The following is a 72,089-nucleotide window of genomic DNA, read 5'->3' on the forward strand; positions in this document are numbered from 1 at the left end:
GGACAGGGAATGTACCTAGATATAGGCTATTCAATTTTGGCTAGATTTTTGTGAGTAGGTGAGCAAAAATTGCTTACCAGGCATATAAAAATTGCCTGGATTGACTATGCCATACCCCCAACCAAAACCAGAGCAAATCTAGAAAAAATCCAAAAGACCATCAAAAAGCACTATTGTGAGTAGCCAGAAGATGGGGGTTTGGAAAGAGGGTGAAAAAACCCCGAAAAGGACAGGTGCTAACTGGGAATGAAGAAATAAAACTCTTTTTATTCACAGATGACATCTATGTAGAAGTATGAAAGAATCAACAAAAAATTCTGAAATTAATAAACAGTTATGTGAATGCTGCAGTTTACAAAGTTAATATGCAAAAGTGCTGTTTTCCTATATACCAGCAATGAACAAGTAGAATTAGAAATTTGAAACACAATACCATTTACATTAGCATCCCCAAAAACAAAATAATAGGTATAAATCTTTTAAAATGTACAGGATTTATATGAGGAAAACTACAAAGTCCTAATGAACAAAATCAAAGAACTAAATAAATGGAGAAATATTCCATGTTTATGGATTGGAAGACACAATATTGTCAGTATTTCTCAACTTGATTGATAGATTCAATGTAATCCTAATCAGAATCCCTGGAAGATATTTTGTGTGTATGGACACACTGATTCTCAAATTTATATGGAGAGGCAAAAGAACCAAATCAAGACAATTTAATATTGAAAGGAGAACAAAATTGGAGGACTGACACTAACTGGTGGCAAGACTTACTGTAAAGCTACAGTAATCAAGACAGTACAGCACTGGTGAAAGAACAGACAAATAGATTAATGAAACCAAACAGAAATAGACCCCTCGAAGTGTCAACTGATCTTTGACAAAAGAGCAAAAGTATTGCAATAGATCAAAGACAGTGTCTCCAACAAGTGGAGCTGAAACAACTGGACATACACATGCAAAAAAAATAATTAATCTAGACATGGTTTTCCACCCTTCACAAAAAGGAACTCAAAATGAGTCATAAACCTATATGTAAAACACAAAACTATAGAACTCCTAGAAGATAACAAGGGAGAAAACTTAAATGACCTTGGGTATGATGATAACTGTTAAGACAAACACTAGCTGGTAAGATGTACTTCATTGAAATTACAAACTGTTTTGTGAAAGAAAATGTCAAGAGAAAAAGAAGGTAAGCCACAGACTGGGAGAAAATTTTTGCAAAGACATATCTGATAAAGGACTGTACCCTAAATACACAAATTCTTAAAATTCAACAATAAGAAAATGAAAAATCAAATTTAAAAAATGAGCCAAGGACCTTAAAGAAGATATACAGATGTCAAATAAGCTTATGAAAAGACACTCCATATTATATGTTATCAGGGAAATGCAAATGAAAACAATGAGTTGCCACTGCATACTAATTAGAATGACCAAAATCCAGAACATCAAATGCAGAGAATGTGGAAAAACAGGGACTCTCATCCATTGCTGGTAGACTGCAAAATGGTGCAGCCACTTAAAAAGACACTTTGGTGATTTCTTACAAAATGAAATACACTCTTACCATCTGATCCAGCAGTTACACCCTGGTTATTTACGCAAAGGAGCAGAAAACTTAGGTTCACCGAAAAAACCACAAATGGGTCTGTATAGCAGCTTTCTTCAGACTTGCCAAAATGTGGAAGCTAGCAAGATGTCCTTAAGTGAGTGGATAAATAAACTGTGGTATATCCATCAAAGAAATATTACTTGGCACTAAAAAGAAATGAGCTATCAGGTCATGAAAAGACATGGATAAGCTTTAAATGCATCTGAAAGGCTGTATACAGTATAATCCCAACTGTATGACTTACCCGAAAAGGCAAAAATGGAAACTATAAAATAATCAGTGGTCATTAGGACTGGGAGAGGGATGAATGGGAAGAGCACAGATTTTCAGGGCAAGGAAAATATTCCGTATACATTGATGGATGCATGTCATCACACATTTGCCCAAACACAAAGAATGTACAACACCAAGCGTGAACCATACTGTAAACTAGGGACCTGCTGATTATGATATGGCAATGTAGGTTATCAGCTGTAACAAATGCACCACTCTTGGGGAGGATGATGCAATGGGGTAGGCTGAGCAGGTGAGGGAGCAGGAGGTACAGAGTGCCTCCTTATCTGTGATTATGCTTTCTGCACAGTTACTTATGGTCATCTGTGGTCTGCAAGCTGATAACCCTCCCTCTGAGGCATGAGCAGAAGGTTGTAGTAGCCTAGTACCATGTCACAATGCCTACACCATCCACTTCATTTCATCTCATCATGTAAGCATTTCATCATCTCATAGCACCACAAGAAGGGTGAGTACAGTACAATAGCATTATGAGAGAGACAGAACATTCACATAGCTTACATTGCAGTATATTGTTATAATCACTCTATTTTATTAGCAATTATTGTTAATCTTGTACCATGTCTGATTTGTAAGTTTTTATAATAAGTGTGTATGTATAGGAAGAAGCATAGAATATATAGGGTACAGTACTATCCCCAGTTTCAGGCATCCACTGGGGATCCTGGAATATGTCCCCCATAGATAAGGGGGAACCAATGTCTCTGGAAAAATCTCTGTACCTTCCCCTCAATTTTGCTCTGAAGCTAAAACTAAACAAAGTCTTAAAAGAAAAGAATTCATGGGTTCTGTCCTATGTCTGTATCTTAATCTATTATCTATCCAGTTATTCTTTTATCATGAATCAAATTTTCAGAAACATTTATGGAGCACCTCTCATGGCCTAAGTACCATTCAGGTCATCAAGATATCAACATATTGCATCTTTATCATATCTGTGACATCAGGTACTCACCTAAAATTTAGTTCCTATTTTCCTTTCAACTTCTGCTTAAATATAGTTTCTTAATATATTTTTAAGTCCCAATACGATTGCTGTAGTCTAAATCCCTCATTTAATTTTAAAAAGTGTAATCAAGTATAATAACTACATAGAAAGCACACTCCAACAATATCCTAAGGTGAAAGGTCTTGATAAAAAAATGCACTCGCAGAGCACAGATTAAGATGCTCTCTTGAATACACACATCTATTGCCATTACCTCCCAAAGCCTTGCCACAGCCAGTGAAGATTTATCCACCCATCTTTCAGTGTATTTTTAATACAAAATTAATGACACTGTAATAGTCTACTTGTGCTGCCATAATGAAATACCATAGACCATGTGGCTAAATAACAGAAAAAAAAGGAATGCATTATCTCACAGTGTTGGAGACTGGAAATTGAAGATCAAGGTGCCAGGAAGGTTGGTATCTGGTGGGCGCTGTCTCCTCAGGTTGCATACATCTGCCATCTCCCCACATTCTCACATGGCAGAGAGGGGGAGCTGTGATGTCTCTTCTCCTTCTTACAAGGGCACTGGTCCTATCAGAACGGGGTCCCCTCCCTTATTACTTACATGGCCTCCTACAGATCTTTTCCACACATTAAATAAGGACCAGGTCTTCAATGGATGAGTTTAGGGGCACATATTTCAGTTAATAGCAGAAGAGAACAGGAGAAGACACAACAACCAGAGAAAGAAATTTAGGCAGCTGGGAGCCAGATGGACACATCCCAATAGTTCAGCGTCAAAATATAGCACTGCTCTAAAGGTGAAGAACCATTATTTTCATCTGCGAATCATTAAAGTGCAGGGAGTAGAAGCACCTAAAATAAGAAGGAACAGGTTCAAATTATTTCAGAAAAGATTTCATTCAAAGCCTTCACTTGCTGCATGCTGCTTGATGGCCATCCTCTCATCCTCCAATGACTATGTGGATTGTTCTTTAAAGAAGATGGGACAGGTGATTTTTCTCTACTTGGTACCCCAGAAACAGCTGAGGGACAAGGTACCACAACAAAACCAGAGGATGAAGTGTTCATGGGCCCACTGAATGCTTTCCCCTTGGCACCTTTCCAGCTGTGGAGAAGTTGGGGTTCCTATGGCCAGGATCCTCACTGAACTTAAACCACCTGATGATGTAACTGGCCTGTTGCTAGACTACTGCTTCCACACCCGTAGGCAATAAGCTATTATTGTTCGCTATAGAGAGCTCAGCCCAGAGCTCTGGGGCAAGGCAGAGATGCAAGTGCTCTACCACCAGAGAACAAGCCGGGTAATAAAGCCTTTCACCCCAAGAACGTTTTGCTGTTGATTCCTTTGGTCACACTGAATCCATAGCGAACTTGCCCAGGGCTGAAACCCACTGGCAAGACAACTGCACACAAATCCCACCCCACCGAGGCAGACCTTCTTGTCCACACAAGAGATTGAACACACTTCCCTGGAGAACTCACCTTGCTGGAAGGAAACACTCCCCCCATGAGATCATCCCTGACACCTTCCATGAAGCTCAGAGCCAGGAAGACTTACTCTCACCCAAGAGCATTACAGCTGCTTTTCAGCTGCTCACTCTTATTCAGGTTTCTCCGGACATCAGGATATCCTATTTCTTGGAAGACAGAAGTAGAAAGAAATAGGGAAAAACCTATAACATGAAGGAAATAAAAAAGGTACATGAGAAAAAAAATTGAAGAATATCATTAAGAACAGGATTTTTATTAAAGATAATTCTCTAAGGACCCAAAGGATGCTTAAATATTAAAAACATGATGGAAATAAGATAAAAATAAAATCAAGACTCGGAAGACAGGGTTGATGTAATAACCAGAAAGTAAAGTGTAGTAGAGATGGTAAAGAAGTGGGAAAATATTTCTTTAAATAGATAAAGGAAAAACACATGAATATACTATTCAAATAATAGGACTTCCAGACAGACAGAAGAAGAAAATAAATTACAATGAATAATTCAAAACAACACCTTGGATTGATCCACAAGGTGTCCAAAATGGAGTGCTCCATACACCTAAATGAAAGAATCCCTTTAAGAAAGTATATAACACTCAATTAAAAAAATAAAAAGAAAAATGTGTGTAACACCTGGTACAAGGAGAAGATACTTTGAGCTTCTACAGAGAAGAAAAGATCATAATTCTCAATAGTAACATGAGAGCTAGAAGCAAAATGCCTTCAAAATTCTGAAGACAGATAACCTCCCACCTAGAACTCTATACCCAACCAAAATATCAGTCCAGTGGAGGCAAAGTAAAGATATATTTATACTGTGAAGATCTCCAAAAATGTATTCACGTTACAGTGTGCCTCAGGACACTGCAGGCTTGGATGTGCCATGGAAAGAAGGAAGAATACACAGGAAATAGGAGACAGGAGACCAAATGGAGGAGACAAGTAGAAGGGAACACCGCAATGACCTCTGTGCACCAGGAGAGTGCTAGGAATGTGTAATGAACATAAGGCTGTGTGTCACTAAGGTGATCAGAAAGGCAAAGAGAAATGCGCTTCAGCCATACTTTTTAATGGGTCTCCACAATGAAAAAATGATTAGACAAGAAAAATATTCCTAAAATAAAGAGTTAATCAAAAACCCAATGCTTCCCTTTAAAAAAAATCTGGTGCCTCTCTAATTGGGTTGAGAGAGGGCCGAGAAGTGGGGAGACACTCCCTCTACCTGCCAGACAGCAAAGCCTGACACTGCTGGGCCAAGTGGGCAGGTGCACCTTTAGTCTCCAGGGAAGCGCCTTGGGCCTGAGCTGCAGCAAACGGGATGGAGCATCTGGGGCTCCTGAGGGCCCCCAACCTACTGGGCCAAGGGAGGGTTAAGGAGACATTGTCCACCTACCCTTTCTCCTGAGGAGATAGCTATGTCCAAACCCTTGCCCACCTGGCACCCCTCCCACTACTGGCAAATCGTTCAAACTGCCGCCTCTTCTTTGTGTCTCAGCAAACCGGCAGAGCACGGGAATCTACACTTTCCATAGTGTTCCAACTGTCCCTGGTGTCTAGCCCCACTAATCACCAGAACCCAAAGCAATGTGGACTCGTGCTCCCAGAGCAGAGCTCCAGGGCCAGGAGTGCAAGAGTTTCTGAGTGCCTATCTCCTCCCTGTTCTGTTTCTCTTCCTCCTTCCTGTGGGATGGGATGGGGGAAAGGCTCGGGTCCTTCTGGGTCACAGCTTGGCCACTTCACCCTTCTCTGTGTGTCCTTCTTCTCCTCCCCAGGTGCAGGTGGTCTGATCTGAAGTCTTCAGGGTGTGTTCAGGGTCAGCTGCATTTGCTGTAGTTGCTTCCTTGGTGTGTGGGGGGGAAGAGAGATCTGCCTTGCCTTCCTACGCCGCCATCTTTCTGCCCCCTGCCACCCATTTAGATCTTAGAAAAGCCCCAACAGCTGTCCAAATATCTGTAGAAAAAAAATCATGTGGGATTAATACACTTAAACTTAAACTTAAATATACTGTGGAAGAATTAAAAATTTATTATAAGAATAAATCACCAAAAATCTCTAGGAAATATGATGTGTGAACATGTTTGCTTATAGTCTATCTATTGCAGTCTTAGTGGGAAAGTTTCCCCAAACCTACTCACAAACTTTCCAAGGGCACTTTCATCACGGCATTCAGTAAGCTACTGAAGGCCAGGAGAAACCACCCCTTCCTGCGTTTGGGATAGAACACCAACTCCAATTTACAGACAGTAAACTAGGGAAGGTACTTTTTAAAATTAAAAAGCAGTTACCTAGAATCCTTAATTTATAATGAAGACCTAAGTAAAAAGGAAGTTAGGGAGACTCAATATGGCAAAGAAGGGAAATTCAATATTATAAAGAAACCTTTTGTTTTTTATTCTCAAATTGATCCTTAGAGTTAAAATAGTTATAATGAAAAGCTCCAGACTTAGTGGGATGCAAAAAAGCTGAATTTAAAATAACCTGCAAGAGCAAAGAGCCTGACAAAGTAAGGGAAGTGTCTCTACTCTTCAATCCCAAGTACATCTTGGAGAAATGGACATGTACCTAAAGCTCCCTGCCTACCTGGGTGCTGTGGTTCATCAAGTGATTTTTATAGACTCAGCTCCTCATCCTTAATTGGGAGTACTTGGTGGTAGCAATGAAAAATTTAAAATAAAATAAGGCATGCAAAGTTTTTATCATGGTGATTAGCAAGCAGTAAAGTTGAATAAAGCATAACTATTGTCATTTGCTTCCTTCATCTACCCTGTTGCCAAACAGCTTCCCTTTTAATCCATCGTACACTTAATGTGTGCACACAAGGCCATAAATCTGGCATCCGGTCCACTCTGTACATCATATTTAAGCAAGAGACATCCCTCCCTGAGAGAAATAAATGCCCTCAATAAACTACAAAGATGAATGTGTCTTCCAAGTGCTAAGCTCTTAACCTGGTGAGTATACCATACATTCCAAAGGAGAGGTTCATCAACAGATTTTCAGACCTAAGCAAAGGATGAAGACATTTTCTTTTTGCCAGATTATTTCTCTGGCTTGTTTGTGTCTTATTTGAATCTATGTTCCTCTATATGCTTCATTATGAGAACTTCTCTCAAATGCTTTCTGATCACTCAAAACACCTGCCACATAAAACCAAGTTACTGTTGCTACATTTCTATTTGCATCAGAGCCAAAATGGAAATCCAAATGAAGGAATGGCCTTTTTTCTCTTTGCCTACTTCGACTGTTTCACAGAGATATAACTATAGATCATAAATTTACTTTTTACTAATATTTTGAATATCTTGTTTTATTTTATGATGTTAATTTTGTATATCTAATATTGTATAACTTCTAATATTGTATAACACATTTTATGTTACTTCAATATATTTCTAAACTGCAAAGCATTAATTTATGTGAATTATTGAATTTTATGACCAATATTTAATCTATAGTTTAATAATGGGAGACATAGAAAGTTAAGCTAGATTTTCATAAATATGCAAGAGGTTTGTAATCATTTAAACTCCTTTGCTGAAAATTTATCCCATAAATTTCAATGAAACACCATATCTGTTCCCTCCCTTATTAAATTTGTAAATGAGTCTAATGTTTTTTTTATTTGAATTTCTATACAAACATTCCCTTGTTTTCTAGGGGAATAAAAGACCTTAAAACTCTAAGAATCAGAAGATGGCAAAGAAATATTTTAAATAATTTCAAATCAATTTTCTAGACTCCTAGTATTTGCTGACATCTGTGTGCTACATACATAGCAGATGACACAAGGAATTCTTGTATGTGTTATTTCATTAAACCTTTGCAAAACTCTGTGGGATAGGTACCCTTACTACACTGAACCTGATTTATGAAGTAAGGAAACATGCACTGTGAATAAATATAATTTGCCTAATTATTCAGTTTGTGTCAAGGTAACTCAACATATAGAATAAGGCTTGACCAAGTGGAATTTATTGAGAGAAACCAGAATGTAACATATTAGAAATTACAAGTAAATGGTCCTATATCTGGATGTTTGTGTTGCATCTTAGATGCCTTTTAAATTCCATTAAATTTTAAACTGTATATAGCAGTTAAGATTAAAATCATCCCAGTTTTGTACAGGAAAAGCACTAAGGCACAGAGGAGTTCAGTAACCTGCCCAAGATTGCCCAGCTTCTCAGCAACAGAGGCATGTGACCACACATGCTGCTTTCACAGAAACTGGGAAAGGCAAAACTGTTCAAAATCCCTCTGGTTTTCTTTCTTTTCTGCTGAGGATACTGATCATCACACAGGAAATGGAAAGCAGTACGAGGACAAAGGAGTGCTCAGCAGAGATGGAGGAGAAGGGTTTTAAGCGAACATCAGCCCTGGGGGTAACCTCTCTCCACAAGGAGCTAACTTGAAGCCTAGATGGTCACTTGAGGGCTGGCGATGTTTGAGGGTGAAATGAAGGAGGCAGGCAAATTAATTCAGTAGCCTGCAGGAAGCACAGTTTGTCCAGTTCAGGACCCAAAGTGGTGACAACTAGCAGCCAGCCTGTGTCACAACAAGTACAACAGCCAACTAACTCTGCTTGCCACAGGATTTCCTCCAGACACAGATGAGCATCCTGGCTACCCCTCATTAATTGCACGTTCAGGGCCAGGCTGTGTGCTAATTGCTGTATGCTCAAAGTCACTGCCTAAACACTGTGGAAAGGTGACTGCAGAGCTTGATCTCATCACTCTGTTTGCCTCTTAGGACAGCTAGTGAGTGAGTTAGCACGTGTCAGCATTTCACTGGAATGCTTTCTGTTAACTTTATGAAAGCAGCGTGGAAGGAAGTGACATCAACATTTTCTCGATGAGGAAGCTGAGGCTCAGCAGAGCAGCTTCCCTGGTTCCAGAGCAGGAGTGGGGCCAGAGTGCTCCCCCTCTGCCCGCAAGACCCATGGGCGCCATGCACCATGAGAGTTCCAGGTGGACTGGGGTTTGTGCCACTGGGTTCAAGCAGGAGGTTTGGTAGTGTCTTACTCACTCTGTAAATGTGAGCTGCGTGAGAGAGCAGAGAAGGGGACGTATAGGAGTGGGGTGCCTGATGTGCAGACCCTAAGTAACACAGCAAGTGTCAATCTTTGTTTGTCTCTCCAGAGAAGTGGTTCCCAAACTTAAGAGCACCACAGTCACCTGGAAGGCTTCTTAAACCGTTTCATGGCCTTAATCCCAGAGACTTGATTCAGTAGGTCTGAGGGGAAGCCTGAGAATCTGCATTTTTCACCAGTCCCAACTGATGTGGCTGGTCCAGCCCCACGTTGAGCACCACTGCTCTGCAGGACACATGTGGGCTGTGTCCTATTCTGTATGACATTCCAACGTGAAAGGGGCTTGCAAAAGGTCACTATTTAAATTAACAAGTGATAAGAAATTTGTTTATAAAAGCAGATAGATAGTATTTTGAACAACATAATTTGGACCCAAATATTGCTCCAAACACAAGAAGCATGATCCAATTATAAACAAGTGGATAAAATAAGTGGATAAAAATGTACAGTTTTGACCTTTTATATATTTTTCTAATTGGTCCTTTGGTTTTGCTCATCACCATGCTCAAAACACCTCATTGCAAAATGTCTCACAGACCCAGAAAATGAAAATCATACTGTTAACATTTTCAGGTGACTGCCAAACAGGTACTACTACCTTAGGCCGAGTGTAATGCCCAGAATGAAAAAGGCAACACGTACCTTGGGCGTATGCTTTGGTGGAGGGCCGACCTAACGGGTAGTTAAGACTCGAATATGTCTGCATTTATGTCTGTGTGAGCAGAGGGGAGGGAAGAATCATATTCCAGAATCAGGTTTCTTGTGCTGGAAGACATAAAAGGGCAAGGTGAGAGGAAAGGGGACAGAACCTGGGTTACTGAAAGGTGTATGTAAGAATCAAAAGATCAATTTTGCACTGTATAGTGATGCAGTTGGGAGTTTTTCAAAGACTCAGGCAGACAAAATGGGACTAAGAGAAACACTAGACACATAGCTCAAGGTTTGTCATCTAGATTTATCTCTGGTCCAGGAGGTGAGAGCACATGTGTGTGGCCTGGTAAGAGGGATTGCAGGCAAAATCCCAAAGAAGTCTTCATGCAAATGCCCTGGAAGACGTGGGGACCAGAGCAGCTGCTCCAGGGCCAACATGCAAAGTAAGGGGAACGAGAGAAAGGAAGCAGGAGAAGAGGTGCATTTTCCCACAATCACACAGAGCATTGCATGCTTTCTTCCTACTTTGAGAAAATATACATAGGTGCCTTTGGGGGTCCCGGTGCCTGTGTACCACTGGAGACACGGCGGCAGGTGGAAACCATATCCCACCTTCAGGCAATAACTCATCACGAATGACTGAAGACATTTTTGAGGTACTATCATTTCTAAACTGAACACATTTTTGTTTGTTTATAATTTGGGGGTTTTGTGTTTTTTACTTTTGTTTTGTTTTATTTTGTTTCCTTGATTTTACCAAGTTCCAGGCACTGTTGGGTACTTGAATAGTGAATACGAAAGGGCCGGGCTCCTTGCTTCCTGGAGTTTGCATTCCGGTGGAGGTTAGTAATCAACTCGGATGGGCGGTGCAGTACTATGGAGGCCAGGAGCACTATTCAGGGGAACAGTCCATGTCCCCGTTGGGGAGACTTCAGGCAGCTCTGAAGACAAAAATACCCAGGGCAGATGTCACTAAAGGGAAGAAAACAGAAGGAAAAATGTGAAAGCTCCCAGGAGGACAAGGGGCACTGCATGTAATGCAGCAGCATAATTATTTAGGGCTCAGATTGGTTTGTGATATTTTGTTTACAAATTATTGTTTTATCATCTTGAGTGAGATAGGCCTGAAGTTTTCCTTTCTTGCTGACTTTTGGTAAAAGGGATATGCTGACCTCACAAAACCAGTTGAGAAGAGTGTCTAGTTTCTGGTTGTCTGTTCTTAGAAGTGTTTCAGTCAGCTTGGTGACTTCTAACCTAAGGATTTCATATAGTCCATGAAGGATGCAAGCTGTTAACTCACCGCCCCCCACACACATACCATATCATGCCACAGCAAAGTACACTGCACCACACCACACCACACACCTCACCACACCACACCACACAACACCACATAACACTGCACCATACCACACTGCACCGCATCACACCACACAACATACAATACAACACAACACATACCACACCACAACACACCACACTGAATCACACCACACAACACAATACAGCACCGCACCAGAACACATCACACCACATGTACCATATCCTGCTACACCATTTAGCACCACACCACAGCAACGTAATATTCATTAAGGCTAAAAAAAAGGATAAATTAATAATTGTTAATAGTTGGTAAATTGATAGTAGCAATAAAATTCCTTGATTTAAGGAATGGTATGGACAAAAAATCTATAGTAAATGTACTGATGAGATGTTTAAAACTTTCCCATTGAGGTTAGGAATGAAACATGCATACCCACTATCACTCACTTATATTCAACGTTATATTTCAGATACTAGCCATAGCAAGCAGCAGGAAAGAAAGCCATGCACAGTTTTTAAAACTGGAAATAATTAAGCAAATATCTCATTCATAGATGACCTGAAAGGATTTTGGAATTGATATGTGAGTTGAGCAAGGCTGCATGATATAAGTTCAATATATAAAATTCAATACACAAGTATTATATATCCTGACAGATATAAGTTAAAAATGTGCCATTTGTTAAAACAAAAATATTAAATATATAATAATAAGTATAAATAAAATTGTGCAAGATCTCTATTCAATTTTTACCAACTAATCTATAAAATTACAGGCAATCCAAATGCAAATATTAGTAGTTTCTATTCATGGAAATATAGTTCTAAGCTAATCCTAAGGTTTACATGGAAATGCAAAAGGCCAAGAAAAGGCTAGACAAACTTGACACAAAAAGAATAAGAGGGGGGAATTAACTTTGCCAAATATCAAGACTTTTATAAAGGTACAGTGATGACACTGTGTCCAGAAACGGGATGACATAACCATGGACGTTTGTGCCTGAGAAGAAGAGCACTTTGGAGCGTTGGTAAAGGAAATCTTTTTCAATAAATAATGTTGAATCTACTGGACATCAATAAGGAAAAGATAAGAACTTGACCTTTAAATCATATTATACAGAAAAATGAATTCCAGGCACTACAGATATCTACACAAGAAAAGTAATATAATTAAGAATAGAAAAGATAACATAAATTAATATTTATTTGACCTCTTGGGTGGATTTCATAAACAAAGCATTAGTAGTAAAAGAAAATATTAATAAATTACATTTACTAAAATTTTAAAAATTATCAAGAGATATCACTAGCTGGGTAATTTTTAAGTCACTGACAGTAAGAAGGTATTTGAAATAAATATAACCAACCACCTCCAGATTGTTATACAACCTGCTTCTCATGGTTAAATGCTATGACTGGCCACTAATCAGTTAGAAAAATCATTGTGGCCTTGGTTAGGCACACATTTCTTACATAGGACACAAAAAGCATAAGCCATAAAAAAAAGAATAAGACTTGAATTTTATCAAAATCAAGCACTTTCACCCTTCAAGACAATTAAAGTGAAAGGTAAGCCACAAGCAAGGAGAAAATATTTGCAAAGTATATAGCTGATGAAAAAATAACTCATATCTTTATAATAATTCCAGTGAAATATAAACAATCACTTGAACAAAAACTTCACAAAATATATGCAGAATGCCCAATCAGCACATGAAAGGAGACTCAACATTATGGGCCATCAGAATTCAAATTAAACCACAATGATATTCCACAGTCTAATCACCTCCATAACTAAATTTTGAAAAACTGGCAACATTATGAGATGGTGAGGTTGCAGAACAGGACCTCTCCCTCACTGCAGATGGGCGAGTAGTATAATGTGGCCACTTTGGGAAACAGTTTGATGATGTCTAAAAAAAAGTTAAACACGTTTCATGTGGTCAGGCCATTCTACTCCTAGCTGTCTTGCCAGTGACTCAACATAGAGCATATAACCAGTAATATTATAATATCTTGATATATGGTAGCAGGGGCTGACCACACTTACCATGGTGAGCATTTAGTAGTGTATAGAATTACCGAATCACTATGTTGTAGATCTGACACCAATTTAATATTGTGTATCAGTACAGTCCAATAAAAATTCTAAAAACATTCCGTGTAACTCACCCTGAGGAGTATCCCTTAACCAAATAATTTGGACCTAAACCTTCTGCTTCTCCACGCTGGGATGATTCCAACAACTACCACCTGCCTGACCTCATGCGCTTTAAACACTCCTCCGTTCAGCCCCCTCTCCCAGCTGCATTCTGGCTCTCCATAGCCTTTGCCACACATTCACATTGCCGTAGCCTTTGAACTTTTGATATTGGACTGTACTTCTTGCTTTCTAGACACCAGTCAAGTTGATTTGCCACTAGGTCATAAACTTCCACTCTTTCTCCACTTAGCCATGTGATTATTGTCACTGCATGGAAGAAAAAAGAACATCCAAATCATGACCTTCACTAGAAAAGAATAGTTATCACAAGAAAATCATCATTTAAAATATTAATTTGTAGAATTACATTGTCTGCTAGCTATAGATTTGAACTAAAGAATGCACTTAGAAAAGACAATAGAGGCCACCTTATCACTAAAACTTATGGAGAGTGCTTGCTCTTTCTAAAGTTTCCATAGAAATAGGTACAATACAAGCAAAAGGGATGCCTCATCCTTTAATATGATTTCCCCTCATTAGCTGATGTTAAAGAATGAGATTCTATTTTTCCCTGTTGAAGATCATTAAGTGCTGCTCAAAATTAACCAGTGTCCAGCCTTCAAAGTATGGGTCACTGAAATGCCGGCCATGTGGGAAATTATCCGTTTTTAAACAATACATTTGATTCTCTGTTGTGAGTGACATTGGACTTGCAGTTCTGACACAGCCCTCCAGGTTGTTAAGATACCTATGTAGAGAAAAAAAGAGATAAAAATAGCCTAGTAATGTTGAAAATTAGGACTTAACATTCAATGTTGCTGAGATGAATTTTATTAAGCACCAAGCCAGAAGCTTGAACTTGACCAGCATAATCAGGGGACTTCTCAAGCCCTGTCCTGGGAAAACTCAGGTCCAGTCTGTCCCTCGTTTATCTTTCTTGGTGCCTTTATCTGGTTCAGAAATGTAAGCTCTCCCTCTGCTGCAAGGCTGCAATTTCTTCTGAGCTATCTGGAATAGCCTCGTCCCCTTCCTTCAGTTAACCAGATGCTGTGGCCCCAGACACAGTGTACGAGCATGTGTGTGTGCTGAATGTGTGCTGACACATGTCCTGTTGTGTGGCCATGGAATGGGAAAGCTGGGATTCTCCCTCTGCCTTGGAACAGGGGTTCAGAAAGGAGGAGCTCCTGTAGCAGCAACATCCTACTTTAGAGAAAAAGGGGTGCAGGGCTCTCCCAAAGTGGACAGGAAGTAGGTGAAGGACAAGCACACACACACATGGTTGTCACGGTCCCAGAAGTTGCTGGCATGAGATGAGTTCTTTCTCAGAGTCCAGCTGTGGACATGCTGAAGAGAGGTGCTCAAAAGCTGTAGTCTACCTGGCATGCTCTTGAATGAGGCATATTATATGCAAATAAGTATATAAATATAGAGCACTTCAAATATATCAGCAAATCCTATTACCTCCTAAAACTTCAGTCCTCATTGCCTGCTGTAGTCAAATGAGTGGTTTGGAGTTGACGACTCCCTTCTTAGCATCCAGTTCTTATTGGGGACAACCTGTGAAGGGCTCAGTCCAGGTTAATTCCTGATGCCCCTCCCCATCCATGCAGACCTCCCCTGTGCACAAGCCCACTGTCTACTCCATCCCTTGGAGTATGTTGTGTCCCCCAGGCCTGGGAGCAGAACTTGACACACACCCCTACTCTTCACCACTGGAGATGACACCACCCACACTCACCCACCTAAGAATATTGAAAATAAAGGGAATTATGCTCGTTTCTCCAGGTAACTAGAGAGTGGAGAGCTTAAATTAAAGATATGCAAAGCTGAGACATACATTTCTAAGATACTGACCCTGGTCAATGATCCCAACAGTAGTCTTAATTTACAGTGGTTGGTCCATGGAAGCCCTGTTCTTAGGTTGACATCTAAACCCTGAGGGAAGGGCTTCCAGTCACACCTACAGCCCAGGCAGGTCCTCCCACTCTGCACACAGCCTCCTATCAGAGGGCCACCCAGCACTCAAAAGTCCCCCAGGCACCACTCATCTCGTGAAGAGCATTTTATCACCAAGGGCCCCATACTCAGGGCTAATATCTCTGGTCCTGGATTGTCCAAGTAGGGTGCCCGCAAGGTGTCATTCCTTTGGGCATCTCTACCTAGAGCTGCTCTTATGTCAGCTATCAGGACTACATTTTGGATGCATATTTAGAAAACTCTGTGTTTTACATGGAATTTCTTAATTTTAAGTAAAAATTTAACTGGATTCTTATATCTGGTGGTTGGCGAGATTGCGTAGTACAGCTCTGGGGAATCACATGATGCTTAATGGGGAGCGGGGGGAGGGGGGACACTCAGCAAACACACCCTACGACAGGACCACTTCTGGTCCTTCCAGAGCCAAATGCTCCGGAACCCATCATCTCCCTGAAAGGTCATTTTGTGGCAATCACAGGAACTGAAAGTAGAGTTCAAAGGAAGAGAGCTTTGACCACAGTGACGTTAAATAAAAGACACTCAGAATTTTCTTTCTGGTCAACGAACTTACTCTGAACTCCAGGATTAATGAAATCTCAAGGACCAAGTTCAAAAGTGACTCCTTTAGATATCAGTTTTTTATTTAAAAAAAGAAAAATGTAAGTAGATATATATATTTCCCCACTGTACCTGTCAGATGTTAAATCTTCTAACTCTGAAAGTGACAAAGGGATGAAGTCTGTCAGCCAACCTCTGCCCACATGTCCCTGGGTATTAGTGCATATGATATAAATGTAGAATCACTAAGTGACTTGGAGCACACAAAAGCAGTCATAACTTCAACAAAAGTGTACTATTTATTACAGATGATTCCCAAGCAATGTTTCCAGGGAGAGCTTTCACACATAAGGGAAAACAGAGATTAGGACCCTTAGTAGAGTGAGTTTATCAGACTGACAGTAAACAGGCCCCCCTTCCTCTGCTGACTCCCAGGACATATAACTCTCTTCATAAGAGCAGGCAGCATCTGACAGGGTGTTAGTTACTGACTGAAGTTCCCAAAACTCAGGAACTTCTTGTAAATTACTGAAAACTGGTAATTTGTGGCTGCATTTAGGACTCTAAACTTCAACAGTTTAACAAAACCTAAATGTTGATGTGATGTTTATTTCTGCATGAGTGTGTTTGAATAGTTTCATTGAAATTTAATTCACATATAAAATTCCTCCACCAAAAGTATGCAATTGATTGGTTTTGGTACATTCACAGAATTATCCAGACATCACTACAACCTATTTTTAGAACATGTTCACCAACCCAATAAGGAAATCAGAGCCATTTGCAGTATTCCCTACCCCTCCCAATTCCATTCCTAGGCAAGCATAGATCTACTTTCTGCCCCTATAGGTTCACCCTTCATATAATGGAATCATACAATATGTGTCCTTTTGCATCTATGTCCTTCACATAACTGAATGTTTTCCAAGTTCATGTCATGCAACATTTGGTTCCTTTTTATGGGTGAATAATATTCCATTATGTGGATAGACCACTTCTGTTTATCCACTCATTAGCTAATGAACATTTGGGATGTTTTCATTTTATGGCTATATGAATAATGGTTTGAAAATTTATTTCCAAGTTTTTGTGTGGAAGAAAACTTTCATTTCTCTTGAATAAATACCTAGGAGTGGAATTTTTGGCTCATATGGTCATCCTGAGGAACTGCCAAACTGTTTTGCAAAGTGGCCACACTACATTCCATTCCCACAGTGCATAAGGGTTCCAATTTCTCCACATCCTCACTAACATGTGCTATTATCTGTCTTTTTGTTTATAGTCATCTTGGTGGGAGTGAGGGGATTTTAAGTTGCAGCCTCTGAATGGATAATGACATTGAGCATCTCTTCATGTGCTGTTGGTCATTTGTATATCTTTTAAATCAAAATAGCAATTCAGATTCTTGCCCATTTTTAATTCAGTTATTTATCTTTTCATTATTTGAGTTGTAATGGTTCTTTATATTTTCTGGATACAGATTGTGATATATTATATGCTATAAACATTTTTATAATAATTATTTTATGCAGTGTTTTCTAAATCAAGTAGGAAAGAAAAATGTTTATACTCATTTTTATATTTAACTATAAAATTATTTTTGCTGGCCTCCTTTATTTCTTTCTAAGGATCTAAATTAACCTCTAGTGTCAAACCTTTTTCAGCCTGAAGGACTCTGTTTAATATTTCTTAGAGGGTACGTTTATTAGAGGAAAGTTCTTTCAGTTTGCTTGCTTTTCTGAGAATGCCCTCATTTCTCCTTCATTTCTGGAAGACAGTTTTGCTGATATAGAATTCTTGGCGCTTATTTTCAGCACTTTGCATATGTCATTCCACTGCCTTCTGGAAGAAATCTTATTGAGAATCCATTGTACACAATGAATTATTAGTCTTTTGCTGCTTTCAAGATCCTCTCTTTGTACTTCTCTTTCAAGAAATCTACAATGATGTGTCTAAGTGTAGATCTCTTTCAGGTTATCCTAGTTACAGTTGATTGAGCCTCTTGGAGGATTAGATTAGTGTTTGTTTTATCAAAAATCTCTATTTCTTGAAATATATTTTCTGTCCTATTTCATCTTCTTGGGGGACTCCCACTATGTGTATGTTGGTGTGCTTGACAGTATCCCCAAGGTTTCTGAAGCTCTGTTTATGTTTCTTCACTTTTGCTCTCTGTTCCTTGGAGTAAATAATTTCAATTAACCTGCCTTGAAGTTCACTGATTCTTCTGCCAGCTCCAGTATGTTGTTGCATATCTCTTGTGGGTTTTTTGTTTCTTGTATTGTGCTCTTTAAATATAAAATTTAGAGTTGATTCTTCTTTTTCTTCCTTATGATTTTGATTACTTTAATGATAGTTTTGATTTGGTGAGAGATCACTGTCATGCTTCCCTTTGGGCTTTAGATATGGTTTCCTTTCATTCTTAGAGCATATTATAGTTGGTAATCGAATGTCATTTTCTAGTCCATCCAAAGGTGGGATCCTGCATGGACAGTGTTCTTTTGATTCCTGTTTCTTTGCAAGATTCATAATCATAATTCATTGTTTAAAGCTGGACATTTTAGGTCATATACTGTGACAATCCTGAAAAGCAGATGCTTCCAACTTCCATAGTATTTGATGCTGCTGTATTTCTTTTTATTTTCCCTCTTGTTTGTTTAGTCATTTTCCTGGACTCATACTATAATCCATATCCCCTGTTGTGTGGGACCACTGAGTCTCTGCCCAGTTAGCTTGGGGGTTGGCTAATGACTGGTCAGAGATTTCTTTAAATGTCTTAAAGCAGTAAGTTTTCACCCTTAGCCATGAGGATCTGTGGAAGTGTTAGGGTATAACTTCAACATTCAGTTTACAACTCTGCCTTATCCTCCTTTCCTGTTTGCACATGACCCTAACATCATCCACAGGGCTCCTCTCAGGTCAGTGTTAGGTCTGCGTATCTTCCTGCTCATGGTCTTCCAGATCTTCAGCAAGATCTCAGAAGTTTATACAGCCTTCTATGGATTTATCTTTTCCTACATAACTCTCTTGAATGTCCTATATAACTCTCTTACATGTTTTCCTTTTTTTTTTTTTGCTTTAGAGTATATTCATTTATTTTTTTTTAACTTTTTTTTTGGTATCACTAATATACAATTACATGAGCAACATTGTGTTTACTAGATTCCTCCCATTAAAGTCCCATAACATACCCCATTACAATCACTATCCATCAGTGTAGTAAGATACTATAGAGTCACTACTTGTCTTGTCTGTGCTATACTGCCTTCTCTGTGACCACCCCCCAACATTATGTGTGCTAATCATAATGCCCCTTATTCTCCTTATCCCTCCCTTCTCACCCATTCTCCCCAGTCCCTTTGAACCATTGTGAAAAGCAGTATGGAGGTTCCTCAAAAAACTAAAAATAGAAATACCATTTGACCCAGGAATTCCACTCCTAGGAATTTACCCTAAGAATGCAGGATCCCAGTTTCAAAAAGACATATGCACCCCTATGTTTATCACAGCACTATTTATAATAGACAAGAACTGGAAGCAACCTAAGTGTCCATCAATAGATGAATGGATAAAGATGTGGTACATATACACAATGGAGTATTATTCAGCCATAAGAAGAAAACAAAATCCTACCATTTGCAACAACATGGATGGAACTAGAGGGTATTATTCTCAGTGAAATAAGTCAGGTGGAGAAAGACAAGTACCAAATGATCTCACTCAACTGTGGAGCATAAGAACAAAGAAAAAACTGAAGAAATGAAACAGCAGTAGACTCACAGAACCCAGGAATGGATTAACTCTCTTAAATCTTTGATTAGGCTTTTGTGATGAACAGTGTTAATACCTAAAAATTGGGCTCTTACACAGAAAGTTGTGGTGCTCTGATGATGCTCTGATGGTGACCTTTGTGAGTATCCCTACACCTTCTGCCCAGGGGCTGTGAGGCTGATGTTTTTCAGTACTACCAAAATACTGAGGAAGGGGTCAACCTACAGAGCCACAAGTCCTACCGATCTTACCCAGGCGCCAGAGTTTTTCTCAAGTAAACCCTCCCCAAAGTGTCTCAAACCTGTGGTTAATTCTGAGAGTTCTGCATGAAGTTGATTTTGAGACTCTTTGACAGTGTTTTCATTATTTTGGTGGATAAATACTCACACTTCCATTCTGGAAGTCTTGCCCCATGCTGCTTTATCTTGTCTGTGTAATTTAATGTGAAGATAATTAAATTTCAGAAGAAACAGCAGACTCAGAAGAAATGTCAGCATTCTTGTGATATCTGGAAAATCATTTAAATTTGTTGATATTTAATATACTAATGAATATTAGATAAATGATGGCTAATTGAAAAACTTCTTGTAAGGTTTAAATAATCCACTGCAGATAAAGTGATAGGCATAAAATTTCAATGTGTCTGATGTGCAGATAATGAAAAGTGGATGACAGAGGTGAAGCTAGAAAAAGAAAATGTAGTCACATTGAAAGGTTTTCAGTGGCTTGAGGAGCCACTGAACTTTATGAAGTAGAAACAGTTTATCATCATATTTGTGCTAAAATGAGTAATCTATTGCAGTATAAGAGTACAATTATTTCCTTGTCAAAAGACATTTCTAAAACTTGAAGAATATTAAAATTATAAATTTAGGTTAAGACTTAGCACAAGAAGACCATCCTTGGACAATGGAAGTCACAAAAACTTATCTAGAAGGAGAAGCAGATACCACATATCTCAACCCAATTTCTTCTTCACGTTTTTGCAGTCCTTACCAGGCACATGGCACCCTGTGATGGAACAGACTTGAGATACTCAATTTCATATTGTCCATTTGTCCTGCTGTACATGTTTCTTGCATGAATATTCAGAGAGAACTTTGAAAATACTTCTGTGCACTATAATAGTCTAATTTAAATGATGAGTGCAATATAAGGATGGCTGCCTTAGTTTCTGAACTAACCTGGTGGCAGTGAAGACACAAGCTTATTCAGAGTCACCAAGACCACCCCATCCTCTCACCTTTGAGCATCCTGAAAGGCAATCCATCTATCCACAGCTGCAACTATTTCTATCAGTGCTTTCTGCCCTTCTGTCCTGGACAGGAAAGCAAATGTGTTGGTACGTACAGCCTCTTACTCCATGCTTAGAAACAGAAACAAAGGGTTTTCAATTCAAAGCCCAGCACCCATACAGTGAAAAAAACAAGCAATTGCTCAATATATGCCAGGGGATTTGAAAAGGTCATACTGGGCATTCTCTTTTTCACAGGTTTGTAATTGTAATCCATAGTTTGCAGGAGGAAGCTACATAAGTCAGCCAAGGCCAAAGTAAACAGTAGACCCAAGATCTGAATGAAGTTTCTTGTGTTCCCCTCCTTTAGGAGGAGAGCATGGATACCCATGAGCACACGTGTCTTTCAGGAGCTGCTCAACAAGAAGCAAACACAGGGAACATGTGAAAGAGCCCCTCATCCAAAGGCTCCATAAGAGATGACAGTAGGCTTGCCACTCAGCCTTTCAACCTCATAGAGAGGCAGTTTAAGCTTAAACCCTGAAGATATATGAATTGCTTTTCTGATACTTGGATTCATAAGAAATATATCCATACTAGCTGATCCACTATAACTTTTCCAATAAAATAAACTGTTATTTTTTGATAAGAGATCAGTAAGACTAAGGATTCTTAATAAAATGTGATGAACAGAAGTTACTGTAAACCTATCTGCCATATACTAAGGGTCAATATATGGCTTAGAAAAAGTTTCTGGTTTTCAATCAGAGTAGGTACAAAAATATTTCCACATCTCTTTCTTTACTCAAAATTAATGAAAGACTAGAAAAAAAAACATTCTTAAAAACTTGGGAATGTCCAATATGTGTAAAAAAAGGGAAAAAAGCAGTTGGTAGATTCAGGAAAAATGGGAGAAAAGTCATGGAGAAAAAGAGAACAAGTTACCTTACTATTCAAGATTGATCATGCCAAATATGATCCAATATGCACCTTAAATTTTAGGGGAAGTATGTGAAAATAAAACAATATAACTGAAGTATAACAGCTTTACTTCAGAAAAACACACTGCAAAAGAAAAAATTTGATTTGGGAAGCACCCAAAAATGTGATTATTATGGTGCGAAAGATTGCAATGTGAAAGAGAAGCCGAAGGTCCCGCAAATGCATCATGCTCCTGCACTAGAGGCTCTCACACTAGCTAATATTTGTAAAGGATTTGTCTATTACTGGAATTTTTAAGAAAGAATACACCAGGTGAAACTAAAGAACTGTGACTAAGCCTTAAGGACACTTGAAATACATTAATAAAACAGAGCATTATATTATTTCTAGGAAGAACAAAATAACTCACTAGTTTAAATTAACATCAGCATAACAATGTTCCTCTGCTTAGGGATGGGAACCCCCCAATGGTAACAATTAGTATTAATTTGATGCTTGCCTGTGTGTGAGGTGCTGTGATAGCCACTTTGTATAATAATACCAATAATGCAATAATGACAGTGGCTGATCTAGAGGTAGATGGAACTGTGGTTTGACCAGGAATCAGGCCTTAGAACGGATCACTAATAAAATGTTGCACAAACCCCTCAGCATGGAACCAATGTCATACATATGTAGTTTGAGTTCACTACGAAGTTTCCATCAGATTAAACTCATTTTCCCTTGGGCAAGAGACTGGAATAGAAAAGAAAGAAAGAATAAATGCATAGAAAATCATAACCTGCCCAGAATCTGGCAATTATCAGAGAGTTTTCAAGTATGATGGCTTCCTGACAAGGCTACTCAAAGTGGAGAAACAGTAAAATGTGGGTCACAGGAAATTGCCTTATTATGGTCTGCATGGTGATTATCGAAGGCTAAAGAAGGGAAAAGTGGTCATGGGGCCTTTTAAAATTAAGTACATCTTTCTGGAAATTTGAAGGACCACCTTGTGTGTGTCTCCCTCTGTTGTAAAACACTATGGTGATCACAAAAGGCACAAATATACATCCAAAGGACCAAAAAGTCACCAGAAGTAGACAGTCCCTCCTTTTCTTTGCCCACAGCAGATCCCTCTGGGGTGAGAGCTGCTCACATTTGGGAAGTGACTTTGGGTTATGTGGCCACACAGGTGCCTTCCCTGTGTGAGATTGCAAATAACTGTTGCTAAAATGCAGATGTGTTTATTTGTAACTCTTTTCTTTTTCTTGGATTTTAATATTCTTAAGAATGAGAACAGTGTTTGGAAACTCTTCGAAAATCGGCTTCTCAATCAGTAATGCATCTTGTGGTGGCTTCATATGTATTTATTGACCAATTGACTGACTGAATGAGGGGAGATAAATACCAGAGAATCCTTACACAGTCCGTCTGCCAGCACTGTTTACTATTGACTCAAAATCATTCAGGAAATACCTGAAAAGATGCCTGTATCTGTGGTGCTCAGCCTGAGGACTCAGTCCCTCCATGTTCTGATGTTATCAGGACTCCTTCCAAAGAGCACTTTTTGACAATAGCTAGCTTAGTGGTTGTATACTCATTCCCCTTGTCAAGTGTCAAGATTCAATCCTCCTTACCTTTCACTAGGCCCCATGTCCCTGTACACAAGGCCTCCTTTGTCTCTCAAAAGATTTTTGCATTCTTTTCTTCCCCTAAACTGTAAGTCCTATAAATAGCAGATTTCTTTTTTATTCGACTCTAAGTTATGTTTTCATAACATACATTAAACTGACAACATCAGAAAAAAATTAATTAGCTTGGCAGCAAGAAGCAGAAAGCAAAATTTAGTAATATGCTCATGATTCTGGTCTCTTGATTTTTAAACTTTGAACTGTTAACTCTAGCTGGCCACTACATCCTGGACACTTACTAGAGCTACAGGTGGGATTCCTTCCTGACTATTGAATAACCAGCTGGGTGCAGACCTATGGACTAACTCCAACCTAACAAGAGTTGTACTGGCTTTCAGTCCTAAATGGGCATAATCCTCCTTATTTCTGCTCATAACATTAAAATACCTGAATTCCCCACTTAGCAAACTCCTCAATAAATTTCTTCACTGGTGTATTTTCCTTTGAGTGAAAAGTCAAAAAGTACACACATAGTGTGTGTGTGTGTGTGTGTGTGTGTGTATAATTGTATACATATGTGTACACAATACATATATGTGTGTATATGTACAAATGCATATACACATACATATATATTATATAAAATCACCATATATTAGCTCTGGTCATATTTGCTCTACTGACCTGGTGTTAAAAATAGGGTTAAGATATGAGAATGCTTGCAAAGTCTTTGCCATCCCCAAAGTGTCTCATTTACTTCAAACAGTACAAGAACCTTTGGTTTTTCTAGTCTTGCTTGCCCCTCCCTCTCCCCATCCCCACTCCTGCTTTCTATCCTTTTGTTAGTGTGACATATGCACAACTCACAAAATTCTCAATGACAAAGTGGTTATTTTTTGTAAATGAGAAGTAAATCTTCTAGCTTTTGATACCAACCATCTCTGTTCCTTCCTTGAGGACAACCGCTGATACTAGATTTGTGTGACCTTCCCTCAGTAGTATACATACACACACATTCACATGCACATTCACACACACAAATACCAGTTTTTCCCAAATGGTACACACTAGATGCTGCTTCTTTCACTTCACATAAAGACATCAGTAGACTTGCCTTATTCTTTTAATAGCTATGCTGATGTGCCATCATTTATTAAGCAATTCACTTACAATGGATTCTGTTTCTACTGTTTTATTCTTGTGAACTATGCTGAAATATTTTATAATGTGACATTTTCTTTATTTCACATACTGGTGAGAGTATCAATATTCATATTTATGCTTAAGTTGTGCATTTCCATTTAAGGATTTTTTTCAAGCAGAGTTCCAAATATACAAGGATATACATTCATTGCCATGGCCCTACACTAAGGTATAATTAAAATTCAATATACTGCACATATTTAAAGTATGCAGTTTAATAAGCTTTTGATATGTGCATATCCTCATGAAACCATCGCCTCAGTCGATTAACGGGCATATCATCTGCCAGCTCTTCACGTTCCTTCATAAGCCTTCTCTCTCATCTCTCTCATCTCTCTCATTGCTCAACCACTTCCCTAGGCAATTACTGCACTGTTTTTGTTAATAAAGATTGGTTACATTTTCTGGAATGTTATACATATGGAATTATGCATTACATATTATTTTCTTGTCTTTTTTCACTAATAATTATTGTTTGATATCTACCCATTTGGTTTCATGTGTCAATAACTCATTTATTGGTATTTCATAGACACATCCCATTGCATAGAATACTGCAATTTTAAAATCTCAACTACTGATAAACATTTGGATATTAAAAAATAAAACTGATAAGCATTTTCATGTACAGTCTGTATAGACATATGCTTGCATTTGTCTTGGGAAAATAGGCAGCAGTGGAGTGGTTGAATCATATCATAATGTGTGGTTAAGAATTTAAGAAGTTTCTAGAGAGGATTAAAGATGGCAGCATGAGAGGTGAGACAGAGACTTCCTCCTAAAACTGCATATAATATGAAAATATAATTAATACAACTAATCCTGAAAGAGCAACAGGAAAGAGGATTGTGCCAGACTGCACATACCTGGAGAAAAGAAGACCTCACAGAACAGGGTAACGTACCAAAGCTGTGTCCCAGCGGGACCCAAGCCCTTCCCCCACCCCAGCTCACAGTCAGGAGGAAGAGAAATGGAGCAGGGAGGGAGTGGAGGACTGGGAATGCTGAATATATAACTCCAGAGATCTTCTCTGGAGCGCAAACCTACGTTTCATGGTGCTTTCATGATACTCTCATGATTAGGGGATTGGAAAGCTAAGACAGGCAGAGTTACTGGAGTGACTGAGATTCCAACTGCTTGTGGAAAGCAGGGATCCATATCCAGCTGCTCTGGGACAAAAGAAAGGCAGGAAGTCTGATAGACTTCTTAAGAAGGAAGCCCTTAGCAAGAGGGAGGCTAAAGGGACAAGGACTGCACAGAGATTACGCTCAGGAGAAAGGACAGGTAAACAAAATTGTCCAGGTGCACTCTGTCCAGCAGGTTGGGAACTTCACAATTTCCATGTACTCCAGCTCCCTGGCTGGCTACACAGCTCCAGGAACCCCCTCCATGATATGCAGCCTACTGTGACTTTCTCCCATCCAGCCCCACCTGGCCCACAAGCTGACAAACCCTACCAAGGCATTAGGCCAGCCAGAGGGAAGATCTGTCTACAGCAACTGCAAATGCAAGGCATAGAGTCTTATATTTGTGTGCTCAGCCCACTGATTCAGTCAGTGGAGATGGGCATAGCAGCCAGGAAGCAGGGAATCGCTCTTTCCTCCCCCAAGGAACCAATACCACTTCCCTGTGACCCCCAACATTGCTTCAGGGGCTGAGCAGCTCCAGATAGTAGAGGTTCTGGACACTAGAGGGTGCCATATACAAATATGAACCACCAAAGGAACCTGGCCCAAAGTAAAATTATGAATACAACTCCTGAGAAAGATGACATCAATCTCATAAATCTTCCTGAAAGGAAGTTCAAAATAAAAATCATGAACATGCTCATGGAGGTATGGAAAGATATGCAAGAACTCAGTAAGGAATTCTGGTTGGAGATCCAATTCTTAAAGAGCACAATGGAGGGTATTAAAAACAGATTGGATACTGTGGAGGAGAAAATAAATGAAATAGAAACTAGAGAAGAGGAATACAAAGAAGCTGAGGCAGAGAGAGAAAAAAGGATCTCTAGAAATGAAAGAATATTGAGAGAACTGTGTGACCATTCCAAACAGAACAAAATTCACATTATAGGAGTACCAGCAGAAGAGAGAGAAAAATGGAAATAAAGTGTCTTTGAGGAGGTAATTGCTGAAAACTTCCCCAATCTGGAGAAGGAGATAGTCTCTCAGGCCATGGAGATTCACAGATCTTCCAACACAAGGGAGCCAAGGAAGACAACACCAAGACACATAGTAATTAAAATGGCAAAGATCAAGGATAAGGACAGACTGTTAAAAGAAGCCAGAGAGAGAAATAAGATCGCAGAAAAGGAAATCCCATCAGGCTTTCATCAGACTTCTCAGGAAAAACCTTACAGGCCAGAAGGGAGTGGCATGATGTATTTAATGCAATGAAGCAGAAGGGCCTCAAACCAAGATTACTTTATCCAGCAACATTATCATTTAAATTTGAAGGAGGGATTAAATAATTTCCAGATAAGCAATAGCTGAGAAAATTACCTCCCACAATCTCTACAGTCTATTTTGGAGGGACTGCTATAGATGGAAGTGCTCCTAAAGTTTAATAGCTAACACCAGAGGTAATAAAATCACAGTAAAGAAAGTAGAACAGCTAATTACTAAGCAAATGCAAAATTTAATTAAAATATCCTCAAAGCCAATCAAGGGATAGACAAAGAGTACAGACTATGATACCAAATATATAAAGAATGGTGGAGAAAGAGAAAGAGGATAAAAAGAAAAGAACCTTTAGATTGTGTTTATAGTAGCATATTAAGTGAGTTAAGTTAAACCCTTAGATAGTAAGGAAGTTAACCTTGAACCTTTGGTAACCATGAATCTAAAGCCTGCACTGGCAATAAGTACATACCTATCGATAATCACCCTAAATGTAAATGGTCTGAACGCACCAATCAAAAGACATAGAGCACTGAATGGATAAAGACACAAGACTGATCTATATGCTGCCTACAAGAGACTCACTTTAAACCCAAAGACATACACAGACTAAAAGAAGTGATGGAGGAGGGCAGAGCCAAGATGGCAGTGTGAGTAGAGCAGCAGAAATCTCCTCCCAAAACCACAAATATCTATGAAAATATAACAAAGACAACTCTTCCTAGAACAGAGACCAGAGGACACAGTACAACATCCAGACCACATCCACACCTGCGAGAACCCAGCACCTCGTGAAGAGGGTAAGATACGAGCCCTGGTCCAGCAGGACCCAAGCGCCCCTCCCTCCAGCTCCTGGCAGGAGGAGGAGTCAGAGCGGGGACGGAGAGGGAGCCCAGGACTGCTGAACACCCAGCCCCAGCCATCCAGACCAGAGCAGACACAGCACATGGGTGGGCTCCTGGATACTAGGGAAACAGGGCAGCAAGACTTGTGAGCAGGTGCCTGAGGCTGGCGCCAAAGAACAAAGAAACGCGAGCGGCCATTTTTTTTTCTTTTCTTCCTTTTTTGACGAGTGCTTTTTGGAACTTGTAAAGGGACAGGGACCTCAATACTAGGGAAACAGGGCAGCAAGACCGGTGAGCGGATGCCTGAGGCCAGCGCCTGGGGACAAAGAAAAGTGAGTGGTTTTTTAAAAATTTTTTATTTAAATTTTTTGTTGTTGCTGTTGTTGCTGTTTTGTTTTGGTGAGTGCTTTTTAGAAGTCTTAAAGGGGCAGGGCGGGACACTTCGTCCAGAGGTAGGGAATCTGGGGATCTCTGGGCACTCTAACTCCCTGGGCACCAGGGAGCATGGAGGCCCCTTACAGAGATAAATAGCCTACCGGCCGCTCCCATCCAACAGGGCTCCACCATTTTGGAGCAGTAGAAGCAAGGCCACACCCATTGCAACAGCGAAGATAAACTCCACAGCAGCCAGGCAGGAAGCAGAAGCCCTGTCTGCACGCAGTTCCCCAGCACAAGCCACTAGAGGTCGCTGTTCTCCCAGAAGAGGAAGGCCACAAACCAACAAGAAGGAAAGCTCTTCCAGCCGTCACTCGTACAAGCTCTGCAAACTATTTCTATCACCATGAAAAGGCAAAATTACAGGCAAACCAAGATCACAGAGGCAACACCAGAGAAGGAGACAGACCTAACCAGTCAGCCTGAAAAAGAATTCAAAATAAAAATCATAAACATGCTGATGGAGATAGAGAGAAAAATGCAAGAACAATGGGATGAAGTCCGGAGGGAGATTACAGATGCCAGGAAGGAGATTACAGAAGTGAAACAAACTCTGGAAGGATTTATAACCAGAATGGATAAGATGCAAGAGGCCATTGAAGGAATAGAAACCAGAGAACAGGAACGCATAGAACCTGACATAGACAGAGATAAAAGGATCTCCAGGAATGAAACAATATTAAGAGAGCTGTGTGACCAATCCAAAAGGAACAATATCTATATTATAGGGGCACCAAAAGAAGAAGAGAGAGGAAAAGGGATAGAAAGTATCTTTGAAGAAATAATTGCTGAAAACTTCCCCAAACTTGGGGAAGAAATAATTGAACAGACCACGGAAATACAAAGAAAACCCAATAGAAAGGATTCAAGGAGAACAACACCAAGACACATAATAATTAAAATGTCAAAGATCAAGGACAAGGAAAGAGTTTTAAAGGCAGCTAGAGAGAAAAAGGTCACCTATAAAGGAAAACCTATCAGGCTATCATCAGACTTCTCAACAGAAACCCTACAGGCCAGAAGAGAAAGGCATGATATATTTAATGCAATGAAACAGAAGGGCCTTGAACCAAGGATACTGTATCCAGCACGACTTTCATTTAAATATGAAGGAAGGACTAAACAATTCCCAGACAAGCAAAAGTTGAGGGAATTTGCTTCCCACAAACCACCTCTACAGGGCATCTTACAGGGACTGCTCTAGATGGGAGCACTCCTAAAAAGAGCACAGAACAAAACACCCAACATATGAAGAATGGAGGAGGAGGAAAAAGAAGGGAGAGAACAAAAGAATCTCCAGACAGTGTATATAACAGTTCAATAAGCGAGCTAAGTTGGGCAGTAAAATACTAAAGAGGCTAACCTTGAACCTTGGGTAACCACGAATTTAAAGCCTGCAATAGCAATAAGTACATATTTCTCAATAGTCAACCTAAATGTAAATGGACTTAATGAACCAATCAAAAGACACAGAGTAATAGAATGGATAAAAAAGCAAGACCCATCTATATGGTGCTTACAAGAAACTCACCTCAAATCCAAAGACATGCACAGACTAAAAGTCAAGGGATGGAAAAGCATATTTCTAGCAAACAACAGCAAGAAGAAAGCAGGGGTTGCAGTACTAATATCAGACAAAATAGACTTCAAAACAAAGAAAGAAACAAGAGATAAAGAACACGACATAATGATAAAGTGTTCAGTCCAACAAGAGGATATAACCATTCTAAATATATATGCACCCAATACAGGAGCACCAGCGTATGTGAAACAAATACTAACAGAACTAAAGAGGGAAATAGACTGCAATGCATTCATTTTAGGGGACTTCAACACACCACTCACCCCAAAGGATAGATCCACTTGGCAGAAAATAAGTAAGGACACACAGGCACTGAACAACACACTAGAACAGATGGACCTAATAGACATCTATAGAACTCTACATCCAAAAGTAACAGGATATACATTCTTCTCAAGTGCACATGGAACATTCTCTAGAATAGACCACATACTAGCCCACAAAAAGAGCCTCAGTAAATTCCAAAATATTGAAATTCTACCAACCAATTTTTCAGACCACAAAGGTATAAAACTAGAAATAACTTCTACAAGAAAACAAAAGGATGAAAAACACATGGAGGCTTAAAAACATGCTCCTAAATAATCAATGGATCAATGAACAAATTAAAATAGAGATCAAGGAATATATAGAAACAAATAACAACAACAATACAAAGCCCCAATTTCTGTGGGACTCAGCAAAAGCAGTCTTAAGAGGAAAGTATATAGCAATCCAGGCACACTTGAAGAAGGAAGAACAATCCCAAATGAATAGTCTAACATCACAATTATCAAAATTGGAAAAAGAAGAACAAATCAGGCCTAAAGTCAGCAGAAAGAGGGACATAATAAAGATCAGAGAAGAAATAAACAAAATTGAGAAGAATAAAACAATAGCAAAAATGAATGAAACCAAGAGCTTGTTCTTTGAGAAAATAAACAAAATAGATAAGCCTCTAGCCAAACTTATTGAGAGAAGAAGAGAATCAATGCAAATCAACAGAATCAGAAATGAGAACAGAAAAATCACAACAGACTCCACAGAAATAGAAAGAATTATTAAACAATACTATGAAAACCTATATGCCAACAAGCTGGAAAACCTAGAAGAAATGGACAACTTCCTAGAAAAATACTACCTTCCAAAACTGACCAAGGAAGAAACACAAATGTTAAACAAACCAATTATGAGCAAAGATATTGAAACAGTAATCAAAAAACTACTCAAGAACAGAAGCCCCAGGTTGACGGATTTACCATGGAATTTTATCAGACACACAGAGAAGACATAATACCCATTCTCCTTAAAGTGTTCCAAAAAATAGAAGAGGAGGGAATACTCCCAAACTCATTCTATGAAGCCAACATCACCGTAATACCAAAACCAGGCAAAGACCTGACAAAAAAAGAAAATTACAGACCAATATCTCTGATGAATTAGATGCAAAAACACTCAATAAAATATTAGCAAACTGAATTCAAAAATATATCAAAAGGATCATACACCATGAACAGGTGGGTTTCATCCCAGGGATGCAAGGATGGTACAACATTCGAAAATCCATCAACATCATCCACCACATCAACAAAAAGAAAGACAAAAACCACATGAACATCTCCATAGATGCTGAAAAAGCATTTGACAAAATTCAACATCCATTCATGTTAAAAACTCTCAACAAGATGGGTATAGAGGGCAAGTACCCCAACATAATAAAGGCCATATATGACAAACCCACAGCCAACATTATACTGAACAGCGAGAAGCTGAAAGCTTTTCCTCTGAGATCAGGAACTAGACAGGGATGCCCACTCTCCCCACTGTTGTTTAACATAATACTGGAGGTCCAAGCCACGGCAATCAGACAAAACAAAGAAAAACAAGGAATCCAGATTGGTAAAGAAGAAGTTAAACTGTCACTATTTGCCGATGACATGATACTGTACGTAAAAAACCCTAAACACTCCACTCCAAAACTATTAGAACTGATATAGGAATACAGCAAAGTTGCAGGACACAAAATTAACACACAGAAATCTGTAGCTTTCCTATACACTAACAATGAACCAATGGAAAGAGAAATCAGGAAAACAATTCCATTCACCATTGCATCAAAAAGAATAAAATACCTAGGAATAAACCTAACCAAAGAAGTGAAAGACCTATACCTTGAAAACTACAAGTCACTCTTAAGATAAATTAAAGGGGACACTAACAAATGGAAACTCATCCCAAGCTCATGGCTAGGAAGAATTAATATCGTCAAAATGGCCATTCTGCCCAAAGCAATATACAGATTTGATGGAATCCCTATCAAACTGCCAGCAACATTCTTCAATGAACTGGAACAAATAATTTAAAAATTCATATGGAAACACCAAAGACCCCGAATAACCAAAACAATCCTGACAAAGAAGAATAAAGTAGGGGGGATCTCACTCCCCAACTTCAAGTTCTACTACAAAGCCATAGTAATCAAGACAATTTGGTACTGGCACAAGAACAGAGCCACAGACCAGTGGAACAGACTAGAGAATCCAGACATTAACCCAGACATATATGGTCAATTAATATTTGATGAAGGAGCCATGGACATACAATGGCGAAACGACAGTCTCTTCAACAGATGGTGCTGGCAAAACTGGACAGCTACATGAAGGAGAATGAAACTGGACCATTGTATAACCCAATATACAAAAGTAAACTCAAAATGGATCAAAGACCTGAATCTAAGTCATGAAACCATTAAACTCTTGGAAAATAACATAGGCAAAAACCTTTTAGACATAAACATGAATGACCTCTTCTTGAACATATCTCACCAGGCAATGAAAACAACAGCAAAACATGAACAAGTGGGACTATATTAAGCTGAAAAGCCTCTGTACAGCAAAAGACACCATAATAGAACAAAAAGAAACCCTACAGTATGGAAGAATATATTTGAAAATGACAGATCCAATAAAGGCTTGACGTCCAAAATATATAAAGAGCTCACATGCCTCAACAAACAAAAAACAAATAATCCACTTAAAAAATGGGCAGAGGAACTGAACAGACAGTTCTCCAAAAAAGAAATACAGATGGCCAATAGACACATGAAAAGATGTTCCACATCACTAATTATCAGAGAAATGCAAATTAAAACTACAATGAGATATCACCTTACACCAATAAGGATAGCTACCATCCAAAAGACAAACAACAGCAAATGTTGGTGAAGCTGTGGAGATAGGGGAACCCTCCTACACTGCTGGTAGGAGTGTAAATTAGTTCAACCATTGTGGAAAGCAGTATGGAGGTTCCTCAAAATGCTGAAAATAAACTTACCATTTGACCCAGGAATTCCACTCCTAGGAATTTACCTTAAAAACGCAGCACTCAACTTTGAAAAACACAGATGTATCCCTATGTTTATCACAGCACTATTTACAATAGCCAAGAATTGGAAGCAACATAAGTGTCCATCAATAGATGATTGGATAAAGAAGATGTGGTACATATACACAATGGAATATATTATTCAGCCATAAGAAGAAAACAAATCCTACCATTTACAACAACATGGATGGAGCTAGACGGTATTATGCTCAGTGAAATAAGCCAAGCGGAGAAAGAGAAATACCAAATGATTTCACTCATCTGTGGAGTATAAGAACAAAGGAAAAACTGAAGGAACAAAACAGCAGCAGAATCACAGAACCCAAGAATGGACTAACAGGTACCAAAGGGGAAGGGACTGGGGAGGATGGGTGGGGAGGGAGGGATAAGGGGTAGGAAACAAAGAGGGGGTATTAAGATTAGCATGCATAAAGGGGGGGTGAGAGAAAGGGGAGGGCTGTACAACACAGAGAAGACAAGTAGTAATTCTACAGCATTTTGCTATGCTGATGGACAGTGACTGTGAAGGGGTTTATAAGGGGGACCTGGTATAAGGGAGAGCCTAGTAAACATAATATTCTTAATGTAATTGTAGATTAATTATAACAAAAAAAATAGAAAGAAAGGGTGATTACTCCCTGATAGGATAAAACTAACTGTAAATCAATGATTAATGTATGCTTTAAATATCCTTAATTTTGATCATTTAAAGGGTGTCAGATGATCAGCTATGGAAGTACATTTTTCTGATAATATTCCTTTCTCTTAAAAAGAAAAAAAAGCAGTTCCTGTGCGGTGATCTCTAATAAGTTCTTCACAATGGTATAAAAGGCATATCAAAGTGTGGGAAAAGGGTCTGTTTGTGTTTATGCAGAGGATCAAAGCCTAATTTGGCTACCCAGAAAATGAACTAAGATATGATATGAAGAAGAAGTTCCAACATCAACATACTCTGGAAGAGTCATTCCAGAAGATGATCATCAAAAAACGTCAATAAAGACCCTGGCACTGTTGCAGTCATAGCTGCATTCATCCCACTGGTTCCTGGAATTGCCATGGGAATGAAGAAGGAGATATCTAAGGTGGCCTGTGCATACAGTAAAATAACAAATTTGACTAGATCTATACTGTTGGAACTCAACCAAGAGGTAGGAGAAGTGCAAGTTGCAGCACTCCAAAATCTTGAGACTACAGACTTTCTACTGTTAAAAGAACATATGGGATGTGAACAGTTCCCAGGAATATGTTGTTTTAAATTGTCTGATTTTTCTCAAACTATTCAAATTCAGTTAGACAATATCCATCATATCATAGATAAGTTTTCACAAATGCTTAGGGTGCCTAACTGGTTTTCTTGGTTTCACTGGAGATGGTTGGTAATTGTAGGTCTGCTTTGGTTATGTAGCTGTATTCCTATTATGTTAATGTGTGTGTGCAATTTAGTTAGTAGTTTAAAACCTATACATGCTTAAGTTACTCTACAAGAAGATATGTCAAAGAAATAACCAATCTTCCCATGTTTTCTTTCATCTTCTATAGCTTTTTTTCTTCCTTCCTAATTACAACCCTTAAATAGAATTCGTGCCTCATATTGAATTTACTGAGTATTATAATTCTTCCAAGTGGTAAAGATACCTCAAGACAATTGCTGGGCATAAAGGCACAGGGCATAAATCTGCAAAGAAGTAAAAAGCTAACCTTTTCAAACAATAAGGCTTCTCTCTCACTTAACAACTTTACATTTCCCTGTATGGCCCCGGAAGATGACTGGTTAGCTAGAGATGGGTAAGATTCCTCAAGGGAGGAACAACCTAAGACAGGCACAGTCGCAGGGGGCCATCGGGTGATCAACAGAGGTCAGGCTTAGAACCTCATGCCTCCTGTTTTGAGAGAAATCTTCTGCATCCGTGGATGTTTTGTTGCCCTTGTCTACCTTGGATTAATACTTAGTCTATAGGCACACACCTGATCATCTACATTTGCCCTCTTACAGCACTAAACTATGTTTTCTACCTTTATCTTGCATCTACCTACCACTGAACAGATCAATTAACACCAACAAAATTGAACTGGTAATCAAAAACCTACCTAAGAACAAAACCTCTGCTTTAGATGGCTTCACCACTGAATTCTATCAAACATTTAGTGAAGACCTAATACCCATCCTCCTTAAAGTTTTCCAAAGAGAGAAAAACAGGGAATACTTTCAAACTCATTCTATGAGGCCAGCATCTCTCTAATACTGAAACCAGGCAAAGACGCCACAAAAAAAAGAAAATTACAGACCAATATCCCTGATGAACATAAATGCAAAAAAACTGAAGAAAATAAATTAGCAAACCAAATTCAAAAATACATCAAAAGGCCATCCATCATGATCAAGCAGGATTTATTCCAGGGATGCAAGGATGATGATATGACATTCAAAAATCCATGAATATCATCCACCACATCAGCAAAAAGAACAAAAACCACATGATCATCTCCATAGATGCTGAAAAAGCATTTGACATAATTCAGCATCCATTCATGTTAAAAACTCTCAACAAGATGGGTATAGAGGGCAAGTATCTCAACATAATAAAGGCCATATATGATAAACCCACAGCCAACATCATACTGAACAGCAAGAAGCTGAAAGCTTTTCCTGTGAGACCGGGAAGAAGACAGGGATGCCCACTCTCCCCACTGTTATTCAACATAGTTCTGGAGGTCCTAGCCACGGCAATCAGACAACACAAAGAAATAAGAGGCATCCAGATTGGCAAGGAAGAAGTTAAACTGTCCCTGTTTGCAAATGACATGATATTGTACACAAAAAACCCTAAAGAATCAACTCCATAACTACTAGATCTAATATCTGAATTCAGCAAAGTTGCAGGATACAAATAAATGCACAGAAATCTGTTGTATTCCTATACACTAATGATGAACTAGCAGAAAGAGAAATCAGTAAAACAATTTCATTCACAATTGCATCAAAAAGAATAAAATACCTAGGAATAAACCTAACCAATGAAGTGAAAGACCTATACTCTGAAAACTACAGGATACTCATGAGAGAAATTAAAGAAGATACCAATAAATGGAAACACATCCCATGCTCATGGATAGGAAGAATTAATATTGTCAAAATTTGTCAAAATGGCCACCCTGCTTAAAGCAATCTACAGATTCAATGCAATTCCTTTGAAAATACCAACAGCATTCTTCAACGAACTAGAAAAAATCATTCTAAAATTCATATGAAATGACAAAAGACCCCAAATAGCCAAAGCAATCCTGAAAAGGAAGAACAAAGCTGGGGGAATTATGCTCCCCAACTTCAAGCTCTACTAAAAAGCCACAGAAATCAAGACAATTTGGTACTCACACAATAACAGACCCACAGACCAATGGAACAGACTAGAGAGCCCTGATGTAAACACAACCATATATAGTCAATTAATATATGATAAAGGAGCCATGGACATTCAATGGGGAAATGACAGCCTCTTCATCAGCTGGTGTTCTAAAACTGGACACCTATATGCAAGAGAATTAAACTGTATTATTGCTTAACCCCATACACAAAAGTAAACTCAAAATGGATCAAAGACCTGAATGTAAGTCATGAAACCATAAAACTCTTAGAAGACAACATAGGCAAAAATCTCCTGAATGTTATCACAAGCAACTTCTTCCTGAATGTATCTTCTCAAGCAAGGGAAACAAAAGCAAAAATGAACTCATGGGATTACATCAAACTAAAAAGTTTCTGTATGGCAAAGGACACCATCAACAGAACAAAAAGGCATCCTACAGTATGGGAGAATATATTTGTAAATGACATATCTGACAAGGGGTTAACATCCAAAATATATAAAGAATTTACATGCCTCAATACCCAAAAAGCAAATAACCAGATTAACAAATGGGCAGAGGATATGAAGAAACAGTTGTCCAAAGAAGAAATTCAGATGGCCAACAGACACATGAAAAGATGCTCCACATCACTAATCATCAGGGAAATGCAAATTAAAACCACAATGAGATATCACCTCACACCAGTAAGGATGGCCAGCATCGAAAAGACTAAGAACAACAAATGTTGGTGAGGATGCAGAGGAAAGGGAACCCTCCTACACTGCTGGTGGGAATGTAAACTAGTTCAACCATTGTGGAAAGCAAAATGGAGCTTCCTCAAAAAACTAAAAATAGAAATACCATTTGACCCAGGAATCCCACTCGTTGAAATTTACCTAAAGAATACAACTTCTCAGATTCAAAAAGACATATGCACCCCTATGTTAATTGCAGCACTATTTACAATAGCCAAGGTATGGAAGCAACATTAGTGTCCATCAGTAGATGAATGGATAAAGAAGAGGTGGTACATATACACAATGGAATACTATTCAGCCATAAGAAAGAAACAAATTCTACCATTTGCAACAACATGGATGGAGCTGGAGAACATTATGCTCAGTAAAATAAGCCAGGCGGAGAAAGACAAGTGCCAAATGAGTTCTCTCATTTGTGGAGTATAACAACAAAGCAAAACTGAAGGAATAAAATAGCAGCAGACTCAGAGACTCCAAGAAGGAACTAGTGGTTACCAGGGGGGAGGAATGTGAGGATGAGTGGGAGGGAGGAAGGAGGAGATTGAGGGCTATTATATTTGGTGCACACGGTGTGGGAGATCATGGGGAAGACACTGTGGCACAGAGAAGGCAAGTAGTGAATCTGTGGCATCTTGCTGCACTGATGGATGGTAACTGCATTGGGTTATTGGTGGGGACTTGATGGTATGGGTGAGTGTAGTAACCACATTGTTTTTTTTCATGTGAAACCTTCATAAGAGTGTATATCAATAATACCTTAATAAAAAAATTTTTTTAACTTTCTAGTATTGTATCCAAAATGGTTGTATGATTTTCTGTTCCCCTCTGCAGTATTGGGGAGCTTCATAAAGTTACCTTACATCATTACCTAACTTGGTATTGCCAGTCATCTTAATTTTAGCCACGCTCAAGGTTGTATATAGGTATCTCACTCTAGTTTTGATTTTCATTTCCCTAATGACTAATGATGCTGAATAACTTTCAAGTGCAGAATTGCTACCCTGATATCATCTTTAGTGACACATCTGTTCAAACTTTTTACTAGTTTTTTAATTGAGTTTTTAGAGTTCATTACTTTTTCTGGATACAAGTCCTTTATTGGGTGTAAGATTTTAAAATATTGTCTTGCAGTCTGGGGTTTATCTTTCCATTTTCATAACCTTGTCTTTCAAAGCTTGGAAATTATTATTTTGATGAAGTTCTATAAATTTACTTTTAATTTATCATGATTTTGATGTTGTATCTAAGAAATTTTTGCCTAATCAAAGATCACAAAGGTTTTCTCCAATGTATTATTTTGGAACTGCTGTAGTTTTAGGTTTTACATTTAGGTCTATGATTCATTTTGAGTTAATTTTTGAGTTTGGTAAAAGATACAAATCAAAGTTCTTCCTCCCTTCCCTCCCACCCCAACTTCTCCATCTGTTTTTCTGCTTTAAAAAATTCAACTGTTCCAGCAACATTTGTTATAAATACTACCTTTCTTCCACTGAATTGGTTTTGTACCTTTCAAAATTCAATTTTCCTTATATGCGTGAGTCCATTTCTGGACCCTGTATTCTATTTTATTAATCTATGTGTCTCTCTTTACAAAAATAGCACATTGTCTTGCTTAGTATAATTTTATAATATGTCATACATCAAACCAATAATAATAGCAATTTTGGAGTATTATAATGCCCATGTGGAACTAGGAAGCAAATACAGGAATAGAGAATTGGGGAATGTATGTTCAGTTTTCAACAGCTGGAAAGCCCAGTGTGTGATTATATTTGCTCTTTCCTGAGTTTCTTTCCTTGTGTCCTTGGAACCAGTCCACTTCCCACAAAGGAAACAGTTATTTTTTATGTCATTGATTTATTGCTTTTTGAGAACACAAAAACATTTGGAGCACTTAAAAAAAAATTAAAGCAACGCATTGTATTGGGGACGGGTGGCAGAGTTTCCAAGCTTCCTAATTATTGCTGCAGTCTAGTGCTGAAGTCTGCCTCTACTGTGCAGACTGACAATTCCAGAGGGGCTTTACGCTGAGACCGGAACCCTCCCAGCACAATCTGCCTCCCCAGGTTCTCCCCCCTTTTGGGTCACTTCTCTATTCATTCTTTGTTTAGTTTCCTTCTTTTGAGTTTCTGAGTCGTGAGCTCCACAGAGCACCTTCCCTGTGCTCAGAGTTCTGAGACACCCCCTTGCTCTCTGGGAAAAGCTTCCCTGAGTGGTTGCAGGGCCATCCGCCCGGTGTTCCTTCAGTGCAGGGACAAGCACACGCCCCTGCAGCCCAGCCCAGAGAACAGGACAGGTGCCCTCATGGGTGCTTTTAGGGCAGGAAAGGCGTGGGCAGGAACGTGAGGCCAAGACGATGGGGGCATGAAGTATGCCTGGAAAGCCTGAAAGGAGGGGTGTCATCTGAGTGAGGCTGAACAGCAAATGGCCTCTGAGCAGCGGGACGGCAGCCTGAGCACCTGCGCCACCACGCTGAGCGCAGCGCCCACAGCAGCTGCACCGCATGAGGACGCCGCTTGCGGGTACTTAGGAAGAGGGCAGTGCGGCGCTCTCACCACGGCTGAGCCTGACCTGAGGTACCGCACCCTCCTCCAACCTTCCCACCCCTAACCCAGGAAGGGAAGGGCAAGAACTTAGAGAGGCAGTCTTCCTTCACTGGTCGGAAAGGAAGGCCCCCTACAAAGTTATTCAGGTTGAAAAGCAAAGAAAAACGAGAGAGGTCATTAGGTTGGGGGTTCCGGGGAAGGGGCAGGGGCAGGGTGGGGCCTGCGGGGCCCCCGGGGCAGGCAAGCCAGGACAGAAGCGAGGGCACCGCAGGGCTGTGTGGCCCTGAGTGAGCATAGATGGGCCGGTAGGAACACTGTGGCAGCGTCACTAGCCAGTTCCCTGATGCGAATTGACTCTTAGGGGTTGGAAAAACTCAGCGTGCTGCCTGGTGGAGGCTCCCATTTCATGGTTTGCTGGGCTAGCACTCAAAAGTTACCATTATTATTGTTGTTGATGATGAGCTAGTATTCACAGAGAATTCATGTGTCCCAGGTTCCCCACCAAGCACTGTGCACGCCACCTCTCTGAGGCCACACCTCAAGCCCCTGTGGTCCAGGCGGTCCCTCTGTCACAGATGGAACTTGCCGGAGATCACGTGTGATGGCAGTGCAGGGACGGAGCCCTGTCCGCCTGGCTCCCGAGGAGGAGCGTCCATCAGCCTCATTTTAACTACCTATCAGGGACTGGCTCATGTCCCAGGGCAGCAGGAGAGGCTGGTAGCTTTGGCCGGCCAGGATCCTTCCTTTCCCCCCCGGCAGCACTGTTCTCATCCCGCTCTCTTAGGGTGATCCTAGGATGCCTTTACTTGTGATTAGTATTATGAAAAGTGTCTTCCTTCTGAGATGCTCTGTGGGGACAGTGGTACCCTTCTCTAACCTGAATAACAATAGGCATCAATATTATCTCAGAAATTACTTTCTTTGCCCAGAGTAATTCAAAGACATGAAGTTCACTAAGGATTATATAATTGCATGATTATTATTAAAGAAGAAAGTAGAGATGATCACTGTACACTTGACTGATACCTTGGCATATCTGTGCTAGTGTGCATACACAGCCACATCACCTCATCGCCGTATGAGCTTAGTCATTCCTAACACACCTGAGGTCCTTACCTAATCCTGCTTAATGCAGGGCCCTGCTAGGTAGGGTTATGTTAGGGCCAGCCATATTAGGGGAGATTCTGGTCTCCAGAAGGAGCAAAGCCAGTTAGAAGAGCTCTCTGTCAGACGTTGTAGATGCGACACATGTTCTCTGGGTGTGCTGTGCCTCGCCAAGCCCAGAGTCGGCAGTGACTGCAGGGGCTTATGGGCATTTCCATGGCCATCATTTTTATTTAGTACTGGGATAGATCACAGCCTGATTGTCTCCTCTTCTGAGTAATATTCAAATCCTGCTCCCAGACTCTGAAATAAACTTCAAAGATAAAAGGGATTTCTGAAACAGCTCATCTTTCATTTCTTTGACAGGTAAAAAATCTGCTCTTATCCTTTTAGAGTGGGCATATCAGACACTCAGAGAAAGCAAAAGGAGAAGAGTTTTAAATGATTTCTGGGGACAGAAAGTATAATTTCTCAAGTCTTCTTTTAGTAGGATAATGAAGCATATATGTGGCAGGCAGTTGGCCATGTTGACAGCATGTTCTTTAATATTTCAAATTATGTCCACTGGCTATGTACTTTAATGGGAAAGAAAGTGTCTCTATAAGGAAATATGACAATATTCCTCTGCATTACCTCTGAAGTTATCACCCAGTTTGGCATCTTATTATTACTTTTTTTTAGTTTATTTTTATTTTTTTTTTATTTTGGTATCATTAATCTACAATTACAGAAAGAACATTATGTTTACTAGGTTCCCCCCTTCACCAAGTCCTCCCCACATACCCCTTCACAGTCACTGTCCATCTGCATAGTAAGATGCTGTAAAATCACTACTTGTCTTCTCTGTGTTGCGCAGCCCTCCCCGTGCCCCCACACACTATGCGTGCTAATCATAATGACCTCTTTCTTTTTCCCCGCCCTTATCCCTCCCTTCCCACCCATCGTCCCCAGTCCCTTTCCCTTTGGTAACTATTAGTCCATTCTTGGGTTCTCTGAGTCTGCTGCTGTTTTGTTCCTTCAGTTTTCCTTTGTTCTTATACTCCACATATGAGTGAAATCATTTGGTACTTGTCCTTCTCCACCTGGCTTATTTCACTGAGTATAATACCCTCTAGCTCCATCCATGTTGTTGCGAATGGTAGGATCTATTTTTTTCTTATGGCTGCGTAATATTCCATTGTGTATATTTACCACATCTTCTTTATCCATTCATCTACTGATGGACATTTAGGTTGCTTCCATATCTTGGCTATTGTAAACAGTGCAGCGATAAACATAGGGGTGCATCTGTCTTTTTCAAACTAGAGTGCTGCATTCTTAGGGTAAATTCCTAGAAGTGGAATTCCTGGGTCAAATGGTATTTCTATTTTGAGCATTCTGAGAAACCTCCATACTGCTTTCCACAATGGTTGAACTAGTTTACATTCCCACCAGCAGTGTAGGAGGGTTCCCCTTTCTCCACAACCTCACCAACATTTGTTGTTGTTTGTCTTTTCGATGATGGTGATCCTTACTGGTGTGAGGTGATATCTCATTGTGGTTTTAATTTGCATTTCTCTGATTATTAGCGATGTGGAGCATCTTTTCATGTGTCTGTTGGACATCTGAATTTCTTCTTTAGAGAACTGTCTATTCAGCTCCTCTGCCCATTTTTTAATTGGATTATTTGCTTTTTGTTTGTTGAGGCATGTGAGCTCTTTATATATTTTGGATGTCAAGCCTTTATCGGATCTGTCATTTATGAATATGTTCTCCCAGCATCTTATTATTCTTAAAGGCCCAATAATTATTTGAAAATAGGAGACATGGCAATTGCTGTTTTAAAGTTATTAATTCCAATTACTTCCCCTAATGACGTGGTCCCAAATCTAAAAACATTTTGATTTTTCTTCTTCAATTTCTATTATTCTTTGTGAATTCTCTTTCCTGATTTCCATGTAGGAAGTGTGTGTAGTAAGTACCTCTCTAAAGGTAACCAAGATCATATCATCGGCGAACTCAGTGACCGAAAGTACCAGCAAATACACAGATTTATGAAGAAAAGAAATTAAACAATGTAAAGACTGCAATACCTTTTTCTCTGACAAGTTAATTTTTGTCACTTAAGAAACATCTAATGAGTTCTTATTTGGGGAAGAAGTCATCCTGTTGGGTGTTGTAGAAAGTCTGCATGGAAACCTCCCTTCCGGGTGTATCAGGATGCACACGTCCACTGCACAGGAGGTGGTAGGCCCAAACGGATTGCTCTCATTTTGCCATTTTGGGTCAGTACATTTGACCTGGGTGCAGGATTATTGGTTTTTGTGGTGGTGGTGATGGTGATGGTGGTAAAAATATGCATGACATCAAATTACATTCACACTGTGACCACCACCACCGTCCATCTCCAGAACTCTCTCATGCTCCTAAACTGAAACTCTGTACCTAGTAAGTAGGAACTCCTCTGGGCCTCAGCCACCACTCTACTTTCTATTTCTGTGAATCTGACTGTTCCAGGTGTTTCCTACCCATGGAATCATACAGTACTCATCTTTGGTGACTGGCTTATTTCCCTTAGCATAATGTCTTCAAAGTTGAGACAAGCTTTTAACTTCCCAACAATAACATTCTACCATTCTTGTTTCTCTGCCATCAATGCCTACCCTCCACATCAAAAGAATGTTTTTTTATCATGTCCTGGAAAATGGCATCTGTCAAACATACAACTAAACTATCTTGTTCCCTTATTAAGCTAACATTTGCAAAGATATCCCTGATGCTTAGTCAATCTCTAATCCCAGCCGTAATTATGGAGAAATCTATTTTTCATTTTATACATCTCTCTGTTTGAAATTTAACAAGAATACCTGTGTTTGTTTATTTCATGATACTAGTTTTAAATAGAGATTTATTCTTTATGATGTTTTGCAATGGTTTCAGTTCTATCAATATTTTGGGGCTCATTCATTTGACTATACTCATATTCAAGCATTCAAAGTGTCTAGACATTTATATCATAGATCAAATATAGTTTAGTCTGCTCTCAACCTGTTGTGGTTTAAAATTTGATTCTTCCCAATGTTATGACCAGCTTAGTGGAACAGGCTTGTGGGCCCTTCTTAGATGACTGCTGGAGAATCAGTAGCCAGGAGGCACCTGTGGACACAGCTTTCTGTGATGGCAGAGCCTTCAGGTGATGAGGTTACCAACCTGCCCTAGCTTTTCCTGCTAAGAAATAGATTCAACAACTCCTGGGTTCTTGCCCAGAAAGGAGACTTCATTGTATTTCTTAAAATCTCTGTCCCTCCTCTTCATTGATATTCTTGGGAGGTTCCATTTCTCACTGTGACCTTTATATTAAAAGCTTTAGTTGTAGGAAGGTACCACGTGTCGGACTTCTCACATTCACCGTGCACTCAACATCCTCCTCATTTAAATACCATTATCAGCTATGTTCTCGTACTTCCCCTGTACTCATGTCCACAGCGAGGATTCCAGGATATCAGGGTTCCAGTGGTGGCAATGTCAAGAATGTCCAGGTCCCAGAGCCTGGTATCATGTGCCTACAAGTGTGCGTCAGTATGATGGATGGTCTGAAGTCTGTCTCTTTTTGATAGTAACGATGCCATGAGGCATCTCAGACCAATCATAAATTCATACCAAGTGATCGAGGTGTGATGTTTCAGATTTTTCCCTGAGGACCATAGCTGCCTGTGTATATTGGGACCAGTGCTCTCATTCAGCTCCTTGCCTTTCAAGTTTTTGCCTGCAGAGAATTTTAAATCTTGGAAGTGTAGTCAGAGTTACCAGTAGGATATAGTCATGGCTTTCAGAGTTGTCTGGCTTGGTATTATAGAAAGGACCCAATCCACAGGTCTAATGGGTCATAGAAGACATCTGAATTCCTTGGTTCAAATACAGTGTGGTCGGGTGATGGCACAATAGACATTAATTTTTTAGAATCAATCTCAATTCTAGCCTGAGCCCTGGAGATGAGATGGATTTGCCTGGTTCACATATGATGGAATTCTCTTGTTGTTACCAAAGTCATTTAAAAACTGTGTTTGAAATCAGTTGTCAGAACTTCTCCATCTAACTGCGTGCCCCTCTGTCCCCACTCGCCAAAAGGGGATGCCCAGGTATAGATGTGAGCTTCAAAATTCAATATTCCACCATGAGAAGGCATTCCACTGAAGAGCTCCAATGTCAAGTCCTAAATGTTTTTCTCCATATACAAAATTTATTTTCCAAGCTATAAATCATAATGGCTGCCATTTTCAACGCTGGAAGTTTCATGTTCATGTATAGGTGACATGCTGGATCAATGCTAAGGGACTGTTTCTCAATCCTGCCACTTGGCAGCTGTGTGAACTGAGCAAGTCATCTCACGCCTCTGAATGTGTTTATCTGCTAAATGGAAATGACAATGTACAATTCACGGTTTTCAGGAGAGGAATAAAATCAGAGATAGTTTGATTTGAAAAGCTCTGATATCTTTTATTTACCATGAATGTATAGTCATTTTGTTTAAATGAAGACATCTCTTTAAACAATATTTCATTGCTAAAACAGAACAAAACTTTTCTTACAAAACATGTTAAGTTTGTTGTTTAATACATTGTAAAAAGGGAATTGAGATATACTTGTTAAAATGTAATAGATATTATATACTATATATGATGTTACAAATCTTATTTAACATATAAAAATACAATAAAATATGTAGTTGTAGTAGTACAGTTTATGTATGACATACCATGTATTTTACCTTACATGATATTAACTTATTTTTAGATTATTGATATTATTTAAAGATTCATGTAATTTAAATTTTTAATGTCCAGATTATTCTATTTTAAATACATTGTCATTAAGTGGTCCACATGAAAATATTACTGGTAAATAACTTAAGTAAAATCTTTAGTTGGTAGCCTGTGTTAAAGTGTTAAGATGATTGAAACTAGCTGCTTTTTGTTTTCTTTAGTAAGATTTTTTTATGTCCTTTGGCTATTAATGTAGAAGTATTTATCAATTTGGCTATTAATGTAGAAATATTTATCAATTATGGATTAACTGTGAGTAAATTCATCTTTCACTTCAATGAATAGGGCAATACAGTTAGCCAAATGGGATATTTCCTTTTAAATTAATGTGAGTATTAATTCAGTTTCCAATATTGACTAGTCAGACATTACATAAATACATTGTAGAACTGACAAATTTTAATAAACAAAACAAAAATAAAACCTTAAGGGTCCTTATTTTTTCTACATTTTTTTGTCAAAACAATTTCCCTTCTAAAATTTAAAACGTGAAATCTTATGCTTATATGTTTTAAGTGACTATTGCCTTTATTATCTATATGATAAACCATGTTAAACATTATTTTAACTTTAGGTCAATGTTTGGTCAATTTTACCCATGGACAGAGCCTTAACCAGTAAGAAGGCTTGCAAATACTTGCTGAATATGTTGATATTCAGTTCACATGCAACTATCTTCAGGCTGCTGTCTGATTTAATTGAACATTATAGACGGGATCACAATCATAGCAGTAGATAATTGTGTTAAATATGACTTGTTTTGCAAAATGGATAAAAAGAATGTTCAATTAATACATATTTGTATATTCTGTTCTTTTGAGTAACTATATACAAAACAGACAATAGGTTCAGTATTGCATTTTGGAAAATTCATCTATATTTGCTCTGACCATCCAATTTTCTACTCATCATTCACCTCAAGTGTCAGCCTTGCTAAGATTCCAGAGATCAGACAACGAGCAAAAGCTAAGTAAATTGTCTTATTCTCATTCCATTTCAATCAAGTAATCCATCATTTGAAACCCAGAGATTGTTATTAATTTGTTCCCTCAAATCCAGGACTCCTCTTCTGTTTTTTGTTTTCTTTAGACATTCCCTTAGTCTTTCTTGCTAAGGACCTGCTGCTTGAAGGAAAGCTACTTAGGGAAGCTGAAGGCCATGTAGGAGGACAAAAAGTACACGCAGAGAGAAAGACAAAGGTGACACTGGGGACTACATGTGTACTGTCCTGTGTTCAGACAGTTTAGGAGTCAAGGAGGTATCCAGTCTGGAGGCAATGACAACATGTTGGATACATTGATTTAGGCACAGGATTCAGGGCAGAGTTTAAGAATTAGTCTGAATACTTCTTTGGGAATGTTTTCATGGAAGTCTTATTTATAACTTATGAGCAAGGATGCATAAAAATTCTCCATGATACAAGGCTTAGGGATAATTCCATTCCCAAAGGTGGTGGAGGACTTCAGCATTCTCTAAGGGCCGAAGGATATAGTGTATCAGTAATAGGTTTGGGAGCCAGATAAACTTGCTTGGCCCAGGGCAAGTTCCTAAACCTCCCTAATAAGTATGGCTAATGTGAAAAACTTTATTATTGTAGATCACTGTATTAGCCTGGGTCCAACAGTCTAAAGGGGAACTTTTATATATGTTTTATAGAGGTTTAACCCAGAAATTATTAACTTATGAGAGATAAGTATATGTAAAGAAGGAAAGAAAACCCTAAAGGGTACCACATGGCTGAGGGGTGTGCTCACAGAAGGAAAAGCTTAGAAGGGATTTATCTTCAAGACTGGACCTTGGTGAACATGTAGTTGCAGTTCAGTGCATGGAGGAGCTTGGCTGCCATGCCAGACCTGGTCCACGCCCACTGTGCATGCGAGGGACAACCCCATAGGCAGGTGAGCAGAGGATGGTGGCTGTTGCTGTGGATTCCAGACATGCAGTGTGCAATGTCTGCAATGGGAGGACCAGTCATGGGTTTACCAAGGCTGTGCACACTTGTGCCAAACAGACTGTGTGCTCCAGGTGTATGGCTGGGCCAGAGCGCCACCAGATTCTCCCAACATACTCACCACTGATGACCATGCAATGCAGAAGGAGTAAAACAGAGCATGGTGGAACCGGGGAGATATCCCATCCTCCTGCAGGGTCCCTCCAGCATTCTCCACTGTGTTAGTAAAACAGCAGAGCACAGTGCTGGGAAACTAGCTGAGACCCAACACTCCGAGTTCAGTCATGGTTCTCCAACTGTTTAACCACAGACTTGAATCAAATCACTCCTCCTGTTTGAGTTTTGTCTCACTCATCTGTAACCTGAATTAAAGGCTTTATGAGGTCTACCAAGGCTTTAGTTTTAAATATCTCTGCTGATTAAACCGCATTTACTCAATTTTGTAAAAGCTGAAGCAAAATATTGTAAGTGAAAAAAGTAGAAATCATATGACGACATGGAAAAAGTAAATGAAAATGGCAAATTTAAACTGCACAGACACTTCAAATCTAACGTGTGCCAAAGGGAATGATCACAGAGAATATAGAGTGCTCTTCTCCTACATTCTCAAATGACCAGATAGAGCCACTGTAAGCACTAAACTTGTTTTATTTTATGTATTCATTTTTAATATAGTTGTTATAATACATATCATACAAATGGAAGAGTGCATCAGTCTATATGTGTAGCTTATTAATAAACATAAACACGAACCACCACTCAGATGAAGGTATTGCCAGGATACCAGAACATCCCACATGCTTCCTCAAACTCTAGCTAATCACTTTCCTCATTACAAAAATAATTTCATTTATTATCTTTAAAATAATATGCCCTATTTACCATCTTAAGAAATACTGATTACAGTGGTCTGTTTTGAACACTATAAAAATAAAACATAATCATTTTACTTTTATATCTTTCTCTTTTAATAGATTTAGGGGTCATCTTTTGTTACATGAAGTTATAATTGTTTCTTTCTAAAATCCCACTGTGTGCCTATGTGCATGCTAGTCATGTTCTTCAGTTCTCCCAAAACCTTGGTGAGTTTTTCTTTTTCTATCAATAACTGAGAAAGTCGTGTTAAAATCTATCACTACGATTTTGAAATTCAGGTGGTAGCTCTGACCTTTTCTGCTTTATATATTTTGCAACAATGTTACTGGATGCAAACAAATTTAAAGTTGCTTTCTCTTCTGTTTATTCTGAGTAACCACACCTCAGGAGCTCAGTGTTCAGAGGTGGAGAGCGGACAATACCGAGACAGACTGCATATCATCACCATTTACCTTAGACCACTTTTGCTTATTCCCTTCATTAAGCTAAGAGGCAACTATAAAAATGAAGGTGGCACTCCACAGCTGAGACTATCAGCCTCTCTGCTGGGACTGCCCTTTGCTCCCAGCCTCATGTAGCTACACGGTGCAGTGTTTCACTCAGCAGTTCTCACTCTCACGTGGCAAACGTTTGGCGGTCTGCAAACTAACTGTATGCTTGGGGCAGAGCAGGGCATTGACGCCTGTGGTGTTTCGGAAGGCTGGAGTGCTGCCTGGTTGTAATCTGGACACTGGACCTGTGTTTCCCATACTACTGATTTGCAGTTGCTCAGAACATTCTGATTTGTTTTACCCAGAGCTTCAGAAGCCCATACATCATCTGTTATATGAATTGTTTACAATGTATACCATTTTTTTTTTGTCAGTATGTTGAAGGCCTTTCAGCACTTTCCAAAACATATTTACAACTTTGGGGTAGAGAATGTGCTTCTCTTTTGGGTGGTTAGACTTATGTGTTTATCAGTAGTGGCATGCTTATTAGTACTTGTTTACAAAATAATTTAACAATTGTAGAAGGAAAACATCTTTTCAACTGCTTTGATACAAGCATGGCCACCCTTTCAGAAAAATCACGTTTTCAAGCAGAATCAATTCTGGAAGTTCCTTTACAACTTTTAAGTGCAGCTAAATGTTCACATTCACTTTTATTAAGATGTAGGATTGAAGAACCTGACCAAAAATTCATTTTTCACTTTATCATTCACCTCCACATGGCTCATCCTTACATTTTTATAGTTTTAAAGTTAATTTTTATGCTATATATTATTATTAATAGTATCATTATGGTTCCTGTTATTAAATATCTTTTTCTTAGCTCAGTGGTATCAAATTAAGCTTTTAAACCAATGTTTCCAATAATTTCAAGGGTGTCCTATTTCCCCAAATTGATGCAATATAACTTCACATAGTATACCTTGTTTGAATGTCAGATTGTCTTATAGCATTGCTTCCAAGTTTAGAATTAATTATTGTTTCTCTAATTAATTTATTTGGCAAGCAGAGGATGTTAGTCTTATGTCATTTCTTACTGTCATACGATGGTGAGAAAGGTAGGAAGCTATTTTCTCTGTTTCCCAATTTTCTTTTGTTTCCTGAATAGATGGAAACATTGTTACCAAGTCCAAACTCATTCCACTCACTGCTGGAGAGGCCAAAGTTGAGAAAGAAGATGTTGGAGCAAAGAAAGTGACATTATTTGGAAAGTCAGCAGACCCAGGAAGATGGCAGACTAATGTCCTGAGGCACTGTCTTAATTCAGGGTGATTTCAGGCCTCTTTTTTCCTAGGGGAAGGGGGGACGTAAGAGGACTAAGGTCAGGAGGTGACAGACAGCTGCAGACATTGGGGTGCCAGGGAGGGTCCTAGCTCTGCGAAACTTCAAGTCTGTTAGTAGTTGACTCTCACTGACATGGGTCTGGCCATGATTTTCCTATAAAGCTTTGATGGGAGAATCATTATTTTTGTACATATTTCCCTATTTCCTGGAGGAGGCAAGCTTCTGGTAAGGGTCTATTTGCCCAAATCTCAAGCTGTAAGCAAGACACCTTTTTGCTGGGGACTGCAGGGCTGAGAGAAGCCTCTTCCCCACCCCTTTGGTTTTTCTTTTGTCCCAAATGTTAAACCACCAAAGGAGACAAATACAGTGTGGAGACAGAGATGCCAAGCCTTTTCTGTCTGTTACAATATTTGTTTGAGAAAAACATGCATTCCTCCTGATATGCATGCGTTACCTGCAGTTCTGAAATACACTCACTTTTTCTTCCTTGGGCATAGTTATCGCTGGAGGAAACTTTCAACACCTGACATCAAATTCTTGTTTTTCTAAACTGTAAGATCCTGCCTCTCACCTAGCCAAGTAAAAGCTGTCCAGGTCTAAGACTTCATGTCATTGAATGACATCTTTCCTTGAATATGTATGAAACTTCCTTCCCTAGATTTAACACACTTACCACTAGAATAAATTTCCCTCCTATCACCTCAAAATTAGATTTCCTATCTTGTTCAGTTCCTCATATACACTATGTGATTAACTGTCTTGGTATGCCAATATTTCTTCTTCTGGCACTACATTTGAGTGTATTCCTACTACTTACTTAGAAATTATAGCACACAAGCTTAGCATGTCAAATTTTAAATTGAAACAATGCCATTTCTCTCCATAAATATGACCCCCAAGTACAAAGACTGTAGAAGAATTTCTGATTATACTTTTCTCTCTACCTAAAAGTTACTGATGCCAAACATTTCCTTTTCTCTTTTTTTAGTTATAGAAGGTTTTTTTTCTTTTTTAAGTATTTCATTTCTTTCCTTTCCTCCTGGAACTCATCTTAGAGAAATCCTTAAGTGTCTTACTTTTGGCTCCAAGTCTCTTAACCTCTTTTTCAGACCTCCCACCTCTTTATTTCTATGGGCTACATTCTGGTAAAGTCTCCTCATCTGTAGTTCAGTTCATGAATTCTTTCTGCAACTATATTAAATCTGCTAGTGTACTGGATATTAACTTTTAAATTTCAATTATTGTAACTTTCACTTACAAATGTTCTGTTTAGTTCTTTTCAGAATCTTTTATGTGAGATTGATAGTTTCATATTTCCTGTAAACACCATAAAGTTCTCTTTTATTTATTCACAGTGTTAACATAGTTGTTTTATAATTTCTATTTAGTTATTTATTTGATTTCTTTTCTGATTTACATGTGCTGACTCATTCCTGCTTGCTCACTGTGCCTTACTCCCCTGTGCAAGTGCTTACTTTTGTTACTGCATCCAAAACACTTATTCTCAAATTAACCTCATTCTCCTCAGTGTCACTGGCATAGTTGGGCCATAGTCAAAAGAAAGACATTTTTCAGATTATGTATCACAAGAAAGATAATTTAGGAGCTTATTATGCTTGTCTGCTTGTCTTTAAAAGTACAAAGCACTTCTTTGGAGGAAAAAAAGCGAAGAGATTCTATCATTTTGTGATAGAATTAGAACTCGCAATGAAAGTTTCAAAGAAATGATTTGATGCTAATATTAATAAAAACATTTCAAATAATAAGTATGGCAATGGAGTAGAATTGTACCAGTTCCTAAACTTTTCAGCTCCTTCTTGCAATGCAAAAATGAAGATGAACCAGTGATCTTCAGTGAGTGTTATAAAGGAGACTTCTACTTTAGCAAGAAACTGCTCTAAGTGGCCTTTGGGGTCCCTTCTAACTCTTAAGAGTATGTGATTCCCAGTTCATAAGAAGCAATAAAAATGTTTTAGGTTAAAAATAAATGCTTTCATAAACAAGATGACTTTTTCCATTCCCAAAAAGCTTTTTCTTGTTTTCTAGAAAGAAAACCCAAATATTACTCTGATATATCAAAAGACATTCCATTAAAATCATTTTTTCTCTGAGTGTGATTAAAGAAAATTTGCCCCTGCCCTAGTTTCCTTTGACTTTAAAATATAATGTCTTCTAAAGGGCAAGACTTCTTGTGACTAATATTCAGACATGGTAAGTCTAAAATATCAAACAAAAGTATATGAGAGCAACTTATTTTAACTGCAAGGGCGAAGAAAGATAACCATTTTCAATGAGAAACACTAAAATTTGAATAGGCATCATGCTAACGGAATGGAGCATGGCAGTTAAAAGGGTGGTTTTGGCAGAAAGGGGTCCACCTTTATCCATACCTTACAAATCACATCCCTAAAGGGCAATGATAAATATATATGGGAAATAAAAAGAGTAAACATGCAATTAAAATTCAGTGACTCTGACATGGATATATTTTGCATGAAAATGTTGAGCTTTGACATTGTCATTTCCAGATCACTTGCATTAGCAAAAAGATATGAATCTTGCCAGTTGTCATTTGTTTTATGGTTAAATGGCCAGAAGGCCCAACATGGGATTTAGGGCACATTACTGAGACTCAGTCCACACTGCCGTGTCCTGGTCTGGAGAAGCTTTCAGTGTGTGCCACCCTCCCCTGCACCCCCATAAGAAGGGGATTACCCAGTGTGACCCCCAGCATGCCCCACAATCTGGAGACCCAGCATTCTCCTCCCTTTGCTGTGTCCAGGACCACCTCACTCTGCACACCGCAGGGCTGAGGCACAAGAAGTGGAATTCTCACAATATCTGCTTGAGTCCTCCCAATCTCAGAGCCACTCCTGAGAAGGCTCACCCACAGAGACTCCTTCTCCCAGTGGGAATGGTGATGAGGTGAAAATTACAGCAAGGCAGTGTTTGCCACCACAGCTCTGTCTTCAAGTGTCCACGTGATCAGCTTGAAAGAATGGGTTCATGGCATGCAGAGAAGGGTAGGGAAGAGGGAAGGTGCACTGCATGGAGTAGAATGGGAGCCATACTGGTTTCTTCCTCAGAAGGAGATGGCTGGGGCAGCAGGTATCCTCTGCAAGAGGCTCGTCGCTCCACTGTGTGCCATGTGCCAGTGCTCACCGAGCTGGGCCGGAGGTAGGGGGTCGAGGTCTCCGACATCCAGGGGCTCCTGCCGATAGGCCTGCTCACATCCTTCACAGTTCGGCTGCTCAGCGCGCAGAGCGGTGCTCCTACAGCAGGAAGAGGGACCCATTCTGGAGGGACGCTCAGGGGAAGAGGCCGTTACCACAGCCACCTCGGGGAGGGTTTTGAGCGCAGGACAGTTCTGAAGGCATTAACCCCGCCCCAGAGGAAAACCAGACTCCACAGTCTGTCTTCCTCAGAGCCACGGCTCCCCGTGTTCCTTCCTCTCTGCACTTTCCAGCGTCCTTAACGCCCACACCAAGCCAAGCCAAATGATTCCACAAGCTTCCTTCAACAGATTCTACACAGATGAGACCTTACTTGGTCTGACCACGTGCATAAAATGACCCATGAACACGTGGAATCAGCTGCAAATTGCTGGCCAGTGCTAGCAGCAATCATGCAAGAATCTCATTTTGTTCACTTTTTGAAGACTCTGTTAACAATTGTCCCCACTCAGGCTTCAGATTCCCACTCTGCCTTGGATGCCACATTTGGACATAAACCCCCAACACACACACACACACACACACACACACACACACACACACACACACGCACGCACGCACGCACGCATGCACGCACGCACGCTTAGATGCAGTGCGGTGCTCTCTCAGCTACTGGCTCACACACACATCCTGGACTAGAGGAGCCTGTCGGCCCTGGGCACCTTCTTAACAAAGGACCTAGCATGTAATGTTGACCACACATTTTCTATCATAACTCTAAACTGCCCATTAACATAAGACTCTTTACCAAAACATTCTTTTCATGTAATTAATTAGATGGTTTTCAAATGCTGCAAATTTCCGACCCTGTTCTCAGGTTTGGGAAGGGATATATCTTATTTTGGATCTTCTGTCCTTTTCTGATATTCATGCACTTGAGAATTATTTTTGTACATAGAAATCTAATTGCAACTTCACTTTTGTTTTAAACAATTGATATTCCATCTATTAAAGCTATAAAAAGCTAGATCTTTATTAATCTTTTTATTCAACTTAAAAATATTCTATTTATAAATCTTGCATATTTTAGCAATCACTTCAAATGAGCATTTGAATATTTGGTCCTATTTACAAAGTTTGCTACATAGTTACCTTTAGAACCCATTTATACATAATGACATATTTAATTTCCAGCTTAGCTATCTTAATTTCATAACCAAGAAACAATTTATTCTCAAGAGCTTTAATTTCCTAAATGTAATATGCTTAATTTATAGCTTTATACTCTATATACTATATACACTGTATTTAAATATAGTTTATGCTTTATGTTTTCTTAGCAAACCTTTTTATCTGGGTATAAATTATCAGTTCAGTTCATTGCAGGTATGAAAAAGTATCATAAAATCTAATCATCAAAGTTTCACCTTACTGGTAAAATAGATCAAATCGGAAATATAATTATAGTTATAATAAATAAATAAATACATAATAAAGTTATAATAGCTTAACTTTATTTGAGAAAAAGTCTGCTTTTGTCTTGCCATTCATATAAATATATGTGTCCCCATGACAGCTATTTCCTACCACTCTAGGCAGAAATAAATTAATCCCATGTCCTCACACATCACTTTTAGGAAGACACAAGTTTAATGTCCTTGGTTTAATACTTTTACAGCAATATGTGATGGTTCATGTGAATCAGAATGCAACACTTTGGCAACCAACAATTGTTCATGAATAAAAATGTTCACCCAATAAATAGGATTTAAATCACGGATAAAAGCAATAAGGTCACCCTTGTTTCTGGAAATTGCAGCAGCTTTGTATAAAGATTCTTTAGCATATTTCCCAACAAAGCCCAAATCAGCTGCATTAAGTGTATCTAAATTTTTGAAAATGTCCTATCTTTATACCAGATGCATTTCTAAGTCTTTGTGCTGCATAATCTCATGTGTAACGCTTCACTTGTCTGAGAAGCTTCTGTTTGGTGATGGTTGGGATCAGCCAGGGTCAGCCACCTGCACGAGGCATTGTTCATATGCGCAGCTCCACCACGAGCTATTGGATGACTTCAGCCTCTCCCACTTCATGAAAGATCATCCTGGCAATTGTCCAGCTAGAGTGTTAAGATAGCACTTGGCTCAAACAAGAGGAAAGCCTTAATTTAAATAAAAAATGTTGAATACAACTTCACTGATGCCCAGTAGATTGGGTCCTTTAACGTCAGCAGTAGCTTGGCCCTTGCTGGAATGGACTGAGTTGTATATTCAGGCAAACCAAGATGAATTTCTGCTCAATGGATTCACCTTTTCTTTCCTCCGACAAGTGTGAGAGTACACGTAGCTTGAAGGACGGTGAAGCGAGGCTTCTGTTAAATGGTAACATGATTGTCCCCCTCAGGATGGCATGTATTCTCCAACCATCCAAACCCTAATGTTAATATTGGTATGAGGGAAGCTGAGTGTTTGGCTAAAAGTCATAAATAAGCATGACATTTATACATGGTGATTAAATTTGCTGTGAAACCTCACTCAGATCAGGATTGGTCCTGATGAAAGCAAAGATGTCCCACATGGCTGTAAGATGACCACAGTGTCCCACACACCAGAAAACCAGCAGTCACATCCATAGTGTGTTTCTTGAGACGGATCCCCTTCCTGTTATCCCCAGATTCTCTGCTCCCTGGAAACCCCTGCCTACATCAAAGAATAGATAGCAGGATGCCAGGTGGAAGACAACTGCTCTGGTCACAGGGTACTCTAGAAGTGAAGTCTAATGCTCAGGACTGGAAATTCATGCTGCTTGGCATTTCTCTGTGCACTACTCCTCATAAAATTTCCTAGGAAGCATGACATATTGTTTTGTAAAATGCAGTTGTGAACGTTTTTCTTCCCCAAGTCACTTACACTGGGAAACCAGCTTTGCAGTTTGCAAATAAGGATGATCACCTGTGTTCGATGCAGACATGGGGAGACTGACAGGCCATGACTGGCACGTACCGGTCAGGCCTCTCTCTGCTTTATAGACCTCCTGAGAATGTTTGAAGTGCATGGGATGCTGAACATCAGGAACCAAGAGCTCCTCAGTATATGGTTGTTTTATTTAGTAAAGAATTACTAATTTTTTATGTTAAAGGAAAAGAATCCTGCCAAAGGCTAAAAGTGCATGACCAAATTTCAAAAATGGTTTAAAAAAATCATTCTGAACTTAGATTTTCACTCAAGAATTTGTCTTCTTAACATTTTAGTGTTTTGTGTGCCTTTTCTCAGATCAGAACTTTCATATATCAGGTCTTTTCAAAATAACTGATGTAATTGCCTTTTCTTGGTCCTTTTGACCATTCCTGAGATTAACCATTCATAAATGTGTCTTCCTAAATTCCACAAATATATTTGAACAGATGAGGACTGTGTGTTCCTTATTGGAAATACTGATGCATTTAACACATTTAATTTATAATCTGTTAGCACGATGACTGTGTCTCAAAGTCAATAACCTTTTGTTATTATTGCATTCCATTGCATACACTCTAAATCACATTTGACTTTGGTGGGTAGTTACTTTTATAACCAGAATTATTAGTGGATAATAATACGTATTATTCCTGATCAGAACATTTAACATCTGAAGAAAGCTTCAGTAATAGAGACAACATTGAGATTTTAACCTCTACCAAGACATGTCTAATAAAATTAGCCTTTCTTTCAGGCAATGTAGAATTACGTTGTAGTAATAAGTTAATCCAAAAATATTAATGGTGGGGATGTGCTTCTCACTCTTGCTATATGTCCAGTGCAGGTTTGGCAGAGCATGTTCTACTTGGGTTGTCAGGCACTGAGACTGATGGAGTCTTCAATCTTCTTTTTTAACAGTTTTACTGAGGCATAATTGATATACAAAGAGCTGCACATATTTAATGTACAATTTGGTGGTCTTTGACATACTCAGTCACCCACATACCATCACTACTATAAAGGTAACAGACGTCCACCACCTCCTAGAGTTTCCTTGTGTGCATTTACTTTGGGGACTTTTTGCTGTGGATTTATTTTCTGGGGGGCGGTGGTTGTTGCATGGGTGTGTGTATGTGAATAGTAAGACCACCTAACATGAGATCTACCCTCTCAACACATTTTGAAGTACACGGTACCACACTGTTAACTATAGGCACTACGTTGTACAGCAGGTCTCTAGATCATATTCATCCAGTATAACCGAAACTTTATACCCACGGAACAATCTTGATATGTTGCTGCCTCAACAGGTAGTTCTGTGTTGTCTGCAACAAAGGAAGAATGGGTGTATAAAAAGAAGTTACCCTTGCATCTGCTTCTGAATATAAGTGACACAAATCAATGCTATGTGCAATCTTTTAGACAAAACTAGAAACACGTCCCTGGCTATTGACAACTGGGCTGGAAGGTCTTCCTGTGTCCCAGGAGGAGAGATGTCATCCCTGGCCATGATTTAGAGTCTATTTAAGGGAAATACAGTGGAATTATTTCAGAACCCATAATTCTGCCCCCTGAGGAGCACTTTCGAGCTTAGCAATATCCCTTTCCTTACATTGGCTCCCTGACTACTGCAGGCTTCCTTCAGTCACAGGAACTCCTGTAGACACTCATGGCTCCCTACCGGTGCTCTTGGAACCACCTGTGGACTCTTCCAGAAAGAGGGGTCTATAGAGTTGTAAAGGCTGTAGTGTGAACAGCTCCATGCTGAAGCAAATAAAGGAAATCTTTGCAGTGGGTTTTAGGTTAATATATCTTCATAGTAGGTATTATGAAGAAAAATATTTAGTGTCACAGAAGAGTAAGAAACCCTAGATTAAACTAAATTAAATAAAGTTCCAAGAAACTTTAATATGCTAATGGCTATTGACCTCATTCATTCTTCAAGGTGGAGGTTGTTATATTAAATGCCTAAAAAAGACTATTCACAGAGCATCTACAAAGATCAGCGTGCTCTCTTCCTTGATAAATCTTGGATTTCAACTGCCCTAATTTTTTTTTTTACTGATGATTAATTAAAGACATATTTTTTTGGTAAAATTAATCTACAATTACATGAGGAACATTATGTTTACTAATCTCCCCCTTCACCAAGTCCCCCCAAAAACCCCATTGCAGTCACTGTCCTTCAGCGTAGTAAGATGCTGTAGAATCACTACTTGTCTTCTCTGTGTTGCACAGCCTCCCCTTCTCCGCCTAACATTAAACATGCTAGTTATAATACCCCCTTTCTTTTTACCCCCACTTATCCCTCTGTTCCCACCCATCCTCCCCAGTCCTTTTCCCTTTGGTAACTATTAGTCCACTCTTGGGTTCTGTGAGTCTGCTGCTGTTCTGTTCCTTCAGTTTTTTCTTTGTTCTTACACTTCACATGTGATTGAAATCAGTTGGTACTTGTCTATCTCTGCCTGGCTTATTTCACAGAGCATAATACCCTCTAGTTCCATCCATGTTGTTGCAAATGGTAGGATTTGTTTTCTTCTTATGGCTGAATAATATTTCATTGTGTATATGTACCACATCTTCTTTATCCATTCATCTACTGAAGGACACTTAGGTTGCTTCCATTTCTTGGCTATTGTAAATAGTGCTGCCATAAACATAGGGGTGCATCTGTGTTTTCCAACTGGGCTGCTTTATTCTTATCATAAATTCCTAAAAGTGGAATTCCTGGGTCAAATGGTATTTCTATTTTGAGCTTTTTGAGGAACCTCCACACTGCTTTCCACAATGGTTGAACTAATTTACATTCCCACCAGCAGTGTAGGAGGGTTCCCCTCTCTCTACAACCTCACCAACATTTGTTGTTGTTTGTCTTTTGGATGGTGGCGATCCTTACTGGTGTGAGGTGATATCTCATTTATTGTTTTAATTTGCATTTCTCTGATAACTAGCGATGTGGAGCATCTTTTCATGTTTCTGTTGTCCATATGAATTTCTTCTTTGGAGAAGTGTCTGTTCAGCTCCTCTTACCATTTTTTTATTAGTTAATTTGCTTTTCGTTTGTTGAGGTGTGTGAGCTCTTTATATATTTTAGATGTCAAGCCTTTATCGGATCTGTCATTTATGAATATATTCTCCCATACTGTAGCATGCCTTTTTGTTCTATTGCTGGTGTCCTTTGCTATACAGAAGCTTTTTAGCTTGATATAGTCCCACTTGTTCATTTTCACTTTTGTTTCCCTTGCCTGGGGAGATATATTCATGAAGAAGTCACTCATGTTATGTCCAAGAGAAGAGATTTTTGCCTATGTTTTTTTCTTAGAGTTTTATGGTTTCATGACTTACATTCAGATCTTTGATCATTTCAAATTACTTTTGTGTATGGGGTTCAACAGTGATCCAGTTTCATTCTCTTATATGTAACTGTCCAGTTTTGCCAACACCAGTCGTTGAAGAGGCTGTCATTTCCCCATTGTATATCCATGGCTCCTTTATCATATATTAATTGACTGTATATGTTTGGGTTAATATCTGGACTCTCTATTCTGTTCCACTGTTCTGTGGCTCTGTTCTTGTGCCAGTACCAAATTGTCTTGATTACTGTGGCTTTGTAGTAGAGCTTGAGGTTGGGAAGTGAGATGCCCCCTGCTTTATTCTCCCTTCTCAGGATTGCTTTGGCTATTCAGGGTCTTTTGTAGTTCCATAAGAATTTTAAAACTATTTATTTCAGTTCGTTGAAGGATGTTGTTGGTATTTTGATAGGCATTGCATTGAATCTGTAGATTGCTTTAGGCAGGATGGCCATTTTTGACAATATTAATTCTTCCTAGCCAAGAACATGGAGTGAGTTTCCATTTGCTAGTGTCCTCTTTAATTTCTCTTAAGAGTATCTTGTAGTTTTCAGGGTATAGGTCTTTCACTTCATTGGTTAGGTTTATTCCTAGGTATTTTATTCTTTTTGATGCAATTGTGAATGTAGTTGTTTTCCTGATTTCTCTTTCTGTTAATTCATCATTAGTGTATAGGAGAGCAACAGATTCCTGCATATTAATTTTGTATCCTGTAACTTTGCTGAATTTAAATATTAGTTCTGGTAGTTTTGGAATGGAGTCTTTAGGGTTTGTTATGTACAATATCATGTCATTTGCAAATAGTGACAGTTTGACTTCCTCTTTACCAATCTGAATGCCTTGTATTTCTTTGTTTTGTCTGGTTGCTGTGGCTAAGACCTCTAGTACTGTGTTGAATAACAGTGGGGAGAGTGGGCATCCCTGTCTTGTTCCTGATCGCAGAGGAAAAGTTTTCAGCTTCTTGCTGTTAAGTATGATGTTGGCTGTGGTTTTGTCATATATGGCCTTTATTATGTTGAGGTACTTGCCCTGTATACCCATCTTGTTGAGAGTTTTTATCATGAATGGATGTTGAATTTTGTCAAATGCTTTTCCAGTATCTATGGAGATGATCATGTGGTTTTTGTCTTTCTTTTTGTTTATGTGGTGGATGATGTTGATGGATTTTCGAATGTTGTACCATCCTTGCATCCCTGGGATGAATCCCACTTGATCATGGTGTATGATCCTCTTGATGTATTTTTTATTTCAGTTTGCTAATATTTTGTTGAGTATTTTTGCATCTATGTTCATCAGGGATATTGGCCTGTAATTTTCTTTTTTCATGCAGTCTTTGCCTGATTTTGATATTAGAGTGATGCTGGATTCATAGAATGAGTTTGGAAGTATTCCCTCCTCTTTTATTTTTTGGAAAACTTTAAGGAGAATAGGTATTATGTTTTCTGTATATGTCTGATAACATTCAGTGGTGAACCCATCTGGCCCGGGGGTTTTGTTCTGGGGTAGTTTTTTAATTACCAGTTCAATTTCTTTGCTGGTAAATGGTCTGTTTAGATTTTCTGTTTCTTCCTTGGTCAGTCTTGCAATGTTGTATTTTTCTAGGAAGTTGTCCATTTCTTCTAGGTTTTCCAGCTTGTTAGCATATAGATTTTTATAGTATTCTCTAATAATTTTTTGTATTTCTGTGGGGTCCATCATGATTTTTCCTTTCTCATTTCTGAATCTGTTGATGTGTGTAGATTCTCTTTCTATCTTAATAAGTCTACCTAGGGGCTTATCTATTTTGTTTATTTTTTCAAAGAAACAGCTCTTGGTTTCATTGATTTTTTTTCTATTATTTTATTGTTCTCAATTTTATTTATTTCCTCTCTGAACTTTATTATATCCACCCTTCTGCTGACATTGGGTCTCATTTGTTCTTCCTTTTCCAGTTTCTATAATTGTGACTTTAGAATCTTCATTTGGGAATGTTCTTCCTTTTTTAGATAGGCCTGGATTGTTATATACTTTCCTCTTAGAACTGCCTTCACTGTGTCTCACAGAAGTCGGGCCTTTATGCTGTTGGTTTCATTTGTCTCCACATATTGCTTGATCTCTGTTTTAATTTGGTCATTGATTCATTGATTATTTAGAAGCACGTTGTTAAGCCTCCATGTGTTTGGGAGCCTTTTTGCTTTCTTTGTAAAATTTATTTCTAGTTTTATGCCTTTGTGGTCTGAGAAGTTGATTGATAGAATTTCAATCTTTTTGAATTTACTGAGGCTCTTTATGTGACCTAGTATGTGGTCTATTCTAGAGAATGTTCCATTTGCAGTTGAGAAGAATGTGTATCCTGCTGCTTTTGGGTGTAGAGTTCTGTATATGTCTGCTAAGTCCATCTGTTCTAGTGTGTTGTTCAGTGCCTCTGTGTCCTTACTTATTTTCTGTCTGGTGGATCTGTCCTTTAGAGTGAGTGGTGTGTTGAAGTCTCCTAGAACAAATGCATTGCATTCTATTTCCTCCTTTAATTCTGTTAGTATTTGTTTCACATATGTTAGTGCTCCTGTATTGGGTGCATATATATTTATAATGGTTAGATCCTCTTGTGGGACTGACCCCTTTATCATTATGTAATGTCTTTCTTTATCTCTTGTTACTTTCTTTGTTTTGAAGTCTATTTTGTCTAATACCAGTACTGCTACACCTGCTTTTTTCTCCCTATTGTTTGCATGAAATACCTTTTTCCATCCCTTGACTTTTAGTCTGTGTATGTCTTTGGGTTTCAGGTGAGTGTCTTCTAAGCAGCATATGGATGGATCTTGCTTTTTTATCCATTCTGTTACTCTGTGTCTTTTGATTGGTGCATTTAGTCCATTTACATTTAGGGTGATTATTGAAAGATACGTACTTATTGCCATTGCAGGCTTTAGATTTGTGGTTACCGATGGTTCAAGGTTAGCTTCTTTACTATCTTACTGTCTGACTTAACTCACTTATTGAGCTGTTATAAACACAGTCTGATGATTCTTTATTTCTCTCCCTTCTTATTCCTCCTCCTCCATTCTTTATATGGTAGGTGTTTTATTCTGTCTTCTTTTGTATTTCCTTTGTCTGCTTTTATGAGTAGTTGTTTTTATTTTTTGCCTTTAGTTAGTATTTGGTTGGTCTGCTTTCTTTGGTGTGATTTTATTTTCTCTGGTGACATCTATTTAGCTTTAGGAGTGCTCCCATCTAGAGCATTCCCTCTAAAATACCCTGTAGAGGTGGTTTGTGGGAGGAAAATTCCCTCAAGTTTTGCTTGTCTGGAAATTGTTTAATCCCTCCTTCATATTTAAATGATAATTGTGCTGGATGCAGTATTCTTGGTTCAAGGCCCTTCTGTTTCATTGCATTAAATATATCATGCCATTCTCTTCTGGCCTGTAAGGTTTCTGTTGAGAAGTCTGATGATAGCTTGATGGGTTTTCCTTTGTAGGTGACCTTTTTTCTCTCTCTGGCTGCCTTAAATACTCTGTCCTTGTCTTTGATCTTTGCCATTTTAATTATTATATGTCTTGGTGTTGTCCTCTTTGGGTCCCTTGTGTTGGAAGATCTGTGGGCTTCCATGGTCTAAGAGACTATTTCCTCCCCACGTTTTGGGAAGTTTTCTTCAATTATTTCTTCAAAGGCACTTTCTATCCCTTTTTACCTCTTTTCTTCATCTGGTACCCCTATAATGCAAATATTGTTCCATTTGGATTGGTCCCACATTTCTCTTAATATTCTTTCATTCCTGGAGATCCTTTTATCTCTCTCCATCTCAGCTTCTCTGTGTTCCTGTTCTCTGATTTCTATTCCATTAATGGCCTCTTGCACCTCTTCCAGTGTGCTCTTAAGTCCTTCCAGAGATTGTTTTATTTCTGTGTTCTCCCTCCCAACTTTATCCTTAAACTCTTGCATATTTCTCTGCAGCTCCATCAGCATGGTTATGACCTTTATTTTGAATTCTTTTTTGGGGAGATTGTTTAAGTGTATCTCCCCAGGCCCTCTCTCGGGGATTGTCTGGGTAATCCTGGACTGAACCATATTCCTCTGCCTTTTCATGGTGATAGAGGTAGCTACAGGTAGGTAGTGCATTTGTTAGCTGGGAGAACAAAGTCCTTTCCTGCTTGCTGGTCGCCTTACCCTTCTCCGCTGCCTGTGTCAGTTACCCACACTCCTGGAGCAGCCTCCAGGTTAATCCCTTAAACTATTGTGGGAGGGGTCTCCATCAGGGTAGCACAGAGTCATGCAGGTAGTGGCAGGTGTGCTGGGTGTGCTCTCTTGTGAGAGCAGTGCCCCCACCAGACAGTTGCACACTGGCAGCAGCCTTTGGGTTTGGCCTGGGCATCTGTGCACTGGGAGGAGATTCTGGGTAGCTGGTGGGGCATGGCTGCTCCCAGGCTGCTCGGCCACCCCCTGCCAGCTCACACAGCCCACTCCCGGGCCTCTTTAGCGCTGCCGCTGCCAGTGCACATGGCCACTCTCCCACTACTGGGATGGTGTATCAGGGTTTGTGCCAGTGGAGGAATGACTGGCAGGCTGCTTATCACTGTGAAGGGCTTCAGAGCTGCGCTGCTGCCCAGGGTATTAGGTAGCCTAGAGTTCCCTGGGATTCCCAGCTTCTGGGCTGAGTGTGCCAGGACGATTTCATCCAGCTTTGAGGTCCCGTCCCTTTAAGACTTTCAAAAAGCACTGTTTTTCTTTTGTCCCAGGGCAGCTGGTTGTGGGGATCCACTAGCAGGTTTTACTTTTCTGTTTCTCTAATATCCAGCACACCATGCACAGTGTGTCTGCTCTCTCATTGCAAATTACCAGAGTTGGTTGTTTAGCAGTCCTTGGCTTTCATTCCCTCCCTGCTCTGACTCCTTTCTCCCTGCCGGGGAGCTGGGGTCGTGGGGGGCACTCAGGTCCTGCCAGGCCATGGCTTGTATCTTACCCCCTTCATGTGGTGTTGAGTTCTCGCAGATGTAGATGTAGCCTGGCTGTTGTACTGTATCCACTGGTCTTTCTTTTAGGAATAGTTGTATTTGTTGTATTTTCAAAAATATATATGTTTTTGGGAGGAGATTTCCACTGAACTACTCACGCTGCCATCTTGGCTTCTCTCCCAACTCCATGGAATTTTGTCACTTTTCAGACACCTTTCTTCAGAAATCTATGTATTCTTTCAGGATTTTTTACTTTTTTTCTTAGTTTCTTATCTTTGTACATGCAATTCCCTTACAGTGGAAGATCCTGCTTGTGTTCTTGCTCATGAGTTTCAATCTCACACCTTTTTAAAACACTGGTCCCAGGACTGCTCTCCAAGACATCCTGACTGAATGGCTCTGATTTAATGGGCCACGGTAGTGCATGCAGATGGGTTAAGATCCATATTGACTCTTAGGAACAACTGGTGCCACTTGGATCTCTTCGCCTGAATCTATTGGGATTGACATGTCATAACATATCTCCTATCTATGCATAAACAGTCACAAAGTATTTATAATACATGGATTAGGGACTTTTCAATTACATTTATTATATCTTAAACCATGAAACAAATTTATTATATAAACTTAATGCATGCTCACTGTTGGAAAAAATGCAAACACAACAAAACACACCCACAATCCCCTACCCAAAAGCTTAATCGTAGATGAGATTTTGATATGTTTCCTTACAGTCTTTTAATTTTGAATTCGTTTCTTCATAGAACTTAGAAAACATTGCATATACACTTTGGGTCTATGTTCATCTTACCCTATAACTCACATTTATTTTATTTTATTTACTTCTTGTTTTCATTGGATTTGTATTATTCAATTAATGTTTAATAGCTTTTATGCAATTCTTTATGTAATAATGGTACTTATTTAGTATACATTGTAAATAATACTGTGATGGCCTTTTCTGTGGATGAATCTGTGTTTGCATTTTGTTGTTCTCTTAGAAGATAATTCCTAGTAATGGCATTATAGGGTAAGAGTATAGGAAATTTTTATTATCCCTGGAATACACTGCAAAATTTCTATCTTCAGATCATTTACTAAATTCGAATGCACACACAATGTAAATAAGCATATACATTTTTGTAATTTTTCACTTGTCAAATCAACTGCCAACCTAGCAAAATAAGAAAAGTAAACACGTAATGATAATTGTTGATTTTTGAAATGTAGAGCTGCTGAATTTACATTCATATGTTAATTGATCAAGAGTATTTCACTTTGTGTGTTTTCCATGATTTTCCCACTTATCTTCTGGGGACTTGAAGAACAGGAAACTGTAAAAAAGACAAGGCATGGATGCAATTCACAAGGTAGAGGTGACATTCAACCTCAGAACTCACAGGGCAATATCCCTTGAGTTGCAAGAACATGAAAGGCCACCGTGAGTCCCAGCAGTACAGTGAAATGAAGTAGCACAAGTTGTGGGACACAGCAGGTGGGCCAACTGAATAGTCTCCAGGCACCATCCCCACAAGACCACCCTCACTTGAGATGCCAGCTGCAACTTTGGGGTCTCAAGGGCCACTCTCTCTTCAGTCCAACTGACTAAGTATTGAGGGGTGTCCCACTACATTCACTAGAAAAACTCACAGAAGTCAGGGAAGTGCTTTACTTACAATTTCAGTGTTTTTATTGGCAAAGGAAACAAATGAGAATTGGCCTGAGGAAGAGGTGCCTACAGGGAAGTCTGGGAGGGTTGCAGGCACCAAGCTCCCTGTCATCAGATGGCACCGCCTCCTGACATGACTGACAACATGCACAGGCTCCACCACCCCAGGAAGCTGGTCAAGCCTTCAGTGTCCAGAGCTTTCCTAGGCTCAGTCACACACTGTCTGCATGGTGAACTTTATTCTGCAGTCCCGCCTGGGATTCTGGGCTGGTACCTTTCATCTCCAGATCCTCCAGAAGCTGGAACTGATACGGCCTGGCTCAAACCCACATCACACAGACAGCATGAGCCTGGCTGGGGACCAAAGTCCCCAAGGAAACAAAGACTGCTATTGGGCAGGACATTCCAGGGGCCAGCAACCACCTCCCCAGAAGCTGAGGGCACAGGCTTCTCTTTGAGAAAAGCTATTTCTTCACTATGGAGGCTCAGCCCGGTATGTGTACCAGCTCAATTACAACCTGTTTACTGAATGTTTAAATTGCCTTGTTTGTTTGGCATGTTAAGTTTTCACATCCTGTTGAATATGCATGATTTCCAGAGATAATCCACAAAGCCCATTTATCACAAGATTTGGCAAATGCTGGATCTACATACTTGAAAGTTTCCTTGTCATCTACTATAGACCAACAAGGCAAACCTAGGCTAAAATCCCAAGCCTACAATTTGCCTTGACAAGTTAATACACTTCTTCACCAATTTTTAAATATAAAATTGGGATAATATCCTCTTGAAATTGCTATGAGGAGGCTCAACCAAATAGCATTCAAACATTACCTAACAAATGGCTATGGCATAATGAGTCAACAAACTTTCAATAAACCTCTCTCTCTCTAGTCCCCTCCTCCATCCATGTGTCAACTCTCAGCTTCCTACAACTGACATTATCTCCCAAGTAGAGGTCAGATCCACATACTCACCTCCTGATTGTAACCAAATTGAAAGAAAAAAATACACATATAAACCCTTCAACTTTTAGGGTACAGCCAGTCTCTTAGCAATGGTTTTATGTAGATCTCCTGAGTAGTAAACTGTCCCCTGATGGTTGGTCCTAGGTTAGAGCAAAAGTGCTCTGGGAGAAAGGGTTGGGGAGCAGGGCAAAGAATGAGTCTGGGTAAGAATGTGCTCCTCGGTAGCTCTGAGCCAACCGTGATTTACCATTGGAATAATGATAGTGATTTTCCAGAAGTGAATCGTTCCTCAACTGGAGATTATAAATACCAATTACAGCTGGAGGTCTGTGGGACCCACTCCAGCAAAAAGAAATGACAATAATCCTGAGAAAAAAATGATAGCATAGAATTTTACAGAGAAAATTTTTCAGTGAAAAGAGGTGCAATTTGACATTTCATTCCAAAGGGCTTTATTCCCCTTTGGGTGAAATTGCTGAAGGAAGATACAGGATAAAGGAGAACAAGCAGTACTATTTTCATCTTTATGAAATTCCTGCTCAGTTTATAACTTGGTGATGTTACCTTTCATAAGCATCGTCAGGTGTCTTAAGAATCATAGTTCTATCTCGGAGTTTCAAAAGAAGGACACACTTCCATTTACCACTTTCAGCAGAAGAAATAACATACATTGTTCTGACAGTAGAATCAGGAAATTGGCAAGTAATTCTGTACAATGATTCATTAGAGCCATTGATATATCATGGGATTTAATTCCAGAAGATATCTTGAGTTCATGCAGACCAACCTACTATAAGGAACAAGCTTTCAGACACAGCCCTGCTGTGTAGTTCAACTTAATTACATCCTATTTAGTACAGGTTTTTGTTGCTGTGTTTATAAACAAGATGAGTACAGTGTGGCTCAGAGAGCCAAATGAGTTCTCCAAAGTTATGCTAATTCATTTGAGAGGATTTTTTCCCACTTATTACTATTTTATTCCATGGTTTGTTTCTTGTGACTGTAAGACCTGTGTATCACAGAACTCTAATATCTTACAGTAACATAATTTAGGATATACATACCATATGGGATGATAGGATCTTTAAAACTTGTAAGGAGGATGTGGACTGTCTTTATTTTCAAAAGCACACCATTGCGACTACAACTGGGTGCCAGGATGTGGGTGCTGCCTCTATTGGGAACAAAACCATTCCCCTTGTGATTCTAAATGCATGCATACCTTGTAGGATGGGTCCCTCCAGACAGGCAACTGGCCCCCCTCTCTCATCGCCCTTGCAATCTTCAGGCAATTACAAAACTACAGAATCAATATAATATCCAGAACACCAGCTGCAAAGGACATGGGTAAAACAGTTTTTACCTTTTTCATACATGCATACAAGCTTTTTCATACATGCATTTTAAAAACAAAGAACAGGGAGGGGAAGAATGCTGAATGCAGTAGATAATATCTTGCCCAGCCTGTGAATGGAATTATAAATACTTTCAAAATTTGAAATAGCCTTATTCCTCCCTCACTTTTCAATCGTATTTTAGATGTGCATAGGTTCTGGAATGGGAATTATTTTTCCCTCAGCACTTTGCAAATATTGCTACTGTATTTTCCTTAGGGAAGAATGCAATCATTTTTGTTGGCTTTGTTGTTCCCCGGCTTTTTTTTAAGACTGTGGATGTTTTAACATTTTTATGGCCTATGGTGGTCCACAGGCTCTCTCTGCTGTTTCTAGGCATCAATTATGCTTATACTGATCCAGGTATTTGCTGTGTTTCATCAAACTGAAGATTCATGATTTTTCAGTTGTGTAGAATCAGTCACATTCTCTTTGAAAAGTCCCTTTCCCCTTTTTTCATCTTCTCTTTCTCTAGAACTCCTGTTTTGTGTGCATTTGACAATCTTACTAGATCCTATGTATACTGAAGCTCCCATGTCTCATCTTCTGAGCCACTGTGGTATGAAAACCCACATGCCAGCCTTTAAGTCCACCCCCTTCAGGGATGCCATGGCCTTTCCAGCACAGGGCATTTCCCTCTCTACCGGGATCCATTTCTTCACATGTGTCTGATGTTACATGGCACCTGGAATTGCTAGATGCTGGCTTGGGAAGAGCTTAGTTTATATGGTTCTCATCACAAGAAACAAATGTATTTATTATTCACTCTTCTAGTTGCTTAACTATCTTCACATGGTCCTATGCTGGTTCCTCCTTATTGGATGAGGATTATTCTCTTTGAGTAGTTATTTGTTAAAGTATAATCCAAGGCAGAAACAAGAAAGTGAGTTCATTCACAGGCATCTTAGTTGCCTCCTCTCAAGAGTTTCTGCTTCCTCTAAACGTTTCTCACTGATAGCAGTTAGGCGTCTGTCCAAGGCTAATTAAACCCTTGGGTGGTCCAAGTCCCTCATCTCTCATGCAGTTATTTGTCATTTCTCTCTCCAGTGAACCGGTATCATTAGCTCTGCAGCCAATTGCTACCCACATCCCCACCACCACTCCCATATTGGCAGCCTGCCCACTTGCTTTTTTAACAGCCGCCATGATTGTGAACTTCCTCCTTTAGATCTTCCATCCCTGTTACTACATCAAAGGCTGAAAGATACCAGTGCAGTCCAGTTTGGCTCTGCAAACTAGACATGCCTTGTTGGTGAAGAGAGGTTCTGCGATTCACTCTGATGGACCATCTGCACAGGTCTCAGCCATCCTCAGCTTCCTCATCCCAAAAACCAGACCCAAATGTCACTTGTAACACTCCCATTTAGTCTCTGGCTCAGGAATGTTGCATTTTCTACTTTTATTTAACTTTATTTTTTTTCTGCCTTTTTGTGTGCCTTATCACTGTCAATTTATTGAGGAAAAAAAAAAACAGAGTACATTCAACTGGGAAAGGTAACTTATGTTGGTTTGGGAGTTTTTCTTCCTGCTCAGTTTCCCACTCAACACTAAGGTGTGGTTATGGGGGAAATGAATCATGATGGAAGCAACGCCTCCTTTGAGCCAACAGTGATAGTGGCCTAAACTAAACAAAAGGAATCCCATAACTTACAGTGATCAAATCCATCTCGGTCAAAGCTTGTGGAAATACTTACAGCAATTCACCCAGTGAGATCTCTGCATCCTCTCACAAGTTCATGACAAGAGCAGGCACTTACGTAAGCACCTGCAGATTCAAGATTTTAGTCTCCTTCACATTTTTCCACACAGGCATGACTAACAGTGGGCATGCTTTAGCTGGCTATATGAAATACACATATGGAATCTGGGTTTAGGATGTAGTTCCTTAACAAACCTCAAGCAAGAGGGATAGTGTCTATTATCATGAGCAAATCTGTGGCAAAGAACAGAGCTATCCCATTGGAACAAATCTAGTAGATACAATCTGGCTTTGATGGGTTGACGTGCCTTTCAGGTTCTACGCGAGCAGTTCAAAGACTCATGCTGAAGGTAGAGCTGGCTTCTTGTTGGCAATGCCCCTGTTAGAGGACATTTTGCGTCAGAACATGAGGTTCACTGGAGACTTCTCTTTGAAATCACTTCCTTATCTCTCCTTGAAATGATGATTTTAGGACCCATTGCAGGAAGAGCCAGCCTTCCACTTAGGGGGCCAGACCAACTACAACAGCAGAATAAAGTGAACAGACTGGGACCTTGGGCACAGGGGACATAGCACAGCCTACCTGAGCACTGCCCTTCAGTCAAGGACATGACTTCCTCCTCATTAGCAGTTCGGACAGTTGTCTGAGAGTGATCTGCTTGTCACCCTCCCCACCATGGGCCCTCTCTGGGAACCTCCTATCCATGCACCCACCTCTACATGGACAGGAGCAGTGGAGACCTGAGAAAGAAGTGGCATTATGTAAGTATCACTTGAGATTGGGTTAAAACTATTCTCTCCACTTTCCTTTCCAATTATTCATTCCAGAAAAGTTCAAAAGGATCACTTTTGAGAATGTTCACTCTGGGAAGAACCAGAACTGTAGGGCAATGAAAAAGGAGAATACAAGTCAGGAATGCAGTTGATAGGCTGAAATCCCCAGGCTTCAAGGAGAAAAGCCTCTTTTCACAGTTCTCCTCAACAGAGACAGTTTTGCCAGCTGAATTTTGGTACTTTCTAGAACATTTGACTCAGGCAGCTTTCAGAAAGAAATTATGAATTTCTCTAAAATGAGCTGAGAAAGCAGCAGCAAGGAATGTAGAGTTTTATAGTTTGGATTCAGAAGATAAATTTCTTAGAAATTAATCTCAAAAGACACTGGCTTGTGAACCAGAATTACAATTTACTCATTTACATTTGGAAATGGTACTGCCTGTTATTTTTTTCAATGCTTCATTCTT

The sequence above is a fragment of the Manis javanica genome, chromosome 6, assembly GCF_040802235.1.
Source record: "Manis javanica isolate MJ-LG chromosome 6, MJ_LKY, whole genome shotgun sequence".
NCBI classification, from domain to species: domain Eukaryota; kingdom Metazoa; phylum Chordata; class Mammalia; order Pholidota; family Manidae; genus Manis; species Manis javanica.